The following is a 72089-nucleotide window of genomic DNA, read 5'->3' on the forward strand; positions in this document are numbered from 1 at the left end:
CCATTTTTTTAATGCTGACCTACAGCACTGTTGATAGCAGTAGAGGTGATTGTCTCATAGTGCTGCTACTTCCTCTCCCAGTTTGGGTTGTGTTGGGGATTACAGAAGGGTGTTAATAGAAGAGATTCAAGTTTGTATTCTAGAGCTACATAAGAGTACATTTAATTATTTTTACTTACTACATAACAGGATCAAATAGTGATTTAATATCTGGCTGGAGTCCAGCTTTAAATATTGCAGGATAAAATAGAAAACATTGGACAAAACCTATTTTAAAATTAATCACACGTGTTCTCTGCGGACCTCAATGGGGTGCAAAACTGCAGAATACCTTTCTATTAAAAATAAACTTTAACCTTGCTTTGCCCGGGAGCTTTACTGTGTTTGCACTTCCGATTTTCTTAAAATTTATGAGCTAGCCATTCTTGTGTATATTGGTCCTCAAGGATTTATTTGTACTCGTTTACTCTAGTTTTATGCCAAATCCATCTAAATTATGCATAGGCCACAGTCTGTGTAAGTACACATCTAGAAAACACATGCACCAATAATGTCTGAAAACTATTTCTGTCCATCAAACTATTATTCATAATGCAGCCTAATTTAATCGCTTGTACTTATTCAAATCCATGTAGGGGCAAGAGTAAGACCAACAACAAAATATACAAGGTAAACAGCATAATGATGAAAATATTGCAACTAGTTCCAAACTATTTTTTAAAAGTACTTCCCCACATGAGATTTAATGCATAAGGTATCATTTTCACTCTTTTCATGCATATTTGTTGCGCATTTATGTTTTTCCCATTTATATTTTATTACATTTCCATCTTTCTTTATTTTTCCTTCTGTTCTTGCTAACCAATTCAGATTTTGATGCTTTAACATCTATTGTTTTACAAATAGTTGTCTTCATATATTCAGAAAATTCTGTCTGGAATTGTCCTTATAGCAACTGCCAGCTACAGTGCAGCTTGCCTTAAAAAAATAGCTACATTTTTGGGGGTGTGGAGAACAAGTGTGCAATTGAATCTACCCCTAGAAGGTACCATTCCCAATAATCATATGTGCAGACCCCTGGAAATAAGCGGGAGTTTAGATGTACATTCTAGGGTATATTACACACCAACTCATAAAATGTATAAAAAATTACAATTTTGTTCAATATCATAAGGGCTAAAAAACATATAATAAAAACATATTCACACAGACGGTAGTCATATTGATCTCTGTCTTGGCCTTGGGATCCAGTATGTGGGCCAACGCGCTTCGCTGGCTGCCCCGCTTCATCAGGGCCTTGGATCCCTAAATGGTACTGTAATTATAATTAAACATACATGAGGTTCTTATTCAGCATTACCATGATGTCATAAAACGTATTTTTCCAGTATACAAAACATTACTGGCGCAGTGTCAATCAACGTTTTATATCCACTCTTTATAGAAAACATACAACAAAACCCTATCCACCATTGATATGAAAATGGGAGGGATGGGTTTAAAACAGCAGGGTTCACGAAACGCATTGGCCCACATACTGGATCCCAGGGCCAAGACAGAGATCTATATGGCTACCGTCTGTGTGAATATGTTTTAAATATATGTTTTTTAACCCTTGTGATTTTGAATACAATTTTAATATTTTTTATACATCTTATGGGTTAGTGTCTAATATACCCTAGAATGTACATCTAAAGTCACACTTATTTCCAGGGGTCTGTACATTAGAAAAACAGCTGTGCATGTAAATATGCCTGGAGTTTTATTTTAATGCTACTTCACACACATAAGAGTGGGCCAGAGAAAAATCCATATATTAACAGATTGTTATTGAAAGTATACAGGACATACATTGCATACCCTGCTGTCCCTCTCCCTCTACTTCCTCAGCTGCCTACCCCCCCCCCCCCTCTTCTCCACGCATGCTCTGGCACGCAATTCCCAGCTGTCAAAATGACAGCTGGAACTTGCTGAGTAATACAGGAGTGGCTATAGTCACTGCTATGTAACACAGAGACTTTAAACAGTGGAATACTGTTCAGAAACTCAGCTGAGGAATGCAATTTACCATTTTTGTTACTTTGTATTTCATTCAATAGCAGAGCAAAGGTGTGGCTTTTAATCTGCATATGGTGATTTGACATTTTAAATAAAAGAAAAACCCTAATTAACTGTAATCAACTCTTATTAATGCCCCTCTCCATTCTTCCCTTATCTATTATTATTATGCCATTACTAATAAATTATTTATTCATTTTATTTCTTTTGTTTAAATTTTTTGGTGTCGCATTTAAACAAATAATATATATATATATATATATATATATATATATATATATATATATATATATATATATATAAAAAAACATTAAAACTTATCTAGAGTAACACTAATTAAACAATTATGCCAGCATAAGCCCAGTTCAAATAAGTCCTCTTTAAAGTCGAGTTCCTGGCTAAAAAAAAACATTTTAAGCTAAAAAATACCCCCCGGACAGTCAGGGCTAGTGCATTTAGGCAATGATAGCCTCTGAACTGCCCCCTGTTTCACTTACCTGTAAGAAGAAATACTTACCTTAAAAATGTCTTGTCCAGTGTTGCCATCTCAGGTGTGGGCAGCTGAAGCAGGAGCATCCTCTTTGTGTCCTTTCGGTGACGTCGGAGTCCCAGAATGCCCTGCTCGTCACTTACAGAGTAGGCGCGCCATCCCTGAACAGCTTCTGCGCATGCCCAGAAGCTGTTCAGCAGGGAATGACGCGCTTGCACTGGAAGTGACGAGTAACTCCGGTGCAGGCGCATTGACTCCTAGGTTTGATGACGCTCATCTCCCAGGAGTCAATGCAAGGAGGAAGTGACGTCGTGGGCCGCGGCCGCAGAGGGAGGAAGAGGAAGGAAGGTAAGTATATTTTCATTTAAAACAAGGTAAGTGAAACAACAAAAAAAAAATTTAATTATTCAATTCTTTTTCAGGTTCATCTAAGCTAGCGGACGTGCAAAGATAGTTTTTAGGGTGGAACTCCACTTTAATATCCAAGTCTTTAATGAGAAGTACATTTGCAAAAGTAATAATCCATGTGATTGATGTTCCTGTGCTCACCTTGCAGCTCACTAGATTCAGTCCGATGCAGTGTGGTGATTGTCACTTTGCGAGTGTAAGTTTGTCAGTAAAAGGAAAAATATTACTGATTGTTTTGGGCAACACAGACACTCTTCCTTTCAGACATATCTGATGATACATGAGCCTTGATATCTTTTTTTACAGCAAGCCTCAAGAAACTATAATAAGCTGATTTCCATGGTAACAGTGGAGAAGGTAAGTTTTAGATGTAAAGGAGAGAGAGTAGATATATAGACGTTAAGACGCTATTCAAAGTGTTTACTTCCTCTTCTATATTGGGAATTATTCTGAGGCTTCTAAGAGTGAATAGAAATATTCCAAGGAATGAAAATGTCAAGCTAAACATAAGTATGACAATCAAAGTACACAAATATAACCAGGAATTTCCTACTGTGTCTACTGAACTGCATTCTGCATTCATTATACACATAGCCCTGAATTCTCAGTCAGTGTATCTGAGCAAACAAACGTGTGATCAGAGCTGTTATTATTCATTTTACTGCTTGTAGCACAGATGAACAGCTACCCAACACCAATATTAGGCTTGTAGTGCTAAGCCCTGCCTGTGCTCCCATGTTCTCATCAATATGTATAACAGAATTCTGTATTCCTGCATTGTTTCCTTGGCTGAGGATAGCGGCTAGCCACCCATGAGGAATGGTGAGAGTCCCAACCCATTCCATCCCTAGAGGGTACTGCCTAGGACAGATTTCTCACCCTGCTCTAATCGTAATAATGGACCAGCTTGTGATGACTGGACAGTAGAAGCATTAAACCCATGGGCAAGCTCAAGTATCTTAGCTGCTGTAATTGAGGATTGCATAGTTATCAAATTAACTAATTGTCTTAATAAAAACAGTGTTGCACTAGGAGCCTGTGCGCTCTGTCTTTCCTTTATGTTCATAGATATCAATTGTCTATCTTCCAGTAAGACAGCCACCCTTCCCATTGTACATACTGTATTGCCGTGTGCCCCCCATGTTCGATAAAATGTCATGGAAGTCAGAGGACATCTGCTGTAATAGGTGGAACATGAAGTACACTGCAATTTCTGTCCTATTGTATTGCATTGCCTCCTCCTATTGTATTGCCTCCATTTTTTGTAACCCATAACAACTTGTTTTGAGGCTGACATTTTGCTGAAGCCAAGAGCCCCCCAACAGCAGTAAATCATAAAGTGAAACTAAACCAATTGATTTAACATTTTCAAAAAAACTGTTACTGTTACTGTTACAACTGTTAAAACCAATAAATGGCTGAAGTCATAACTGATCACATGTGCAGCACCATGACAGTTGCCGATCAAACAGAAGCAGCTTCCTTGGATGTAAAGGATAGAAGGGTTTATTTTGCTTTATGGCTCAGATTGGCCTATAGAAACTCAGCAGTGCCTAAAAATTGAGAGCAACTGAGCATGTGCTGAGCAGGGTGAATTATTACTGGATTTAGGCATTTATTTTTAATGTTTTACATAGCTATACCTGCCAAAGTGGCCAGCCTGAAGGGATCTAGCTGGATTTTATTTTCTGACTAAAGTTCCACTTTAGATTTCCAAATTTTGACAAGATACAGGAATACAGTGACAGCAAGCCAATATGCAAACAGTATAATCAATCAAACATTATATCTATATAGCAAGGTAAGTCAAAGCTTAAAGTGATTGCAATCATTTTTAAAAAGCAGCCATGTGGTACTGAGAGAATAGATATGATAATTGACCATCTTGTGGGGCATGAATTGTCTAGGCCACTTACATCATATATTCTTGCTAATGACCAAAAGAAAGTATTTCTTTCTTTTAATTTTGATGATTATGGCTTACAGCTATTGAAACACAAAAGTCAGTATTTCAGAAAAACTAGAATATCACATAGGAACAATACAAAAAAAGTTTTTTTAAACCAGAAATGTAGGCTTACTGAAAATTATGTCCATATATAGTGAAGTATGCAATCAATATATGGTCAGAGCTCCTTTTGTATGAATTACGGCATCAATGCAGCGTGGCATGGAGGCGATCAGACTGTGGCACTGCTGGGGTGTTATGGAAGCCCAGGTTGCTTTGATAGTGGCCTTCAGTTTGTCTGCATTGTTGGGTCTGGTTTCTCTCATCTTCCTCTTGACAATACCCCACAGATTCTCTATGGAGTTTAGGTCAGATGAGTTTGCTGGCCAATCAAGCACAGTGATACCATGATCATTAAACCAGGTATTGGTACTTTTGGCAGTGTGGGTAGGTGCCAAGTCATGCTAAAAAATGAAATCAGCATCTCCATAAAGCTGGTCAGCAGAGGGAAGCATGAAGTGCTCTGGAATTTCCTGGTAGAGGGCTGTACTGACTTTGGACTTGATAAAACACATTGGACCAACACCTGAAGATGACATGGCTCCCCAAATCATCACTGACTGTGGAAAATGTTGCATTTCATTTGGAAATGAAGGTCCCATAGTCTGGAGGAAGAGTGGAGAGGCACAGAATCCAAGTTGTATGAGGTCCAGTGTGAAGTTTACATAGTCAGTGAAGCCAACAAGCTAAAACCAATTAGTGAACTAATAATAATTGCAGGTACTTATATTGCTCTGTCAATTTATGCAGCGCTTCACATACAGTATGTATTGTACATTCACATACTAATTAAGCAACTCTTCTATTGTACTAAAATCTGATAAAAAAAAAAATCTGATGGTAAAGTATATTTGTTTAGGTTTTAGATACTAGTTCTGGTGACCCTGGTGCAACCAATGACTCCCTCACTTTGGAGGGAATTCTTCTCACTTCCTGTTTTGGCTATGGCACAGGACATAAAGGGAAATCTCTCTAAAAGCACACAAAATAATAAAAAATGTCCTTTTGTTCTACTTTAATCTCCTATCCAATAATAATCTGAGTTTTCTGTAATTTATTGAAGACAGAATCCAGCAAGTAGATCACAGAGCCAGTCTGTCTCAGGGATGGAAGGTGAATTTAAAGTGTTACTAAACCCAGGACCCTGCATTTACTATATCTTGTCTCCCACAGTAAACAGAACATGGACATGCCAATTATCTTAGTAAATATAAACTTCTAAATACCTTTTCTCATCAGCAGTATATAGCAGTCATGGGACTTCTATCAGTGTCTGGTAAAAAGTTGTAGGAGGAGTTTTCATTTTACTCTGACTGCCCTATAATTCTGCATGACTCCTGACCCTCTGTCTGATTAACATGCACCCTTCCAAGAAAAAAATAAAACTCTCTAGCAATACACACCAAAAAGAGCATGTGCAGAGTGACTCTAAATTCTCGGTCTTCTTGGAGAGGGATTGGGGACAGTTGAAGAAAGAGAGGATCAGAGAAGACAGGATCATTCTGTATTTTTATTTTTATACAATGCGGAGGATTAGCCCCTTGGGTTCCACAGTGAGTATAACAAGCATGCTTTACTGCATGTCCACACTCATTTTACTCTTGTGGGTTTAGCAGTGGTGACTGGTGCTCCATCAGTCCGGGGGGGGGGGGGCGGAAGACGGACCTGCCCCCCCATATAACTCCAGCTTGGATCACCACATCTCTCCCCTGCCTGCCAGTCAGTCACTCAGTTTACTTTACTTACCTTGTTCCTCCTGAATGACAGGCGGCGGCGGCAGCGGCGGCTTCCCCCTCAGGCTCCTTCATGTCCCATCTCGGCAGCTGTCTCCTCCCCCCTTCTTGGGGGAAACAGGTCTCAGGACCCGCTTCCTGATTGGCCGGGAGGAGAATCAGTGTGGCAATAGCGAATATTCATTCGCTATTGTCCCACAGCTGGGTGGGCTCAGGGCGTAGTGCTCTGCTCCCCGAGCCCACCCTTTTTTAAACCTATCAGAGCCTCTGGCTCTAATCAGGTGCTTAAAAAAAACCCAATGGAATCCATGCATCCAGCACCCTGCATGTAGATTAGGGGGCCGGATGCATGGATGGGGGGGGCGGCGCCCCTGCGCCCTTAATGGATGGGCCACCACTGGGGTTTAGTAACACTTTAAAGCTGCCTAAATGGGTCAAGAGCCAATAAAAAACTAACAAAGGTTCTAATTTTCACCCACACAATAAAAACTACAAAAAGTTATGGCTTGATCATTTAAACTTGTTTTGTCCTTTTATAACATAATTGTGTTTTGCTGAGAATTTTTGCATATCATTCTGTGAATCTAAACTCATAAAAGGAGTCTGTGTTGGAAATGTGTTTATTATGCATTCACATAGTTTTGTATGAAAGAATAAAAGAAAAGTACAAACTGATCTGAAACTGACCTTAACTGATCTCAGAAGCCCTTGTAAACTAGCCCTACAGGAGATCTTCAGTTTGTCACATTTCTACTGCATAGGAGGGTCTTTGGCTTTTTGACTCAGAGGACCCCAGCTGGTTTGATTGAAGCAAATAACACATTTCTGTTGTGTACTTGAATTGGGCATGTACAATTTCCCCACATTTTGCAAAGTTGTTTTTTCTTCCTCAGTTCAGTATAGTTTCTAAACAATCCATTTTGAAAACATATTATACCTTGTTCAGGAACTGTTGGAAAAATTACGGTTCTGTATGAATCCATTAAAGTAGATGTAAAACCTAACTGAGTGATATTTTGTTGCTAATGTTTTATGTACCAAAATACTGCGCTCAAAGTGGTCAAAAAAGAAATAATACTGCGAGACAGCCGCACTCACTATTATTTGGACACAAAAATAATAAACAGATACCAGCAAAAACGTGTTGCACTGTTTATTTAGGCTACAAATTCAACAGATTTACACTATATTACCAAAAGTATTGGGGCGCCTGCCTTTACACGCACATGAACTTTAACCACTTGCCGACCGCCGCTATTTACTGCGGCGGGCAGCCCTTCACAGGCAGAGCGACGTAGTACTACGTCGCTAGCCTGTGAGGGTCTAGGGAGCGAGCGTGCACCCCCGGAGGCGCGCTCCCGCTCCCGAGTGGTCACAGACCCCCCCGCGCGTGTGACCGGCGGACCCGATCGTCCACCGGTCACTCGCGATCGTCGGTGGAGAGGGAGAAAGGCAGGCGGCTAATGTAAACAAGCCGCCTGTCATTCTCCCCAGTGTATGAATGATGATCATACGGTTCTACTATGTAGAACCGTTGATCACTGTTCATACATCTCAAGCAACAGCCAATCACAGTTAGAATCATGCCCCTAGGGACACACATAGCCCCTCCCTCTCAAAAAAGTTAACCCCTTCACTGCCAGTGTAATTTTACATTAACAGTGCATATGTATAGCACTGATTACTGTAGAAATGTCACTGGTAACCCCAAAAGTGTCAAAAATGTCAGTCAAGGGTCCGATCTGTCCGCCGCAATGTCGCAGTACTGCAAAAAAAATCGCAGATCGCCGCCATTACGCGTTAAAAAATAAAACAACAAAAATGACAAAAATCTTTCCCTTTGTTAGTAAACGCGATAACTTTTGTGCAAACCAATTAAAATACGCTTTTTGCGATTTTTTTTTACAAACATGTGTAGCATAAAACAAATTGGCTGAAGATGTTAAAAAAATTTTGATTTTTACTTTTTTTTGGGGGGAATTTCATATAAAAAAATGTGAAAAATATTGTTATTTTTGCAAAATTGACGCTCTTTTTTTTGTTTATAGCGCATGATCAAAAAATCGCACAGGTGATCAAATACCACCAAAAGAAAGCTCTATTTGTGGGAAAAAAAGGATGTCAAATTAGTTTGGGTACAGCGTCGCACGACCGCGCAATTGTCCGTTAAAGTCACGCAGTGCCGAATCGCAAAATAGGCCCTGGTTAGGAAGGGGGTAAAATCTTCCGGGGCTTAAGTGGTTAATGGAATGGTCTTAGTCCGTAGGGATCAATATTGAGTTGGCCCTTTCTTTGCAGCTATAACAGCTTCAACTTCTTTGGTAAGGCTGTCCACAAAGTTTAGGAGTGTGTCTATGGGAATGTTTGACCGTTCTTCCATAAGCACATTTGTGAGGTCAGGAACTGATGTAGGATGAGAAGGCCTGGCTCGCAGTCTCCACTCTAAGTCATCCCAAGGTTGAGGTGAACTTGGGGTGGAGGAACTTGACTTGCCTGCACAGAGTCCTGACCTCAACCCGATGGAACACCTTTGGGATGAATTAGAACAGAGACTGAGAGCCAGGCCTTCTTGTCCAATATCAATGGCTGACTTCACAAATGCACTTCTGGAAGAATGGTAAAACATTCCTATAGACTAGGGTTGCCAGTGCCACTTCATCCCTTTAAACCAGGACACATATTAATTACACAGGTTCTAAGGCTAATATAATGCACATAAGACACTAAATGAGTTTAATTACCACCTTAATCAGCCACAGAACCTGTAAAATGAATGTGTGTCCTGGTTTAAAGGGATGAGGTGGCAAGCAACCCTACCATAGACACACTCCAAAACCTTGTGGACAGCCTTCCCAGAAGAGTTGAAGTTGTTATAGCTGCAAAGGGTGGGCCAACTCAATATTGAACCTTACAGACTAAGACTGGGGTGCCATTAAAGTTCATGTGTATGTAAAGGCAAGCGTCCCATTACTTTTGACAATATAGTGCATATGCACACCTTGTGCTGGACAAATGATCTACAGTTGGCTTTCAGCATGGAAACCAATCTGTCACCACAGCTCCTGGTCTTGCACTAATAACTGAGAGTTGGGGAGGGGACCTGCTCCAGATCACAAGATTACTCTGATAGCCTGTGATTGGCTATCACAGTGATCACTAGCAGGGGAGGACTGGGCCAGGGGGCCCGGGAGCAATTGACGTCCTGTAAAAAAGCTGCACTACTTCTGCCACAGACATGCCTAAAGGATTCCAGGTGAAGAGAAGTTAAAAGTCCCCACCACTGACCTACTGAGCGTGGGATGAAGACAAGGACAGAGCACAGGCCTCCCTCCAGCATGGATGGTGTAAACTGTGTCTCAGCAGTGGCCAATTCCATGCCCCACTGGAGACTTTGCTCCCCTAGCCCATAGCTGGCCCTGACTGAGCTGTTCCTGCTCCCCCAAACTGCCCCCTGCTGGCCAGGTCGGGAACCTGGATTTGGCCGGTGAGTAGAGAGTACCTGGAGCGGAGCTCAAGCCTGGAATGGGGGTCAGGAGGAGGCCGAAAGAGGGGGAGTGGGAGGGGGGCCAAGTCGCACCATGGGCCTCTGGTTTGTACTTGTCACCTGGGCAAAAAGTTGCCAGTCAGCCCCTGGAATGGGGGTCAGGAGGAGGCCGAAAGAGGGGGAGTAGGAGGGGGGCCAAGTCGCACCATGGGCCTCTGGTTTGTACTTGTCACCTGGGCAAAAAGTTGCCAGTCAGCCCCTGATCACTAGCTGTATATCCAACCCCTATACTCCTTCGTCTCTGAATAGAGAATAAGATACATTAAGGGAAATTTATTAAGACTGAAACAGACCAAATCTGAAGCAGCTGTGCATGGCAACCAATCAGCTTTCAGCTTAATTTTAAAAGCTTAAAAATCAGTTTGTCCCATCCAAGTACTAACCAGGCCTGACTCTGCTTATTCTCCGAGATCAGACAAGATTGGGTGCATTTTTTTCTTCTTTTCTGTTTTATGTATTAATGTACAGGATGGGTACATGATATTACTCCATATTTTGTAGTTAAGAAAATTATAGTAACTTAAAAAAAGAGCAGATAAAAATAAGTGGAAGTTTTTTTTTTCATGAATATGTATGTTATCGATTTTTTCTTTTAGTATATGGAAATGTTTATGATTGTTAATTTAGTTTCTTTTGCTCTGTATCTACTGATATGAATATATTAATAAAATGAATAAAAAAATATATAATAATAAAGATAAAATAACTAGATCAGGGCTTGATCTATATTAGTGTTAGGGTCAGTGTCAGACTCGAGGTCAGGGGTCATGGTCAGGAATAAGGTTAGGATCAGTGTGTTTTATGTAGGATAAAAAAAGCAAAATGTGCAGTATTGTTCCATCCATTTATCTATTTCTATTTTCCAACAAAAGAAGGCCTAATTTATTTTATATAAAACAAGGTATAATTCACCTTGATACACCAAGTAGATGTGACGATATGTACAGTTTTACTAACACATGCCAACGTTACAAAACTGGGTTTAGGTGTTAAAGTGATTGTAAAGTCTGAAAAATATTTTTTTGTTAAAATAACAAACATGTTATACTTACCTGCTCTGTGCAATGGTTTTTCACAGAGCAGCCCCAATCATCTTCTTCTCAGGTCCCTTTCTGCCATTCCTGGCTCCTCCTCGCTAGCTATGGGGGATCGCCTGCACGCTTGCTCAAAAGCTCTGCTCTGTGTGTCCATAGGACACATAGAGTGGGACTTGGTCCCACCCCTGCTCCCTCCCCACTGGCTGTGATTGACAGCAGTGGGAGCCAGTGGCTCCTGCTGCTGTGTTTAACCCATATGGAGAAAAAAGAACTGAGAGAGCCTGTGTTCTTGAGCACACCGCTGGGGCTCAGAGGGAAGCTGCATGCAGAACCTTTTTTACCATACTGCATAAAATGCAGTAAGATTTAAAAAAAAAAAAAAACCTTCTGCCTTTACAAACAACAGATTTGTTTTACCATCTATCATGAAGGGGTTAGTGAAGTATAGTTTTCATGGCTTCTAGCAAAATAATTACGGATAATTTCTTCATCATTTTTATCTCTTACACCTTCAATTCTATATATTCTTCAGTTCAAACAATTCAGCGGAAATAAATTCTTTGTGGAATATGGGCACACCTGTTTCTAAGAGCAAAATGTTTCTGTAATCTAGAATAAAATTGTTGTAAGTAAAATCTCCAATACTTTAAGTAATTGCACTCTGAATTTCCACCTTTTGGCATCCAAAGTCGCACTCCTCTACTGGGATTATCTGTTTTACACCATACATTTTTTTGTTTCACTGGTCCTGATGGTTTTTGGTTAAACATACGGCTATTGAGTTTTCAGACATACAGGGAAAATGTGAAGGGTTTTCACTCTACGGAATGACTAACCTAAAAATGAAGTGTGAGATTTAAATAAAACTTACAGGTTATTTGGAACATGAAAATGTTGAGCATATAGTCAAAGAACTATTAACAATATTATAGGTAAAATATGTTGTACATAAAAAAAAAAAGACCAAAGGGTTGCTGAAGCCAGAAAAAAGGGGGACAACCTGGGAATATGATGAAATGAATACTGACTATAAAGGAAAAAGGAGTAAGAGAAAAAATATGAAGTGAAATAACTCCGGTGCTGCCATTAACCTATTCAATATAATTATTCAAGTGTTATATAAAGCTGCAAACACTTAATAGTGTTCCCACATCCAACAAACAGTAGACATAAGCAGTGAATAGTGTTGCGCTCCTCTCATTGTACATAGACAGCAATCAAACTTTCATTCCAAAACCACCTCACTAAATATGATCTCTCTCTCAAATGATACCATCTATTCATAAAAACATTAACGTGCTTACCCCAAAACTTCTACAAACAATACAGTACAATTATATATTTTAGTGAGTCTCCTGAAGAAGTCACATGATTTGTTGGGTGTTGGGTGGAGCCAGATGACATCATTTCCAGACTGGAGACAAAACTGGAAGTAGGATGTAAACTACATTTCCATATGCTTTGACTGAGTCTTTAGACTTTCTTTTTTAATTTCAATACATTTTATTGTGTTTTTGAATGCAACATGAACAAACAAAGATAGCATGTGATGTCCAAAATACACAACAAATGTTGGAACATTGACAAACAGTGTAACGATAGGGGAATCGTTTGATTCACTAAAATACAGTATAACAATAATAAAAAACCTCGCATGGGGAAGAAAGAGCCCTAGACTCTCTTTTTAATGTGTAAAGAAAAATTTAAAACAGCGCTAGCAAAAAACAAATATAGTAATAAAATATATATATATATTATAAAGTGCAAGATGATCTGTGCAAAATAGCTGAAAACAGTGAATCAATATAATCAATCAATTTATCGGCATAAATAATGAATAAATAATTCTTGTAAAAAAGTCCTTATTCCTTGGTGCAAATAAATATAAAGTGCTCAGGTGCAAAACCGATCCGATCAAATGGTGCTCCAGTGAGTGACCCGACCCTCCAGGTCCCCTACTCCCCACAAATATGATTAGTCAGCGCATGAAAGAATCAAATACAGCTATGGCAACCGAGCTCCAGTGTTGTTATTTCCAAGGGATAAGGAAAGCCTTGATGGGATCGCTCCAAACAAGTGTTTGTTTTATCCAGTTATGAGGAAAAAAGAAAGGGGCCAATAGTGTAATACGTTTTGGATGATTTAATTCCCCCAAAGTACAAATTGTACTTACAAAGAAGATAGGTAAATTTCGCATATATGAGATCAATGAGGAACGCCGCAATGGCGTCCATTCCACCGATTCCAGGAAGCAAAACCGGATGTGACGATGCGTGGTTGTACGCCGGAAATTACATCTCTTTTTAATGTGAGTGCATTGTTTTTGCCTGATTTGCAATAAATTGATTTGTTTGCGAGTACTGCTCTCAGCCGCAATGAGCAGAGCATGATCTGTTAAAGGGACCTGCGCACTTATCCTCTGGGTACAAGAATTCTTATTGGGATGGAGAAGATTCCATGACTATTGGCTTAAGCGCATGAGACCTACAGTATCTCACAAAAGTGAGTACACCCCTCACATTTTTGTAAATATTTTATTATATCTTTTTATGTGACAACACTGAAGGAATTACACTTTGCTACAATGTAAAGTAGTGAGGGTACAGCTTGTATAACAGTGTACATCTGCTGTCCCCTCAAAATAACTCAACAAACAGCCATTAATGTCTAAACCACTGGCAACAAAAGTGTGTACACCCCTACCTGAACATATCCAAATTGGGTCCAAAGTGTTAATATTTTGTGTGGCCTGAACCCTTTTGGGCATGGAGTTCACCAGAGATTCACAGGTTGCCACTTGAGTCCTCTTCCACTCCTCCATGACGACATCACTGAGCTGGTGGATGTTAGTGGTGGAGCACATTTTAAGTGGAGTGGATCACGGGCAAGATACCATGATTTGATTGCTGTCTGTAGAGTGAGATCAGCGCAACACTACTCCCTACTACTATCCATTACTTTTCTTTACAGAATTATTACTGGGGTCGGTACGGGGGAGGGAGGTGAAAGAAGCAGATGCACTGGGTGGAACAACTTATTGTAGGATGGCTGAAGTGCTGCCAAAAGTATTCTGGGCAACAAGTTTGTGACTTCTGCCGGCCGTGCTATAATGCTGCAGAGCTGCCTGTAATGATTTGCAGAGTGCGCGCCTGCACCCGGCACAAGCCTAGCACCTGACCTTCATATTCCTGTTAGGCGGAGCTGTGGAGTAATCTTAGAGAAAAGAAATGGATGGCATTATTAACAAAACAGAGGCCCAGTTTCTCCGTAGAGATTTCTATTCCACCCCCTATTTCTACCATCTGCCTAAAGTGCACAAAAGGCTTACCAACCCTCATGGCAGGCCTATAGAGGCTGCCATGGAGAGCATTACATCAGGGTTCAGCCAATATATAGACCAATTTTTACAGCCTATAGTACACCAATTACAATCTTACAACAGAGATAGCCAACATTTACTTAAACTTCTGACCCCTTACACGTGGGAGACTTCATATGTTTGGCTCTCTCTAGATGTAAATTCTTTATACACTTCTATCCCTCATGCGTTTGGGCTGAGGGCTTTGGAATTTTTTCTTGCAGGAGAGCCACTAATCAATGCCAGACAGGCGGCCTTCATTTTGGAGGCAACTGAATTTTGTTTGACCCACAATTATTTTGAATTTGATAAACAGTTTTATTTGCAATTGCGGGGCACTGCGGTGGGCGCAAATTTTGCGTCATCGTATGCTAACCTGGCAATGGGCTATTGGGAAAACAATTTCATTTGGCATGGTAACCCTTTTTCCGCCCATATAGTATTTTTTGGCAGATACATAGACGACATTATCGTCATATGGGATGGACCCACCAGTCTCATTGACGATTTTGTCACCTATTGCAATAATAACCCTTATGACCTTTCTTTCACTTCAGTCTTGGGTACCAATTCTTTGGCATTTCTAGACTTGGAGTTATACAATCTTGGAGAAAGGATCTGTGCAAAAAATTATACTAAACCTACAGAGGGTAACTCCTTTCTCCATTTGGACAGTTTTCATTTCTCGAAATGGATCTCCAACATCCCCAAAGGCCAATTTTGTAGGCTTAGTAAAAATTGCACTTAAAGGCCCGTACACACGTACCGATTGTCGGCCGAAAATGTTTTCGGCTTGTTAGTATGATGCTTCCAACAGCCGACAGCGCACTTTCGGCCGAACAGAATCTGTCGTGCAAGCATTAAAATTTTTGTATGCCGACACCAGAACGGCCGATTGTTCGCCAGTCAGTACAGAATTCGGCCGACAAACAGCAGATTTGCAAGACTGGGCATGCTCAGAAAAGAAAAAACACAGGGTAAGTTAACCATCACATGACATCACTTCTGCTGTCGGCGGACAAAATTCGTGTGCAGTCTTTTGCACTTTTCAGCGGACAGGACAGCCCGGGGACAAAAGACGGTCGGCCGACGATCGGTACGTGTGTACGGGGCTTTAGAGTCTGATTATATTGACCAAGGGTCCACTATGAAAAGAAAATTCTTGGATAAAGCCTACCCAGAACCCTTGGTTAATCAAGCTTTCGAATTATACTAAGGTAAAAATCCCCCAAAATGGAGTTTGTCTCCATTGGATCCCACTATTAGATTTACGACAACCTATCATTTCCAACATAAAAAGATGGAAAAAATTCTGGCCAAACACTGGGGCATCTTACGAGAAGATCCTCACCTGAAAACAGTGATCTCTAATAAACCAAAGGTGAAATACCGAAGAGCTCCCAGTCTAAAAAACAAAATGGCCCCAAGTAAATTAAAATCTAATACTGTGATTACCAATATACCTATCCTCCTATCCTCATTCCCCTAAAAGGAATGTTTCAATGTAGAAAAGCGCTGTGCAAAATGTGTTCCTTTGTTCAGCATGGCCAAACTTCTTTTAATACTAAGGGGAAAGATTTTCAGCTAAGTGAATTTTTTAATTGCTCATCTGATTTTTTTGTATATGGTTTATCCTGCACATGTGGACTTATCTATGTTGGTGGCACCATTAGAGCGATTCGACAACGATTCGGTGAACATAGACGCTCTATTGAATCTGGAAAAGACAAACGTAGTGTCCCCTGACATTTTGCTGAGGCCCACCAGGGGTCCAAGGCTGGCCTCACTGTGTGGGTCATTGAACAAATGCCCAGGACCCTCACTGGGGCTGAACGGTTTAAAAGATTATGCGCCAGGGAAACATATTGGATCTATTCCCTGGACGCCCTTTCGCCTGGTGGCCTCAACGAGGGTATTGAAATTGCTACTATCATGTGATTCTTTTTCTTTCTTTTCTCCCTCCCCCCTACCCGTTTTTTCCCTTCTTTTTCCCTATTTCCTCCCATAAAGGATTTTTTAGTGCTTAACAATTTATGTGGTGCTGTGTGAATGTTTATGCTATCACATATACGGATAAGATTTCTACCCACTACATGGTCCAAGTATATGGATACACCAGCATGTTCTCATACATGTTAATTTTATATATCTTGATATTACTGTTTTGAATTGTCATATACCCATTACCTTTGTCATATTAACTGTCCCTTTATTCTTCATTGCCTTTCATCCATTCCTTATTATTGATTTATTTTTATTTTTATTTTAATTTTTACTTTTATTTTTATTTTTATTTATTTTTTATTATTTTTTATTTTTTATTATTTATTTTTTATTTTATATTTTATTTTATATTTTATTTTTTATTTTATTTTTTATTTTATTTAAATTTATTTTATTCTTATCTTAATTTTTACATACATTTATTTATTTTTTCGCTTAATTATTTCTATTTTTATTTTAATTTGTATTTTTATTTAAATTTATTCTTATTTTCATTTTATTTTATTTTACAATTATTATTTTTATTTTTATTCTAATTTTCATCTCCGTTCTCATTTTCCTAATTTTGACCATAGTCTTATCCTGGTTTTATTATTTTCATATCCCACTGCCTGTTTTGAATATTTAAAAGGATCTATCACTTCCGCATCTCCTCCCCCTCCGATTGTTTTATAAGGCTAGTTATTAGTCCTGTTGTATCCCCATGCCTGGTGCTTTGATGAAGGAGCGCGGCTGCCTGCCCGACGGCAGCACGTACGCTCGGAAACGCGTCGCAATCCAGTGACATCATCCACAAGTTCCCGCTGACCAAGCCTCGCTTTCAACCCACGGACGCTTCCGCTCTAGCTTCGCCGCTTACTGCAGGCTGCGGTGAAGAGGAGACCGGCACCCTATAGCTGGCAGCATGGACTGGATGACCCTTTCTTCAACCGGATCCATCTTGGAATTCCCCAGGAGGATTTCTGATACACGTTTTTACACACAATTATGTGAGTGCATATTTTAATGGAATAAATGTATCGTTTTTAGTCTGCACTTAGAGGCGCCTCTTTTTTTTCTCTTTTTTGCATTCAGTTTGGAGAACCTTTGGCTTACTGGTTCTGGACAGCTGCCTTAATTGCTGGACTTTTCAAACGCCCCCCTCCCCCTCCTCCCCCCGTCCTAATTTATTTCACTTATCTACCCACACTTACTGGACAGCATATGGACTTATATGGACTTATGTTTTTAATATGTGGCTAAGCGCCTGTTATATGTTTTTATTGTGGAGTAATCTTGCCTGACAGAAGCTTCTAAATCCCAGCGAGGCATGACGTCACCAAGAGGCCAGCCGTGGGGTGGGCTGGGAGAGGACCATAGAGAGCAGTCGGGCAGCGAGTGAGTGCAACTTAGAGGAGGAACCAACCAGGCAGCAAATCCAAAAAGTAAACAGATGAGCATCTATCGATGGGTTGGAGAGGTGAGGTTATTTAAGTACCAATGGTATTTAAAATATGCAGCATGAAGGGTTTAATGTATTGCCACTGGTCACTAATGCATTAGTGACAATTGTCAGTTAATTAACCCCTTTATGCTTCAGCATGTATGGGGTTTATCAACAAGGACACCACTGCCACTAATGCAGTACAAAGGAGTTATTTAACTGACACTGATCACTAATGCATTAATCCCCTTCATGCAGCATATTTCAAATATTTCATGCCCGCGCTATAGCCGAAAGATGGCTACAGCGCAGTCCTAAATTGTCGGGACCGTGTCCATTTACATCCTCCCATGCATGAGCTGCCTGCGTGCTCTGTGGTTAGCGAGTTATTGAGTCAATGAGTCAATGAGATGCCGATCAGTGCGTGTCGGCCAATGGATGACCACCGGCACCCCCCGATCGTTGGGAAGACACACTGGACACACCTCTGCCTATGTAAACCAGGCAGAGCTCTGTCCTGTCAGTGGGGAAGCAAAGCTGCATTATTATTTCAAAGCACTTCAAGTACCTCTAATAAAATACATATATTTGAAATGTGTGAGCAAAATGTGTTTTTATTAAATTAAACCTAATTAAATTTGTATTGTTTTAAGTATTTTCTTGTTTTGAGATGACACAGACTTTTTTTTTTTTTTTTTTAATTCTTTATTTTAACAAAGATACATAAATGACATACAACAGAGCCACACAGGCAGCTCAAGGAACAGTGCAATGTAAGAGACAGCATAGATTCAACAAGTATAACCAAGCAAAACGTCGTATGTTAGGATATCAAGTAATCTGTCATGTTCACACTATCATATTCAAATACCAAGGAAAAACAGTGGATTTTTTTTGTGCTTAATAGGGGGAAACAGGGGAAGGGTAGGGGAGGAAACAGTGGGTGGGTAGCCGCCTTTCCAGGAGTATCGGGACAAACAAACAAAAAAAAAAACGAGAAGTAGGGGGAAGGGAAAAGGGAGGTGCAGAAGGAAGGGATTGGGAAAGGAAGGGAAAGAGAAACAAGAGAAGGCATAGCAGGTGGATAGAGGTCAGAGAATGGTGCCTAACATCAATCTAGCGTGTCCAGGTAGTATCCTCACTACTTCTCTCCCATCCCATGAGGGGGTTCCCCACCGCCAACTTCTGGGGGGATCGTCTTGTAAAGCCAAGCCTTCATCTGAGAAAGCAAATATGTTCGAGCATTCCCATGTCTTAGTGTATTGTGCTTTCCTGCCTTGTGAGGATAACATAAGGTCCTCAAATGTATTAAGAGACCTCACTTTGTTTAGTCAAAGGGCAACTGAGGGGGGAGCAGATTCCTTCCATTGGAGACTGATGCAGACCTTGGCAACATTAAAGCGGAGTTCCGGGCACAGAAAACATTTTTCAGTAAACATACCCCCGGGACAGTCAGGGCTAGTACATTCCACAATGGCTAGCCTCTGATCTGTCCCGGTTCGCACTTACCTGCAAGAAGAAATACTCACTTATAAAATTTCTTCCACAGCGTTGCCATCTCTCTTGTGGGCAGCTGAAGCCGGCGCGATCCTCTTCCGCATCTTCTTCCGTGTCCTCCTTTCCCAGAATGCACCTGCACCGGCCCCTCTCGTCACTTCCGGTGCAGTGCTGCATTCCTCCACAGCTTCTGGGCATACCCAGAAGCTGTTTAGCAGGGAATGCGGCGTCGCCCCGGAAGTGACGAGCGGGGCCGGTGCCATCGCATTGATTCCTGGGAGCGATGACGTTCAGCTACCAGGAATCAGTGCAAGCCAGGAAGTGACAGCGGAGCCGCGGCGCAGAGGGAGGAAGTGAAGAATAGGTGAGTATATTCGATCTACAATTACAAGGTGAGTACAAAAAAAAAAAAAAAAAAAAAAAAAAAAAACCTAACTATCCAATTCTGTTTCAGGTGAAGGAGAACAAGCGGACGGGCACAAAAAAAAAAAAAGATCGATTTTGTGCCCGGAACTCCGCTTTAAATAGGTGGCGTATAACTGATTTTTTATACTGTTTAAGGGTGATTTTTGAAAAGTGTAGAAGAAAAAATGCCGGGTCATCTGGGATCAGGTAGTCAGTCATTTTCTGGGTGATTCTCCTGACCTCCTGCCAGTAGTGTCTGAGTTTGGGGCAACTCCAAAAAATGTGAAGGATGGTACCAGGCTCTTCCTGACATCTCCAGCACCTATCCGGGGCATCCAGGAAAAATGTTTGTAGCATTGTAGGCGTAAAGTACCAGTGTTGGAGCAGCTTATGATTAGTTTCCTGCACACAAGTACAGATAGAGGACTGGAGAGCCAGATGCGAGATATTCCGCCTCTGAATAGAAGAGAAGGTTCTGCATAACACACTCTCCCATTTCAGAATGCCCTGGAAGGACAAAGTCCTTCGGGGGCGAAATAAGGAAAGAGTACATCTGCGATAGGGCATGTGGGAAGAGAGCAATTCCTCCAATGGGGTCAGCCGCCTGCTGTAGGGAGCTAGGGAACCCAAACTGTGCAGGACATGTTGGAGCGCCTGCCAGCGGGAAAGGGCATAGGGTGACACTGACTCTTTTTTTATACCCAAAAGGGGTGGTGAGGTGCAGTTTGCCATCTTCGCCCTGGGCACCAGATTACCTTGTCCTGGCACTGATTATTACATTACTTATTGTAATATTGTATATCTCTTATAATACCCTGTACAGCAGAACCTAGACGGACAGAGAGAGGTTCAGTTCTCTGAGGCAATTAGGCTCTGTTACTTACACATGTGCTGACAAGGAAAATGCCAACAGAAGGAGGGGGGACTAGCTGAATTACCTAATTAATTCATTGCTGCTTCTTCTGGTCCAATCACAGGTTTGGAACAGGGAGGTAAGCTTAACTCTGTGCTAGATTTTTGGTGATCTAGTCTCCTAGGCAGTTTTAACAATTGAAAAGCAGCTAGAAAAAATAGAGACCAGAGACATATTTTCTGCCTGGGCTGTTGAGAAAACATGCAGTTCGAAATCAATACAGAGGGTGTTGCATCAAGGTGTATTACTTGTGGTGTGCCAACTTTCACCTTTTGCTTCGCTATGTTTTAGTCAAAATAGGGCCTGGGGAGATTGTGAGAATAAAGTAAGCTCCACAATTGGCGTCAGTAGTAGCAAAAAAAAACCTCAGAGCATTGGTTTCAGTGCCAGCAATGACAACACCCAGCAAGTATTAGAGCCAGCAATATCCCCCTAGTAAGTGTCAGGGCCATCAATAACCCCCAGCAAGTGTCAATACCCTCTTATAAGCAAAAATCCACACAACGGAAGTTCCTCTTTCATGCTCCCTGCCAAAAAGCACTTTCCAATACAATTTCTCTTGCATCACAATCCCTGCCCTCAAAAAAAGAGGCACAAATCTTGATCCTGCACAAACCCTTACCCCTAAAAAGCACAGATTTCCTTCTATCAGAAATTTCACCTCAATATTACATATCTTGCCTTTTTATGACTGCCCAGACTATTGAATTGCACCCTGTATGGTGAGGGTAAACTATAGGCATCATGTGTCATGTGTGAGAGCTGAAGAGGAGCTCAGGAGCCTTCTTCTGCTCTGAGCTGCACTGTATCTGAGGTCTAAATTTTGCAAGGGGGACAGGACCTGAAGCATTGCAGGGATTCCTCTATAGAGTGTGGGCATTACTAACCTGGGGGGACACCAAAGATGTTTGTTCTGGTTGACTCTTTTTTTGCGGTTAGACTCCCATATCACCCTTTATCTATGCCCCTAAACCAGAGTTCTCCTCCACGGTAACTCTTCTTGGCCACAGTCATCCTAAATGTTGGATGTCATGGGCCAGACATCATGGTTGGCTTCATTAAGAGTGCACTGGCACAAAAAACAGCACTGATGTCATCCTGCTGGTGCCACTCTAGAAAAACTATCCAAGGCTTGAATTTCACAAGGCTGACAAGGTCTTTAGCATTACAAGTATTCCTGTATAGAGTGCGGGCATCACTAACCTGGGGGGGCCAAAAATGTTTGCTTTGGCGAACTCTCTTGGAATTTGGACCTCCATATCTCCCATTATCTATGCCCCTATATCAAAGCTCTCCTCCACTGTACTTCTTGACCACAGTCTTCTTAAATGTAGGGCATTGTGGGCTTTATTACCAGTGTACTAACACAGAGAAGGCCATGCCAGTACTACTATAGAAAAAGTGAGTATAAAAATATAGGATAAAATGCATACAGGGGGAGTGAAGGTCGGGGTTGGACCTTAAAAGAGAAAAGTCAGAGCACCAGCCTGGCTTTGCTACCTTCCTATCTACAAAGGCTATCATAGTACTGGATAGGCAGAAATACAAATCTTTTGGCAGGAAAATCAGTTCTCATATATGAAAAAATATTTAGGGGGAGTGGGAATATACCGTTCCACTGATGGCAGAAGAGGCTCATAAGCAGGCGGGAAAATCAGGTCCCACATACACGTCTGCCTTTACACGCACATGAACTTTAATGGCATCCCAGTCTTAGTCCGTAGGGTTCAATATTGAGTTGGCCCACCCTTTGCAGCTTTAACAGCTTCAACTCTTCTGGGAAGGCTTTCCACAAGGTTTAGGAGTGTGTCTATAGGAATGTTTGGCCATTCTTTCAGAAGCGCATTTGTGAGGTCAGGCACTGATGTGGACAAGAAGGCCTGGCTTGCAGTCTCTGCTCTAATTCAGCCTAAAGGTGGTCTATTGGTTTGAGGTTAGTACTCTGTGCAGGCCAGTCAGGTTCCTCCACCCCAAACTCGCTCATCCATGTCTTTATGAATCTTGCTTCTTGTAATGGTCCAAATCATTTGGTGGAGGGGGGGTTAGGGTGCAGGGTTGTTTTTCAGGGTATGGGCTTGGCCCCTTAGTTCCAGTGAAGGGACCTCTTATTATGGACAATTTCATGCTCCCAACTTTATGAGAACAGTTTGGGGATGGCCCTTCCTGTTCCAACTTTGCTGCACACCAGTGAACAAAGCAAGGTCCATAAAGACATGGCTGAGTGAGTTTGGGATAGAGAAACTTGACTGGCCTTCACAGAGCCCTGACATCAACCCAATAAGAACACCTTTGGGATGAATTAGAGAGGAGACTGCGAACCAGGCCTTCTTGTCCACATTAGTGCCTGACCTCACAAATGCGCTTCTGGAAAAATAGTCAAACATTCTCATAGACACAATCCCAAACCTTGTAGACAACCTTCCCAGAAGAATTGAAGCTGTGATAGCTGAAAAGAGTGGGCCAAATCAATATTGAATCCTACGTACTAAGACTAAGATTCCATTAAAGTTCATGTGTGTGTAAAGGCAGGCGCCCCAATACTTTTGGTAATATAGTGTATGTATATATTTAAGGCGAATGGGAATATATCTATCCACTGATGGCAAAAGAGGTTTAAAAATGGGTGGCATGTATAGTTTTTAGGTACATGGACGACTTGTCTTTGAGATTTGTTTATACCTGATTTATAAAGGTTTTTGCATAAGGCATGCAATAGTATACACTAATGTATGTCTCCAAACATAGAGACACGTGCTTGCTTCAAACAATGAACTTCAACATTTGCTGAAAGAACCACTTTCATTGCACAATATGAAAGGTCTGATTATCATGCGTTCACATATTGTCTGATGCTTTGTTGCTTATTGTGAAGACTAGTGATGCATGTATATAGCTTAAAGGCTTCAGAGGAGTCTGAGTCAATCTTTTGAGAACAACAAATAGATTTGCATTTACATCCAGAACAATCTATAAGCTGACAGAGTATTTGCTTTGTGAAGAAATAAACATTTTCATATTAACGAGGGAAAATGGGAATTGCAGAAATATGCATAGCAGAGTTTTTGAACTACTGACAATAGTTGTCAGGTGGTGAGAGAAGGAGTGACTGTTTAGCAAGATGTGAATTGTCAACTTGTCCGTATCATTTCTGTCTGCCATTTTTTCCTGTAAGTGCTGTCCAGTATAATGTTACACTTCTTCATTCACCAAGGTTACCTTCATCAACATAATGTGAAGGAGCAGCGTAATGTCATATAAGCTGGCTAGTGGCAAAGACATTTTTTTGCTACACCTCCCCTGCCTCAAAAGCTAAAAGTTATATATTAGATTGTTGCAGTATGGATATATTTATAATTGCTTAAAGGAATGGGTTTAATGCTCAATAAAAGGCTACCTTTCTGTCTGAAACCCAAAGAAGGACATTGCCTGAGACATGCTATAGTTCTGAAATGTCATGGAACCAATTATATTTTGATTTCCAATTGATGCATCCAAAAAGGTTAACAGGTACAAAGCTTTTAACTTTCAGTGTCTGAAATGTTCCCTGGAAGTATTATCTCTGGGAAAAAAACAAAAATGACCCAAATCACTCACATTCCACCATCTTCTACCTAGTCATTATTTACAGAAAAAAGACTTGTAAGGCACTTTTTTACTTTCTTCAGTCTTGTGAACCTCTGCAATGCCTTTCTTGTAGTAGAGACTGATGATCTAAAGCTGTATCAAAGCCCACCAACCAGCCTTGTCTTGTAACAACGCTGCTATTTGAAGTCTAAGCACCCTACCGATGGACTGTTCTTACAGTCAATAGAAAGCAAGCAATGTGTGCACTCAATGAAGGACCTTCCCACACTGTAGTCCAGAGAAACAGACTGGACACCTGACCTGTCATGTGACCAGTTTTTTAGTTAAGAGCCAGTTCACACTGGGGCGACTTGTCAGGCGACCTGGTCGCCTGACAAGTCGCCTGCCATAGATTAGCACAGGACCCGTTCTAATAGGAGCGACACAAGTCACTCCGACTTAGAAAAAGGGTGCTGTACTACTTTGGGGCGACCTGGAGCGACCTGCATTGACTTCAATGATATGAAGTCCGTGCATGCCGATCCGAGGTCAGGTCGGGTCAAGTCGGGTCGCGCCTATGTGAACCGGCCCTAAGGGTTCTGGGATTTTATTTATTTTTAAATAAAACAATCAGATAGATGAGAGTGTGTGTGTGTGTGGGGAGTGGGGGGGGGGGGGGTCTGAGGTAAAGTTATCCAAGAGAAGAGCTTTAAAGGAAACCTTTCCGGAGACAAAATGAGTCTACCATTGCTGGCTTCGCAATCTGCAAATGTTTGCTGCATGTCTATCATGCTGGCTTTAATAGTTTATGTCATTAACTCAGAGCAAGTATGCAAATAATGAGTTCTGACTTTCCTAATCTGCCTACTTGTTCCAGGTCAGTGACCCAGAAAATATTGAAGGCAACATAATAGCCAGGAAACAATCAACAAATATAGGTCTGCAAGGCCAGACGTTTTGTTTCTGTCAAGCAGGTCATGGCCTAGGAAACACAAAAATAAAATACTTCTAATACTAGATTATTTAGCTTGGCAGTCTATTTTATCGAAACCAAAAGTCTTTTAATTGACTTCTGCACCAAAATGTGTTAAGGTTTATAATGCTTTAAAAGGGCTTTTTTTGCTTTACTCTGGATATGCTATGTAAGGCCTCATTTTTGGGAAGTGGGAGATTTCACTGTTGAGCCTGCAAGGCCAAACTGTATGTGAAGTGAAGGGGGGAACAGACCAGGGGATGGCAACATACAGAGCTCATGCCCAGGGGGGCAAATAATGCCTTTCAGGGGGTTACCAAGGGGTTGGCGAGACCAGCACCAGCCAGGGGCGCAGGCCGAGGGGGGGAGGGCACACAAATCATTTGGCAGTGTTAGTGATTTCTGCGCCCTCCGCTCAGCCTGCGATCCCCGGCACCCCCAGGCAGCATACGGCTACATCCAGGTTTGAAAAATTGAGAGCGGCTGAGCGGGCAGACCAGGAGACTGAGACTGCCTCTCACAGCATCCCCAGCACTCCTCCGCTCTTACTCACACTGCTGCAGCCTCAGCATTCCTCCGGCTGTACCGATTTTTTTTTCCTCTCTACTCTCAATATACAAGCAGCTCCTGCACATGACATCCAACCTTGCTTCGGGTCAGCAAGGCAGGTAGCTCCCTCATTCCTCTTTCCCTGCACCACTGCACCGATTCTCCCTCAATGCCCTACATCAAGCCCTCTGGGAGTTAAGGCCCCTCTCTCTGTCTCTCTGTCACCCCGCCCTCTGGGAGTTAAGGCCCCTCTCTCTGTCACCCCCCTCTTTCTCTGTCACCCCCCCTTTCTCTGTCACCCCCCCTCTCTCTGTCACCCCCCCTTTCTCTGTCACCCCCCTCTCTCTGTCACCTCCCTTTCTCTGTCACCCCCCCCCTTTCTCTGTCACCACCCTCTCTCTGTCACCCCCCCTTTCTCTGTCACCCCCCCTCTCTCTGTCACCCCCCTTTCTCTGTCACCCCCCTCTCTCTGTCACCCCCCTTTCTCTGTCACCCCCCCTTTCTCTGTCACCCCCCTCTTTCTCTGTCACCCCCCCTTTCTCTGTCACCCCCCCTCTCTCTGTCACCCCCCTTTCTCTGTCACCCCCCCTCTCTCTGTCACCTCCCTTTCTCTGTCACCCCCCCCCTTTCTCTGTCACCACCCTCTCTCTGTCACCCCCCCTTTCTCTGACATACCCCTCTCTCTGTCACCCCCTTTCTCTGTCACCCCCCCTTTCTCTGTCACCCCCTTTCTCTGTCACCCCCCTCTTTCTCTGTCACCCCCTCTTTCTCTGTCACCCCCCTTTCTCTGTCACCCCCTCTCTCTCTGTTACCCCCCCTTTCTCTGTCACCTCCCTTTTTCTCTGTCACCCCCCCTTTCTCTGTCACCCCCCTCTTTCTCTGTCACCCCCTTTCTCTCTCTGTCCCCCCCTCTCTCTGTTACCTCCCCTTTCTCTGTCACCCCCCTCTTTCTCTGTCAATCCCCCCCCTCTGTCACTCCCCCTCTTTGTGTCACCCCCCTCTCTCTTTGTCACCTCCTCTTTCTCTGTCACCCCCCTTTCTCTGTCACCCCCCCTTTCTCTGTCACCCCCCTCTTTCTCTGTCACCCCCCCTCTCTCTGGCACCCCCCCCCTCTGTCAGCCCCCTCTCTCTCTCTGTCAACCCCCCTCTCTCTCTCTCTCTGTCACCCCCCTTTCTCTTTCACTCCCCTTTCTCTGTCACCCCCCTCTTTCTCTGTCATCCCCCCTCTCTCTGTCATCCCCTCTCTCTGTCACCCCATCTCTCTGTCACCCCCCTCTCTCTCTGTCACTCCCTCTTTCTCTGTCACCCCCCTCTCTCTCTGTCAACCCCCCTCTCTCTCTCTCACCCCCCTTTCTCTGTCACCCCCCTCTTTCTCTGTCACCGTCTCTCTGTCACCCCCTCTTTCTCTGTCACCCACCTCCCTCTCTGTCACTCCCCCTCTTTCTCTGTCACCCCCCTCTTTCTCTGTCACCCCCCCTCTTTCTGTCACCCCCCTCTGTCTCTGTCACCCCCCCCTCTCTCTGTCACCCCCCTCTCTCTCTGTCACCCTCCCCTTTCTCTGTCACCCCCCCTCTCTCTGTCACCCCCCCTCTGTCAGCCCCCTCTCTCTCTCTGTCAACCCCTTTCTCTCTGTAACTCCCCCTCTCTCTCTGTCAACCCCCCTCTCTCTCTCTGTCACCCCCCTTTCTCTTTCACTCCCCTTTCTCTGTCACTCCCCTCTTTCTCTGTCATCCCCCCTCTCTCTGTCACCCCCTCTCTCTGTCACCCCCCTCTCTCTGTCACCCCCCCCCCCTCTCTCTCTGTCACTCCCTCTTTCTCTGTCACCCCCCTCTCTCTCTGTCAACCCCCCCTCTCTCTCTCACCCCCCCTTTCTCTGTCACCCCCCTCTTTCTCTGTCACCCTCTCTCTGTCACCCCCTCTTTCTCTGTCACCCACCTCCCTCTCTGTCACTCCCCCTCTTTCTCTGTCACCCCCCTCTTTCTGTCACCCCCTCTGTCTCTGTCACCCCCCCTCTCTCTGTCACCCCCCTCTCTCTCTGTCACCCTCCCCTTTCTCTGTCACCCCCCCCATGTCAGCCCCCTCTCTCTCTCTGTCACCCCCTTTCTCTCTGTAACCCCCCTCTCTCTCTGTCAACCCCCCTCTCTCTCTCTCTGTCACCCCCCTTTCTCTTTCACCCCCCTTTCTCTGTCACCCCCCTCTTTCTCTGTCATCCCCCCTCTCTCTGTCACCCCCTCTCTCTGTCACCCCCTCTCTCTATCACCCCCCTCTCTCTCTGTCACTCCCTCTTTCTCTGTCACCCCCCTCTCTCTCTGTCAACCCCCCTCTCTCTCTCTCTCACCCCCCCCCCCTTTCTCTGTCACCCCCCTCTTTCTCTGTCACCCTCTCTCTGTCACCCCCTCTTTCTCTGTCACCCACCTCCCTCTCTGTCACTCCCCCCTCTTTCTCTGTAACCCCCTCTCTTTCTCTGTCACCCCCCCTCTTTCTGTCACCCCCTCTGTCTCTGTCACCCCCCTCTCTCTGTCACCCCCCTCTCTCTCTGTCACCCCCCTCTCTCTCTGTCACCCTCCCCTTTCTCTGTCACCCCTCTCTCTCTGTCACCCCCTCTCTCTGTCACCCCCCCCCCCCTCTCTCTCTCTGTCACCCCCTCTCTCTGTCTCCCCCCATCTCTCTCTGTCACCCCCCTCTCTCTCTGTCACCCCCTCTCTCTCTGCAACCCCCCCTCCTCTCTCTGTCACCCCTCCATCTCTCTCTGTCACCCCCCTCTCTCTGCAACCCCCCTCTCTCTGTCAAACCCCCCTCTCTCTGTCAAACCCCCCTACTCTCTCTCTCTCTGTCAACCCCCCCTATCTCTCTCTCTCTCTCTGTCAACCCCCCCTCTCTCTCTCTCTCTCTGTCAACCCCCCTCTCTCTCTCTCTCTCTCTCTCTCTCACCCCTCTCTTTCTTGTTGTTCACACCTGGCACAATGTTTGCCCACTAGAGAGCTCTACACTGGGCCAATTAATGGACACCTCAGCAACTTTCAATTCCCTTTTATACATTTTTTTTGTTACATTTTTTACTTTTTCATGGGGGGGGGGGGCACCGATACAGCTACTCGCCAAGGGCGCTAGAGACCCTAGGTATGCCTCTGATGCCTCTTTCTGGGAAACCCGCTGCAATTAGCTGCAGTCCCTCTTACACTGATGACACTTTTTATGTCAACAAAATAGTGTCCTTTAGGGGTGGCACTGGTTAAGCTCGAGGCCTCCTGAAAATCAGCCTATCATGTTGCTTGACATCGCTATGGCAATCAAGAAGCATCTGGGTGGCTGCGGAAGTGTGGGTGCCACAGAGCAGAAGTAAGGGGAGTGTTTTTTGGTGCAGAGGGAGCACAGTGATGATTGAGAGGAGACTGACAGGTGTTGGTGGTTTTCTACATTTATTCAGCCTCAGGGTGAATAATAATTACAATGTTTGGGACTGGTCTGAGGTCTGAAGGTGCATGATTTAGGGCTGGTCTGAGATCTGAATGTGCAGGAACTCAGTCTAATCTATAGACTGAAGGAGCAGGAACTTGAGGCTGATCTGAGGTCTGAAGGTGTGTGAATTTGGGATGATCAGAGGTCTGAAGATGCATGATCTGAGGTCTAAATATAAACATGTTTTGAGTGGGCACCAGTTAATAAAATGATAACTAATGAGTTTATTTTGCCATTAGCATTACACCAATGCAAAACTATGGCACCTTGTTGTTTGTTGGCATGCCAATTCTATAATACTTGAAAAATTACACTTAATGTGAAAAAGGTTGCTGACCCCTTACTAAATTACACACCACCAAGAGCATTCAGGATGCACAATTACCCAGTGCTGTGTCCCGTAGCTCTCAGTTGGCTTTCTTATTGTGACTGTTAACCTAATCCTCTGCAGATACAGCCAGGTTTTCACCCACTGGTCTCACTGCTCATCTCTGGAGGCATCATACCTAATCCTCCAGGAATCCATTTCATTATGACTTCTCACACCAAACATGGGAGGTGTACTGTTCTACCTCAGTGTAGCTATTATCATTTGGCTGCTGTGTACCTTGTTTCAGGCTTAGCTTATACCCCTTTACCACCTACTACAGTACACATTATTAGTGAATTGAAGATAAGGACACTCACATGCCAAGGAACTGTTGCTGAAGATGTCTCAAACACAGAACATAACATTCTGACCCTCAGATCTGTCAATCCATTTATAGTGGCAATGGTACTCATCTCATTTATAGAAGGCCTTTAAACTGTGCAATGTACAGAAAAACCCTGGGGGAACATGATCCCTGCCCCAGGAAAGGGAGAACTCTATCAAGTGATCACATCTCTTGTTTCAGAATGACCTCCTCATGCAAGCAACTGACACTCTTTGTCCTGATTGGAGAAAGATTTTCTCCAATCCTTAAATTGTATCTCTGTTGCTATATTATGGTGAGAGAAATGGGACCACATTTTGTAAGCATCCCTTACACACTTGTTACATAGAATAGTGAAGTTCCTATGGGTTCATAGAAGCAGAGATTTTTTCCTGGTTGAGAACTGCTGAACTCTACAGGAAGAGGACTGAGTGACCATTATACGCCTGTTGCATGAAGTAAAAAGAGCAAGCCTTCAATTAAGTGAAATTATTATTTTTATTTCCTGATTTAAATTGGGTTTAAGGGCCAGTTCACACCATAGAAACTTAGTCCGGGTGTGTTCCAGATGCTTTTCTGCATGCGCATTTGTGACGCATTTCCGGTGCATTTTTAATGCTTTCCAGTGCATTTTTCCCCTCTTTTTTTCTTCCCCTAAAAGGGGGCGTGTGTGTTCTGGTGTGTTTTTGGTGCATTTAGGTGCATTCCAGTGTATTTTTGAAGCATTTTACTGCATTTCCCTACAGTCCGGTGCAGAGAAAAATGCAGAATGTTTTTATTTTTTTTCTTGACCTGGAACGCACTGGAGCTGACCTCACTGGTGTGGACTATGCCATTGGAAACCATATAACCTACTATCCACGTGTTTCTGATGCAGAAAAAAACACACTGGACTGCATGTGGCATGAACCAGCCCTGAGACATTTTCAGTTGGTATAAATGCTTAGCAGAATCTTTCTTTAAAGCATTACTCCAGGCTCAGCTGTTGCCAGGTGATCATCCACCTCCAGACTAGGCATATGAGGGGCTGTGCCTTAATCTCATCCCTGCAGTGGAGAGTCCTCCTGATTCAGAGCGCATTGCTGATGTGATGACATCAGGTCTACTTTCTGCATTAATGTTTGTTAATGAAGGCTACCATTGTCATATCCCTTCAGGCTCATACCGCTTTGACCCATAATGCATTCATAGTACTGTCCTCAGTTTTCTAGGTAGAGTAATGCTGGGCATCAATAAACCCTGAAGACCGAGGACAAAAAAGTTGTATTGCAGGGGAAAACTCCACACTGCAGTATTGCAGCGAGGCTGATTTTTTCTTTCTTTTGTTTTTTTTTTTTTTTTACAACATTTTGTTTTATTTGTGAATGGTGGGTTCTCTTTAAGATTGATCTTACCAGATATTTATACAGCTGTGACGATGATCTTGAAATCTTTTGTATCAAGAGATAAAAATTTGTCCTTGTTGGGCACCTTAATATTATGAGCCTCAGTCTATTAATTTTACACAACTTCCACGATTTCTTCATATTCCTAATTCCCATCATCTCCAGACTGCAGCAGTTAAGAAAAAAGCAATCACATTTCAATAACTCACTAACACTGCTAATTTGATTGTACATGTTAACTTTTTAAGTGAAAGTGTTTGACTTTTAAATATTCAAGCATGAGATGTTAAAAGTTTATCTGGAATATAAATTAGGGAGAATATAAATGATCCCATCTCTATCCCTCAATGGCAAATTTCCGTGATGTTATGGAGTTAAAATTATAAAAGAAATGAGCAATTCTTAATTAGGGCAGAGGGTTATGAATCAGAATCTAATCAGACATAATCAGGATAATTTATATAATTTTACATCGGTTAGGATGTGGGTAAGATACATTAAGTAAAAACAGAAGATAAAAAATATGTTTTTGCGTTACTGTACTGATAAATTACCAGGATGCTTGATATGATACAACAATGTGACCTTCCAGTTTTTAAAAAGATTTTATTTCAGCCAAATTTAAAGTAAACCCGTAGACCAGTGATGGTGAACCTTGGCACCCCAGATATTTTAGAACTACATTTCCCATGATGCTCATGCACTCTGCAGTATAATTAAGCATCATTGGAAATGTAGTTCCAAAACACCTGGGGTGCCAAGGTTCCCATCACTGCCCTAGACTAAAGCCCCTACACACGCAACAATTATCGGCCGACCGATCATCCGTCTTTTGTCCAGAGTTGTGTTTTGTTGGTTGGAATGTGCCTAGACTGCACACGAATTTTCTCGCCCAACAAAAATCTGCTTCTGAAGTGATGTCATGTGTTGGTTTGCTTTCTTTGTGTTCTTTCGTCTCTGAGCATGCCCAGTCTTATTCATAAGATTTTTTCCTGTCTAAATCAGTACTGACTGCACAAAAATCGGCCGTGTTTTGACGGCCAACAAAAATTTTATAGTCTGCACACCAGATTTTTTTCGGCCAAAAAGTCGGAGTCGGTTGTCGGAAGCATCATACTAACAAGCCGAAAATCGGCAGATCAGACGTTGGACGAAAATTCCCTGCCAATTTTCGATGCGTGTGTACGGGGCTTTACAAAAGAAAGCTAATCAAAGGTAAGAAGCAGGCTCCCAGAGATATATATACTTCAATTAAAATGTATATAAGGGCAACATTTTATTTAGTTTTTAATAAAAGTGAAATTATATTCCCACTAGCCATGCATTAACCCCAAACAAACATATTAAAATATAAATGAATCAGTGTCATAAACATATAACTATGTATAAATAAACAAGAGTCCAAAAATGTGCACTGCAATAAATCAATTAATTATTGCCAAAAAGTCCACAGTGTAATCAGGGAATTAAGTGATCTTTGGTGTTAAAATCCCATACTGAGTAATGGGTCACCGCAAAATCCACCACCGTTATGAATCCACACCCTTCAGCTAGGCAACTCACCCCCTACTAATGCCCACCATCTTCATGGTTAGGGCCCAATGCGCATAATAAATCAATGTAGTAAAATCAAGGAATCCTCCTCAGACGGCTCATGCGTGTCACCTCTTCCTCTCTCACATGTATATGGAAGGAGAAAAAGAGTCCACTAGTGCAATACAGTTTGACCTTTTATTAATTAAAATCAAGCCCAATATAATTGCACTCACATAGGATAAAACAGTATTAGCGCAAATAGTTATCTAGAGGGTCCGAGGTATTCCTTCAGTCCTTACCACCTCCATGATGGCGCAACGGACCTTCGGAAAGTACCTCCGATCACTATCATCTGGTATGCCGTGTAGCCATGCCCTGACACGTGTTTTGTCACATCTGACTTTGTCAAAGGGGGGTCACACAAGGTCGGATGTGACGAAACACGTGTCAGGGCGCGGCTACCAGAGGTGGGGGACTTGAGTCACATGACTTGACTTAAGTCAGACTTAAGTCCCCAGTTTGAGAACTTGAGACTTTCTTGACTAAAATTAATAAAAGACTCGACTTGACTTTGACTTGGTATTCATGACTTGAGACTTGACTTTGACTTGAGACATATGACTCGAAATGACTTTACTTTTTTAAGTTATTAAATATTTGCATTTTCTCAAGATGTGTTAAAGCAAAATTAATGTGCCTGTTATATTTCTGACACCACAGTCATTTAAAACCCCTCAGTGTGTTCTGATTTTTAGGACACTGGCTGTTTAACAATGGAAATACTTAACATGTTTTTAGTGACTGTGGTGTTGAAACATGACCGGATGAAGGATTTTGTGCTGTTTGGGCATTCAAAGTGTTTCTTTAATATACCAAGAAAAAAGCACTAAGCAGTTTTGTTAACATTGAAAATAAAACAAAACCTTTCCTGACCACTGACTTTTAACTGATTTAAAAGGTGAAAATTGGGGTAGATCAGTATTTTGACTTGATTTGTGACTTGACCAAAATAAATGACTTGACTTGCTTGATTTCTAGCAGGGACTCGACTTGACTTGCTTGCTTTTTGTCACAGTAACTTGGGACTTGCTTGAGACTTGAAGGTTATGACTTGAGACTTGCCTGTGACTTGCACATGTGTGACTTATGCCCTGTACACACTATCAGATTATCTGAAGACTTTTGTCTTCAGATTTACCTTTTTTATGTAGTGCAAGGGCCTGTCTGATTGCATACAAATTGAAAGTGTTTAGGTTTGACCTCATATTATATGGTTTTGGTAAGTCTGCAGACAAAAGTCTTCAGATAATCTGATAGTGTGTACAGGGCATAACTCCCATGTCTGGCGGCTACACGGCATACCGGAAGATAGTGATCGGGTGATCGAAGGTACTTTCCGAAGGTCTGTTGCGCCATCATGGAGGTGGTAAGGACTGAAGGAATACCTCAGACCCTCTAGATAACTATATGTGCTAATACCGTTTAATCCTATGTGAGTGCAATTATATTGGGCTTGATTTTAATTAATAAAAGGTCAAACTGTATTGCACTAGTGGACTCTTTTTCTCCTTCCATATACATGTGAGAGAGGAAGAGGTGACACGCAGGAGCAGTCTGAGGAGGATTCCTTGATTTTGCTACATTGATTTATTATGCATATTGGGCCCTAACCATGAAGATGGTGGGCATTAGTATGGGGTGAGTTGCCTAGCTGAAGGGTGTGGATTCACAACGGTGGTGGATTTTGCGGTGACCCATTACTCAGCATGGGATTTTAACACCAAAGATCACTTAATTCCCTGATTACACTGTGGAATTTTTGGCACTAATTAATTGATTTATTGCAGTGCACATTTTTGGACTTTTGTTCATTTATACATAGTTACAGTATATGTTTATGACACTGATTCATTTATATTTTAATATGTTTGTTTGGGGTTAATGCGCGGCTGGTGGGAATATAATTTCACTTTAATTAATTGTTGATCTGGTTTAAAGCCGCAGCACTGTATATGTGTGTTTATAATATTTGAGCACCATTTATTGGAGTACACTTTTTTTTCTTTCTGTGGTATACTCATAATTATTAGCGCAAGAGTTTTCCTTTATAAAAGTTTTTTTTAGGTTTTACATGGGGAGGGATTAAAACCCATATCAGGGTATTTTTATTTATTTTTTTGCTGTCAGTGTCTTGCTGCAGAAATCTCTCTTCACCTCTGGCCACTGGAAAGCAACATTAAATTAGAGTGAATTTCCCCAAAGTGAGAGGAATTCCCAGTATTGACAGATGTTACTTGAATAGTTAGACCCAACACACCTTGATCTGGGGAGGGTAAATCATTTTTGAATTTTGGATTTGGATTTTCCCTCCATTTCTGGTGGTGACAATGGTCTCCAGGAAAAAATTGAGAGGTAAATCTTCCCAACTAGGATACTGAAAGCAATAAATATAGCATATGGGGACACTTTGCTCACTTCGACTGACCACTTTGCTTAGGAATATTAGGGGATGACACATGAAGTAATAAATCCATTAACATTTGTACGCAAGTCAACAAAAATAGGAGCTTTAAATGAAATTTTCATACTCTCTGAATGCTTAAATAATGAGCTGACATGATGCATTGAGCCTAATAGCCCAATACATTAGAGCACTTAATGATGATTTTGTTTGATGCACTCAAATGAGCCACGCTTGCATTAATGCTGCCCCCTGTCCATGTATTTCCAAAGTGACACCCCCCACTGTGAAAGTGCAAAGATAAAATAGGAGTATGAACTGTTGGGTAACTGTTGTGTATTAAAGCAAGTACTTACTCCATAAAGGAATGTGCAAAATGGTGTGGGATTATAATTGTACCTCTTAGAAGATTATTAACATATCGTACAGACAACTGATAAAAACACTTTATATATTGAAAACTGAAAAGACATACATTTCTCATTAAAAACCATATACATGGATGCTCAATTTATCATTTTTACATAGCTCATAGTATTTCATGATCAAAAAATTACTTCTTCGGGATCTGCGCTTGCAAAGGCCATTTAATGTATCCAAGCTGAAAACAGAATAATATCCGACACTAGTTAAAGTTTGTTGTAAAGGCAGAAAGTTTGTTTTTCTTAATGCATTCTATGCATTAATATAAAAAAAACCTTACATGTGCAGCAGCCCCCCCTAATACTTATCGGAGCCCCATCTCAATCCAGTGATGTGCATGAGTGCCTTAGCTGTCCATGGACCCTACTACTCCCAACAATTTATACCCCTACATAGGTGACAGACCATCAGCCCAAGAAAGGGCGAGGTACTGCTCCCCATCTGTGTCCTGAAAACAGATATATAAAGGTCATCAATTATATATATTCATATGTGTCATGTACAGTACTGTGCAAAAAGTTTGCGCAGGTGCGGAAAAAATGCTAAAAATTGAGAATGTTTTTAGAAATTGAAGTGTTAATAGTTTTTTCATCAATTAATAAAATGGAAAGTAAATGAACAGAAGGGAAATTCAAATCAAATCAGTATTTGGCGTGACCACTCTTTGCCTTCCAAACAGCATCAATTCTTCTAGGTATTTGAAGGAACTTGGCAGGTAGGTTGTTCCAAACATCTTGGAGAACTAACCATACATCTTCTGTGGATGTAGGCTGTCCCAAATTCTGATGTCTTTTCCTGTCATCCCAGACAGAATGGATAATGTTAGGAGGACTCTGTGGGGGCCAATCAATCACTTCCAGGACTCATTGTTCTTCCTTACGCTGATAGTTCTTAATGAGATTGGCTTTATTTTTGGATTCATTGTCCTGACTTGGGGCTAATCACAAGCCTCCCTAATGGAATGGCATCCAGATGGATACATAATATGGTCTTTTCCAGCACAGATCCAGATTTTTTTTTTCTTTTTCTTTTTTAATCACAAAATGCATTGACACTATGCGCTAGGTAAAACGGATAAATTGAGCATCCATGTATCCATGTATAATGTTCGCAATGACAAATTTATGTCTTTTAAGTTTTCAAAAAATACATATTTTTATCCCCGCTGACACCACCAATTGTGTAAGAGAGCTCCACATCCTTATCACCCTGACAGTAAAAAAAAAAACCCTGTGCAGCTTAAGGTTAAACCGCTTCTCCTCCAAACTCATTGTGTGGCCCCGTGGCCTCCTACACTCCCTGAGACTGAATAATTTTTTCCTATAAAAATGTAGCATATGCTGCGCATGTATGGAGATTAAGCACAATAAATGCAATGACATTCAATAATGACTGGAATAAATAAATGAATGAGCTGCCAACACTTGATCCACAAATTAGATAAAACAGATCCACTTAAATAATGAAAACAAATAGGTGTAGCGCTTGAAATGAATAATAGAAGAACTACACAGTCCTAATATACAGACAGTCCATATGTATGTCTGTGTGTAAAAAGTCTTCTAGGTAAGATATATTCAGGTGCTCCTAAGGACACTCCAAACACCGATCACCATGTGCAGGAAGTACCACTACCAAGGTAAAGGTTTGCCCCTTAACGCAATAACTTGACCCCCATAACAGAGATCAAAAACAGCCTGTTATAACCTCCACTTGCAAGTTCCGCATCGGCTCACTTACTGACCACGTCCGCTTCCTCACAGATAATGATCACATGTAAAGAGGGAAACAACCACCATAGCGTAATACTATTTAAGCAGCTTTATTTGGACGCAATACTACAAGTGGCAACTCACATTTGGCTGTAGTTAAAAGGCATGTGTAGACAGAAGTGTCCTCGAGGCTCGATTCCTTCCTAGAAAATGGCCGCCGCGTCTCCTCCGTGGACTCAGCGTGACGCACCGCAGGCTCCTCCTACGCGTTTCGTCAGAAACAGAACATCTTTGAGATTATTTAGAGTGGAGGCTGCTAGCCAGGCCTTCTCGTTTATAATCAGTGCCTGACCTCACAAATGCTCTTCTGGAAGAATGGTCAAACATTTCCATAGACACACTCCTAAACCTTGTGGACAGCCTTCCCAGAATAGTTGAAGCTGTTATAGCTGCAAAGGGTGGGCCAACTCAATGTTAAACCCTATGGACTAAGACTGGGATGCTATTAAAGTTCATGTGTATGTAAAGGCAATCATCCCAATTCTTTTGACAATATAGTGTATGAGTGTATACATAGACCAAAAAATTATACAGGCCTTATATTGCCTCAGGAGACTGATGAAAGGGGAGCTACCCCAGAAACAAATCTGCAGGGACAGCCTTTCCTTCCTGTGTACGGAGTCAACAGAGCTACATCAGAGCTGCAGCATGTCATGCATCCAGCCCGGCCGGCCGGGCTACCCCAGCACTCCCGAGCCTCAAATGCACTTGCAGCCACTGACATACCACACTACATTTTATACACATTTTTTAAACAATAAATTGTTGCACTAATTTACTGCATTATGATCTATTTGCGCTGAATTTAGAGCAGAATACAGCATCCAGAAACACAACATCCAAAGGAAAGCCAACAAGGGTCTGTTATTCCTTTGAATTACCCATTTCATATTTGAAAGGTAAAGAGGAGTAAGCAATAGAATTGGCCTAAAGTTTTGTCATTACCTGCTAATTCAGCTCATAAAATGTGGAACACACCTCCCTTGATTTACTAGTATTAGAAACATTCAACGCTTTTACTGAGAAACATAATGTATGTGCCAGAAGGTACATAGAAAGAGTGTCTGTTCCTGAAGTAACACAAGTACATTGCTTGCGGAATGAATGATGACCTAAATAGCTCACAATCTCTTCATCAATAAACTACCAGGGGACTTTTGACAAGTCTTGATAACATATGTTTATTGATCATTGGTTCAGTTTATTGAGAACGTTTCATGTTTTACTTAATATTCGACAGGCTTAAAACTCCAGGCAGTCAACATCCCCTATATTTTTTCAACCCTGTGAATAATTGGGCCAGTGTCACTGGTGGAAATTTAATTTAATGTAAGCAAATCAGTTTGCAATTCAGTGCAAATCAGGCAGATCGTAAAAAAAAAATCACGAATCATATAACTTCCAGGCTTATCAGGATCCATCAATTTTCCAGAGTATACTGTACCCAGCTCAGTGCCAGGACAAGATCATCCAGCGCCCGGGGCAAGGATACCAAACTGTCCCCCCATTCCCTTAGTATTAGGGTCAAGGCGACCCCCATCCCTGCAATAAACCATTGCGCCCAGGACAACCGCCCCTCCTGCGCACCCCTTGTCCCGGCCCTGACCCAGCTGCTTGAACTCACAAATCACAAATTCTGGGATTCATCAGCTTAGCAGTTCTCTACAAATGAGACAACAAGTCAGTTTGAGTGATATTTTAGTTATTCCAGGGGCTCATTTAGCACATTTCTTACATATCTTGAAAAGACAGTGCGATATGGCGCTGTTCTTATCTATTTAGAAGTTTTATGTGTGCCTATCCAACTTTGGGGTTGATTTACTAATGCTGGGGTCCAGCTGTGAATAGTAGCCAATTAGCTTCTAACTTCAGCTTGTTCATTTAATCTTTGACAAAAAAAAACTGGAAGGTGAGGGGTTTCTATGCAAAGATGCACCAGATTTTGCACTGTCAAATTTGAGTAAATCAACCCCTCTGTGTGTTTCAGCTTCTTCTGTTACATTTTCCATATTAAAAAATGTATAACGTATCCAGTAGAGAGGAATTGGAACCCATCAGAATTTCCACAGGTGTGCAAGCCAAGAACCTAAAGTGCACCAACAGAGTTCTCAAGCAATTTGTTAAATTGTCGGACATTAAGGGGGGGATTTACCAAAATTGGAGAAAGAAAATTTGGTGCATAGAAACCAATCAGCTTTCAGGTTTTTTTTGTCAAAGCTTTATTAAACAAACTGAATTAAGAAGCTGATTGGTTACCTTGCACAGCTGCACCAGATTCTGAGTGTTCCAGTTTTAGTAAATCTCCCCCTAACTCTCTAACACCTACCAAAAGATTGAGATATTAGTTGTTGCCATCTGACTCTTTAAGAAATAAGTACCTTCTAATACAGGTCCACTTTAAATCCCAAATCAACGTTTGCTTCTTATCTGCTTTTTGGGACACCGTTAGCCTTCACAGGATTGGATGTATATACTGCAGACAGAATAGAATCTATATTTAAAACATAATTCCACTTTTTTTGAGAAAAAAAACATTCCCCTCTGGGTGATCTATGTACATTGCAAGGATTTTAAAAAACTTTGCTGCAGATTCGTACCTTTTGTTATTCTGAAGAAAGCATTGTTTGTTCCTCTTTGCCCCTGTGCTGAGTGAGTCTAATGGGAGTGTTTTCATAATTATCAACCAGCTGCTGCAGCTGTAGGGCTCTAATGAGGAAAACTCCTGAGTCTGTATTCCTTTAGATGTGATTTCCTATTGGGAGTATCTTACCAAAAATGACATTTTTGTTGCAGGGGATGACAAAAATCTGACTTGTATCTTAGCGTAGACTGTGAAAATCAGTGAGCCAGGAAATTAAGTATCTGGCGGGTGTTCTGTACACATTCTGTGTACAGATCACCTCCAGGTAGCCATATTGTGTTGTACTTTACAGAATATTATAGAGCTGCAGATTGAAAAGGAAAGGTCATTTTTAATAACATTCAGTTACAATATGACTTTTGTTGCAATTGTGTACGCTATATATATATATTTTTATTTGCTATTTTTTTCCCCGTGAAAGTGGAGTTACCCTTTAAACAGGCCATGCCAAAAAATTTTAACAATTTGTTTTAGAAACGTAGAGTTGGGCTTTAAGGTGTTAAGACAGAGCATGTAGGTGTTTTTACCATCAAATTGTAAGAGCTATGTCTATACAAATGATCCGACCTGCAGGCATTTTCTAGCCCCTACTTGTACTAAATTACTTCAACCTACAATTCTGTGACAAATCTTTATAGACCTGTACCTACAAAAAAAAAAGCAAAGATTTATGAACAGGTGCGTTCTATACGCATATTTCTTTAAGCACTTTTCACAGAAAAATGTTTAATATTGAAGACGGATTTTTTGCATGTGCAGCCTTGAGCACATGCAAAAAAATACATGAATACAAATAAATCCTTTAAGCAGAACAGAAGAAAGGAGTTTATAAATGTTTGAGTAAAGAATCAAAGTCTTCAGAATGCCTAAAATTTTAAATGAAGACCAACCAGATAAATGATCCTTTTAATAATGCTCACAGCATGCTTCAATTAAAAATGTTGTTTCTATTCCTCTGGCAGGGACAGTTTCCTAATTTGAAGCTTGCAGTATGCCTTGTGTGTTTTTATCACAAGAAATTATAGTTTTCTGTAAACAATATTGAGCTGCAGAGAAGGTTTTTTTTTCCTTTTTTTTAATGCAGAGAAAAAATACAAACCACATGGAGTGACCAGTCAAGAAATCTGCACAAATGCAAATGACTGCAGAACAGCGCCATTCAGAATTTGTTCACCCTGCTGTGTTTTATGATGCTGTTTTCATGAATTATGAATTTTAAAAAATGTAAGTACACCTTAGGGTTTGAACACAAAGCTTTTAAAAGGAGTATGGAAGATTATATGTAGCAAATCACAGCAAAAATTTGTTCTATGCTCCAGCAAGCTATCTTTTCATAGGACTGCTGCAAAAAGATATTAGAGATGAGATGGAAGATAGAAGTGTAGCGACCCTGCCATAAGCAGTATTGCCTGTATTCAAAATTTAGTGCTGCTGCTGCCTGAATTTATAATTCTGCTTTCTACAGGTTTTCCCATAAGTTCTGATTACTAGTTACTTCTGCCTGCTATTGGAGCTTCTCCCTATCAATAAGTGTGTAGGCAGGTCCAGTAGTCTGACTTATGAATATTTATATTACATTGGCCAACCCCTAAGAGGTGTATTGCCTGTGGTGCATGCTAGGGAAAGGTATACATATCTGGGCATGTGTGCTGTTGTTCCTGACCTCCCGGCCTTCTGCCTGGGAAAGACACATGTACTTGATAAAAACTATTTCTGAGATGAGGGGCCTACAAGTTTTCACTGCCTTGCCATAGGGTCTGCTTGGGTAGAGTAAAATCTGTGTTGGAGAATTGGTGGCTCATCTAGAACAGTGGTCCTCAACTCCGGTCCTCAGGGCCCACTAAGAAGCCAGATTTGAAGTATTACCTTGGGGAGATGCAGATTAGAATACTGCAATCACTGAGCAGCAAATGAGATCACCTGTGATGTAATTTAGTTATCTTGCAAACCTGGCCTGTTAGTGGGCCCCGAGGACCAGAGTTGAGGACCACTGATCTAGAAGATTGATGTGCTACAACTGCTTACTGCTGAAAAAATACAGAGTGTCGGTCTAGCTTAAAGGACTTTTTTTTAGAGTTTGTGCATTGTTATTTTGAATGTCCTATAACCTAAACCTCTCTGCCTAAAGTTTATTGGCCTGAATAAGCTTCATAAACTGTCTAATAGTGACTAGGACCCATCTGTTGTTCATGTTTTCAATACAATTCAAGAATCCAGCTCTGAACAGAAGTAATGAGTGCACTTAGCCCATTATATCATAGAAAAGAAGCTTGGCTTGTGTGCTCTGGGCAAATACAACATTAACCCCCTCCCACCCCATAATTACCCCCTTTCTCTAACCCTATTTCTATGTTGTTAATCAAACTATACTTAGCAGTCATTAGATCAGGACTGGAAGGGGCTTAATACAGTTGTATTTGCTGAGATGGGTTTTGAACTTCATACTTTAAGAGACCCTGTCACTAGCCCATGTCTTACCAGATAAAAATACTGACTGAGCATATGCATGCCCTCAAGGGGCATGCATATCCTTAGCTGGAATCAAGCTGAATTCCTTTTCTCAATTTTGCTCCCTCACTAAGTTGGACAGAGACTTTATATTTTTAAACACCTTCTGGGGTCCTGAAGGTAAAGGAGATTCTTGAAAAACAAAGTCTATTCCCAGCGCAGCAAGGGAGAGAAATTGAAAAATAAAGCTATTTATGGTTCAATGTCCTTTATGAATAATTTCAATTGTTTTAGTCTATCGGTACATTCAAATTGTGGTTTACAGTAAGAATAAATAAGGAGCCCACTGCCTATTTTAGGGAGATTTACCAGCTAGACACTGCTGAGCTAGAGAAAGTAAGGATCTACAAGTGAGATATAGTGCTGCAGGCTGGTGATAACATTTTGGGTGCAATGCACAGCTCAGTATACAATTAGAAAAAAAAATGTTGACAGGTCAAAGAGAAGCATTAAGAGCAGGGGAGACATACCCTGGAACTTAGAAAGACTGGTACAGACAGATTTTGCAAAGGTGTCTCTCATGCATTCTAAAAGTGGTGCAAAGTGTGCCAAAATCATGTACCTGTCTAGAACTTGTACTTGATTTTGGCACATACTGTGCCACTTTTAGAATGCACTCTCTATAGGTCAAAAGAAAGTTGACCTTAATTAAAGTCGCTATCAGAACCAAAAGTGTTGCAGATGCATCATGAATTTGATGCAATAGATTAACAGGAGGGATTTTAAAAAGCAGCTTTTTTAAATTCCCGCCATAGATTCTCTTCTTTTATAAAAATCATACCTGACCTAAAAAGTCAGCACTTTTTGCAAAATTTTGTTTAGTTTAATTCTGCTTTAAGAGGGAGTGAGTGGGTCCCTGGGGTTTTGGAGTGGAAGCCTAGTGACCAATGGGACTGATGTCAATGTGGGCCTGCAGTAAGAGAACCTGTTTCCTCCCCTTTCTCTTCAAGTATTTAAGTTCTGTTACTGAGGTGTGTTATCATTGCAACTAAATAGTAAAAATATATATAAAACCGTGCCCTTATAAAGCAGCGTACTCTTACACCTGGAATATATGGTAAGTGATAAAAATAGTCGCGCTAAAATGGAAACAATGAATGAACAATAGAACAGGGCAAAAAAAATTGTCACATAAAACTGCATAGGGCCGCAGCAGTAAATAAAACTGTAAGTCCCCTCTCAGTTTAAAAATTCAGCCTCAGTTCACATATAGTTCATAATGGAATGGATAAGTTGCAAATTTCCACCCTCGTGAATGGTATTACAGACTGCTTGTGAATCCCTCCACCACATAGAGCCTCTTACCAGAGAGGAATAGGAGATGCACAGTAAGTAGTTAAGGACTACTTCGCCTGTTCATGGAGAAGTTGTTTGGGTTGATCTCTGGAGAGTTTATAGTTGTGTTTTGCCTCCGTCCCTTCGAATCTGGTGTGGGGTGTTGGTTGGTTTCTCAGGCCAAGAGGGTGGGACTTTTACGGGCAAGTGAAGGATACACAGTTGTTTGTAAAATAAATGGTTGCAATTTATTGCAGATACAATTGTATATTCAATAAAGAAAATTTTAAAGACATTTGTGGTGATGTAAGGTGTTTGGGTTACAGACCCAAAGTGCGTAGAAGAAATGCTAAGTTGGAAAAAGAGTTTCCGTGACAATGGTGCAATATATGTGACTTTATTTTGATGAAAGAAACTCTGTTTCTCCAGGCTGGGTTGCTTGGATGCTTCACAGAGAGTTCATCAAAAAGGTTGACCCGACACGTTTCGGCTAACAGAGTAGCCTTTGTCAAGGGTTTTTTGTCACCAAGTCTGTAGAGATAGTGACGGGTTTAATTATCATCAATGTATGTTATGTATGGAATTAGTAATGAAAGAAAACATTTTTAAAGTACATACATTTGACCTGTTTTGGTGATTTTTGTTCAGAGCTTAGAAGATCCGCAGCGAGAATCAAAGGTGGGCAACCTGCAGGTGTGGTGAGTGGTAAATGTCAGGAGATATTAAAACGAAAGGATTTTAAGAAAAAACTAACATTATCGGTGGCATCGACTTACTAAATATTGGTTGGTCTGTTTGTATCTGGATTGGCAGATGAGATTGTCGGCAAACAATACATATATATATAGAAATATATATTTCTCTCTGGACGTCCTTATATAGTAACCAATCTGTTGGTGTATAATATATATACAAGGTATTGGTATCCCAAAAGTTTGAAGGTGTATGTGAAAGGAAATAATTTGCATTACTTACAGGGTATATTGTAAGCTCACGGTTTCTGGACAGCTCAAGGTAATTTAAAAGGTATTTTTGCACGGGTGCAACTGTCCTCAAAGTCCGCTTGTGTTTGGGTACTGTGCGGTATCTAAAAGCTGGAATACATGTGGCTAGTTTTGTTAAAGTTCGGAAAAAACACAGGCAAGTAAAGCCGAATGTAGTGCTTTTATTGGGAAGTGATGGTTTAAGCAATGAAGGGTAACACTTACAGTTGTTTTTGCTTTTGCTGCAGGTTGCGTCCGCTCTGTCTCCTCATTCCCTCGGTGTGAGGGTGATGTGAGGAGATGCTGATTCCCCGGCCTTTTTAAAGCCAGTTGCGCGTGCGCATTGTGCGCCGCACGTACCAGGCTTCTTGTGCGAGTGACGTCATAGCCCTGTTGTGCGCACGCGCCAGCGAGGTGCGTGCGCATCGGGAGACTGATCGCACATTATTGGCCGCCGACACGGGAGGAAGGAACCAAGATCCCGGGAGAGGGGAGTCTTTTGGAAGATGGTATATTCCAAGGTGCCTAGTTTAACCCCTGGCTTGCCCAGGGGCTTTCCGTGCCGGGTGCGTTCTTCATAGTTGAGAAAAATCATCAGAGGTCAATCAATTATATCGAAAATATATTATGAAGATATAAAATATACAGTAAATAATACAAGGTATAAATTTATTTATGTGATCATATAATCTTTAGTTTTAACAGCAGAAGTAAAAAGAAAGGAAAAAAGGGGGGGAACTCATTGTACCCTGGAGAACAAAAAGCAGGGGGTTTGGAGGTCATATGGAAAGGGAAGGGGGGGGGGGAAAGTGGGGGGGGGGAAGGGGAGGGATTGGGGGTGGGGTGTGTATTTTGTCAGTTTTTTAAAATAGATTTTTTATATATACATGGGTAGATTTGTGTCTAATTTATATTTTTGGGGGGGGGGGGGGGTTTGTGGGGGGTGGTTTTTTGTTTTAGTCAGTTTTTCCTGATACAAAGCCTTCTAAAAAGGGGCGATAGCTTGCTATCTCGTTTAGGCCTGGGGGTATGGTGGCTTTTAGACATTGTATCCACCGTAGTTCTATTTGGAGGAGGCGTTTGTTCCAATCTCCCCCTCTACGTGGGATGTGGATTCTGTCTAGAGCTATAAAGTTTATTTTGGGCATTTTGTAGCCATGTTGGTACGCTACGTGTCTTCCTAGTGGGAGGTCAGGATTGCATAGTTCCATGTTATTTACATGTTTTCCAATTCTTTTTCCCATTTCTTGTTTGGTTTTCCCAACGTAGTATGCTCCGCATTCGCATCTCATCAGATAAATTACTCCCTTGGTCTTGCAGTTTGCAAAATGTTTTGGTATGAATTTTTCCCCATTTGGTAGTGTAGTTTCCACACATTTTTTAATGACATTGCATTGAGCACAGGATCCACAAGGGTATGTTCCTTTGGTTTTGCAGGGGTCTTTTCTGATGTTTTCTTTGAATTCACTGTGTATGAGGTTTTGTTGTAAGGAACCTGCTTTGCGGTATGTTATAGATGGATTGTCGGAAACCAGATGTTTTATTTTTGGGTCCTCTTTTAGAATAGGCCAGTGCTTTTGAAGAATGTTTTTTATGGAGGGGTGTTTGTTGGTATATCTTAGTATAATCCGTGTGTTGTCTTTTTGTTCTTTTTCTTTGTCTTTATGTTTTTTTCCCCCTGGTTGTTTGGGTGGGAATAAGATATGTTGTCTTTCTTGTTGGTTCGCTTTGTTGTAAGCTTTTTTGAGTGTGGTTTTTGTGTAGCCTCTTTGGAGTAGTCTGTTTGTCAGGAGTCTTGCTTCATCTTGGAAGTCTTTGTCTAGGTTACAATTTCGTTTCAGTCGTAGATATTGACTGTACGGGATGGCTTTCTTAAGGGGGGTCGGGTGAAAACTGGTAGCATGTAAAATCGTATTTCCTGCTGTCTCTTTTCTGTATAAAGTTGTTCGTATCGCACCTTCTTCGTCTTTTATGATCCAGGTATCCAGGAAAGGGACTTTATGGTTGCTGTAGTTGAGTGTGAGGAACATATTATAGTTATTTGTATTCATTGCCTTTAGGCATCCCTCAATTAGCTCTTCTGGTCCGTCCCATACAATCAATATATCGTGTATATATCGTTGCCATAGTGTGATATGGTCGGTATATAGGCTGTTTTTCTCCTTGGTTAGAAAATCTCGTTCCCAGGCTCCTAGGTATATGTTGGCGTAGGATGGGGCACAACTTGTGCCCATCGCTACGCCACACGTTTGTAGATAATAGGCCCCATCGAAAGTAAAAAAGTTGTGGTGAAGAATATATTCTAGCATTTGAATAATAAAATTATTGAACTTCAAATCAGTATTGCTTCCTTGGCTTAGTGTTTTTTTGATGATTTCTATACCTTTTTTGAGGGGAATATTACTGTATAGAGATTCCACATCCACCGTAATTAGGATGGCATTTTTTGGTATGATTATGCCTTCTAATGTTTGTAGGAGGTGTACAGTGTCTTTGATGTACAAGGGTAATGTTGTAACATATGGTCTGAGGTGTGCGTCAATGACCTGACTTGTGGCTTCCGTGATGTTGCCGTTTCCTGAGATAATGGGTCTTCCAGGTGGGTTTCGTTTGTTTTTATGCACCTTTGGAAGTGCATAAAAGGTGGGTATTCTAGGATGCTTGGTTTTCATAAAGGTCCAGAGTGTTTGCGTGATTGCCCCTTCTTGTAGGGCGTTGTCTAATCTTTGATAGAAGTCTTCTTTGAAGGAGTTGATCATTACTGGCGATATTTGTTTGTAACAAACGGGGTTGTTTAAGATGTTTAGACACATTTGTTTATATTTTTCATTACTCATAAGTACAATATTACCCCCTTTATCGGCTGGTTTTATTGTGATGCCTTCAAGGTTCTGTAGTTCTTTAATGGCTGACTTTTGTCTTCTAGTGAGGTTGTTTGTCTTGTGATCTTTTTTGATTTTTAGTTTTTCTATGTCTTTGGTTGTTTCGCGAACAAAAAGAGCAATCGCCGGATTTAGGTTCAGTGGAGGAAATTTTTGGGATCTCTTTTTAAATTCTGGTATTGTTTTTTCTTGTGTAGTCTGGTCCTCTTCTTCGTCTTCATCTCCTTCTGGTTGGGTGTCTTCGTCTGGCCAGTCCTCCAGACCTCCTTCTTCTAGGAGTAGGTTCAGATCTCTGATTGCTCTTAGTTCGGCTGCTGTCAGATTGGATGGTTTTTCTATCGTTGGGGTTATTTGGTACATCGTTTTAAAGAGCAATTTTCTGGCGAATAAGTTGATATCCTTTATGATTTCGAAAGTATCTGATGTTTTGTTCGGGCAAAAAGATAAGCCTAATGTTAATACTTCTATTTGGTCTTTGGTTAGCATATGTGAAGATAGGTTTATAATGGTTGTGCCTTCCATCTCTATGGTTTTGTCTGTTTTTGTGTTTTCGTCTGGGTTTTCGGGTCTGTTTGCCCTAAAAAACCTTTTTGTTTTTTCGGGGGGTTTTCCTTGGGCTTGTATGATCTCGTGAACATTTGATGATTTTTTTTGAGGTACTGATGTTTCTCCTTCATTTGTTGAGCTAGGTTCAAGAGTGTAAGGTTCTTCTTCTCTGTCTTCAGTTTCATAGTTGTGTGGGGGGATCTGTACGTCCCTTCTTCTTGCCATTCTTTGTTCCGTTCCTGATGCGTAGGAGGAGGAGTCTGAAGAGTATTGTTGTCCTGCGTTTTTAGGTTGTCTGTAGTTTGTTCTTCTGTTTGGTCTGGAGTTTGACCATTTGTAGGCTCTGTTTTGGCTGAATGCATTTCTGTCCCTCCAGTATTTTTGCTCTTTCTTTTTTAGTATTTCCTTGCTATACTCCTCTAGATGTTGTTTAAGTTTTCTTTCTTGTTCGCTGTAGAGGGCAATCTTTTTTAGTGGTGTTAATTTCTCGTAGATGAGTTTGATGTCGTTTTCCAGGCTTTTGATTTGGCGTAGGTATTCTTCTCGAAGTAGTATCATTAGATTCTTTGAGCACTCGTTTAAAACATTTTCCCAGTCTTTTTTCATTTGGTTTGTGATATTATCCATAGTTGGGAAAATTTGTATTCTTAAGCCAGCAGGGTTAATTTCCTCTGTTATATATCTTTCAAAAGATCTTATGTGCCAATGTAGGGCCGCTTTTCTCTCAAGGTGTTTTTTGAGATTGTTGAATAATGATGTAATGTCTGAGTCTTGTTGTTCGTTGCCTTGAAAACTTTTCTGAATAGCTGACATTAAATTTTCCCATTCCGTTCCCATTAGGTCTCCATCCTGTTTGTCCTCCATGTTTGTCAATGAGGGATTTTTTTCTTTAAGTCGACTATTGATGTAACAATAGAGGGTTTGGCTATGGAGGTGCGATTTCCCTATCCTCCAATAGGCTCTATGCCTTGGAAGGTGGAAAAGTGTGGGTCTCCTAGCTTGCTTATAATGGATATATGTTAAGGTCCTGCTGAGCGACCTTATAAGGTATGAAGGGAAATTTCTTTGTTTTGCTTTCTAGAGATCGTGAGAAGAGTGGATGTGTTATCCATCCAATGGTGTATGGAGAAGTTGTTTGGGTTGATCTCTGGAGAGTTTATAGTTGTGTTTTGCCTCCGTCCCTTCGAATCTGGTGTGGGGTGTTGGTTGGTTTCTCAGGCCAAGAGGGTGGGACTTTTACGGGCAAGTGAAGGATACACAGTTGTTTGTAAAATAAATGGTTGCAATTTATTGCAGATACAATTGTATATTCAATAAAGAAAATTTTAAAGACATTTGTGGTGATGTAAGGTGTTTGGGTTACAGACCCAAAGTGCGTAGAAGAAATGCTAAGTTGGAAAAAGAGTTTCCGTGACAATGGTGCAATATATGTGACTTTATTTTGATGAAAGAAACTCTGTTTCTCCAGGCTGGGTTGCTTGGATGCTTCACAGAGAGTTCATCAAAAAGGTTGACCCGACGCGTTTCGGCTAACAGAGTAGCCTTTGTCAAGGGTTTTTTGTCACCAAGTCTGTAGAGATAGTGACGGGTTTAATTATCATCAATGTATGTTATGTATGGAATTAGTAATGAAAGAAAACATTTTTAAAGTACATACATTTGACCTGTTTTGGTGATTTTTTTTCAGAGCTTAGAAGATCCGCAGCGAGAATCAAAGGTGGGCAACTTGCAGGTGTGGTGAGTGGTAAATGTCAGGAGATATTAAAATGAAAGGATTTTAAGAAAAAACTAACATTATCGGTGGCATCGACTTACTAAATATTGGTTGGTCTGTTTGTATCTGGATTGGCAGATGAGATTGTCGGCAAACAATACATATATATATAGAAATATATATTTCTCTCTGGACGTCCTTATATAGTAACCAATCTGTTGGTGTATAATATATATACAAGGTATTGGTATCCCAAAAGTTTGAAGGTGTATGTGAAAGGAAATAATTTGCATTACTTACAGGGTATATTGTAAGCTCACGGTTTCTGGACAGCTCAAGGTAATTTAAAAGGTATTTTTGCACGGGTGCAACTGTCCTCAAAGTCCGCTTGTGTTTGGGTACTGTGCGGTATCTAAAAGCTGGAATACATGTGGCTAGTTTTGTTAAAGTTCGGAAAAAACACAGGCAAGTAAAGCCGAATGTAGTGCTTTTATTGGGAAGTGATGGTTTAAGCAATGAAGGGTAACACTTACAGTTGTTTTTGCTTTTGCTGCAGGTTGCGTCCGCTCTGTCTCCTCATTCCCTCGGTGTGAGGGTGATGTGAGGAGACGCTGATTCCCCGGCCTTTTTAAAGCCAGTTGCGCGTGCGCATTGTGCGCCGCACGTACCAGGCTTTTTGTGCGAGTGACGTCATAGCCCTGTTATGCGCACGCGCCAGCGAGGTGCGTGCGCATCGGGAGACTGATCGCACATTATTGGCCGCCGACACGGGAGGAAGGAACCAAGATCCCGGGAGAGGGGAGTCTTTTGGAAGATGGTATATTCCAAGGTGCCTAGTTTAACCCCTGGCTTGCCCAGGGGCTTTCCGTGCCGGTGCGTTCTTCATAGTTGAGAAAAATCATCAGAGGTCAATCAATTATATCGAAAATATATTATGAAGATATAAAATATACAGTAAATAATACAAGGTATAAATTTATTTATGTGATCATATAATCTTTAGTTTTAACAGCAGAAGTAAAAAGAAAGGAAAAAAGGGGGGGAACTCATTGTACCCTGGAGAACAAAAAGCAGGGGGTTTGGAGGTCATATGGAAAGGGAAGGGGGGGGAGGAAAGGGGGGGGGAAGTGGGGGGGGAAGGGGAGGGATTAGGGGGTGGGGTGTGTATTTTGTCAGTTTTTTAAAATAGATTTTTTATATATACATGGGTAGATTTGTGTCTAATTTATATTTTTTGGGGGGGGGGGTTGTGGGGGGTGGTTTTTTGTTTTAGTCAGTTTTTCCTGATACAAAGCCTTCTAAAAAGGGGCGATAGCTTGCTATCTCGTTTAGGCCTGGGGGTATGGTGGCTTTTAGACGTTGTATCCACCGTAGTTCTATTTGGAGGAGGCGTTTGTTCCAATCTCCCCCTCTACGTGGGATGTGGATTCTGTCTAGAGCTATAAAGTTTATTTTGGGCATTTTGTAGCCATGTTGGTAGGCTACGTGTCTTCCTAGTGGGAGGTCAGGATTGCATAGTTCCATGTTATTTACATGTTTTCCAATTCTTTTTCCCATTTCTTGTTTGGTTTTCCCAACGTAGTATGCTCCGCATTCGCATCTCATCAGATAAATTACTCCCTTGGTCTTGCAGTTTGCAAAATGTTTTGGTATGAATTTTTCCCCATTTGGTAGTGTAGTTTCCACACATTTTTTAATGACATTGCATTGAGCACAGGATCCACAAGGGTATGTTCCTTTGGTTTTGCAGGGGTCTTTTCTGATGTTTTCTTTGAATTCACTGTGTATGAGGTTTTGTTGTAAGGAACCTGCTTTGCGGTATGTTATAGATGGATTGTCGGAAACCAGATGTTTTATTTTTGGGTCCTCTTTTAGAATAGGCCAGTGCTTTTGAAGAATGTTTTTTATGGAGGGGTGTTCGTTGGTATATCTTAGTATAATCCGTGTGTTGTCTTTTTGTTCTTTTTCTTTGTCTTTATGTTTTTTTCCCCCTGGTTGTTTGGGTGGGAATAAGATATGTTGTCTTTCTTGTTGGTTCGCTTTGTTGTAAGCTTTTTTGAGTGTGGTTTTTGTGTAGCCTCTTTGGAGTAGTCTGTTTGTCAGGAGTCTTGCTTCATCTTGGAAGTCTTTGTCTAGGTTACAATTTCGTTTCAGTCGTAGATATTGACTGTACGGGATGGCTTTCTTAAGGGGGGTCGGGTGAAAACTGGTAGCATGTAAAATCGTATTTCCTGCTGTCTCTTTTCTGTATAAAGTTGTTCGTATCGCACCTTCTTTGTCTTTTATGATCCAGGTATCCAGGAAAGGGACTTTATGGTTGCTGTAGTTGGGTGTGAGGAACATATTATAGTTATTTGTATTCATTGCCTTTAGGCATCCCTCAATTAGCTCTTCTGGTCCGTCCCATACAATCAATATATCGTGTATATATCGTTGCCATAGTGTGATATGGTCGGTATATAGGCTGTTTTCCTCCTTGGTTAGAAAATCTCGTTCCCAGGCTCCTAGGTATATGTTGGCGTAGGATGGGGCACAACTTGTGCCCATCGCTACGCCACACGTTTGTAGATAATAGGCCCCATCGAAAGTAAAAAAGTTGTGGTGAAGAATATATTCTAGCATTTGAATAATAAAATTATTGAACTTCAAATCAGTATTGCTTCCTTGGCTTAGTGTTTTTTTGATGATTTCTATACCTTTTTTGTGGGGAATATTACTGTATAGAGATTCCACATCCACCGTAATTAGGATGGCATTTTTTGGTATGATTATGCCTTCTAATGTTTGTAGGAGGTGTACAGTGTCTTTGATGTACGAGGGTAATGTTGTAACATATGGTCTGAGGTGTGCGTCAATGACCTGACTTGTGGCTTCCGTGATGTTGCCGTTTCCTGAGATAATGGGTCTTCCAGGTGGGTTTCGTTTGTTTTTATGCACCTTTGGAAGTGCATAAAAGGTGGGTATTCTAGGATGCTTGGTTTTCATAAAGGTCCAGAGTGTTTGCGTGATTGCCCCTTCTTGTAGGGCGTTGTCTAATCTTTGATAGAAGTCTTCTTTGAAGGAGTTGATCATTACTGGCGATATTTGTTTGTAACAAACGGGGTTGTTTAAGATGTTTAGACACATTTGTTTATATTTTTCATTACTCATAAGTACAATATTACCCCCTTTATCGGCTGGTTTTATTGTGATGCCTTCAAGGTTCTGTAGTTCTTTAATGGCTGACTTTTGTCTTCTAGTGAGGTTGTTTGTCTTGTGATCTTTTTTGATTTTTAGTTTTTCTATGTCTTTGGTTGTTTCGCGAACAAAAAGAGCAATCGCCGGATTTAGGTTCAGTGGAGGAAATTTTTGGGATCTCTTTTTAAATTCTGGTATTGTTTTTTCTTGTGTAGTCTGGTCCTCTTCTTCGTCTTCATCTCCTTCTGGTTGGGTGTCTTCGTCTGGCCAGTCCTCCAGACCTCCTTCTTCTAGGAGTAGGTTCAGATCTCTGATTGCTCTTAGTTCGGCTGCTGTCAGATTGGATGGTTTTTCTATCGTTGGGGTTATTTGGTACATCGTTTTAAAGAGCAATTTTCTGGCGAATAAGTTGATATCCTTTATGATTTCGAAAGTATCTGATGTTTTGTTCGGGCAAAAAGATAAGCCTAATGTTAATACTTCTATTTGGTCTTTGGTTAGCATATGTGAAGATAGGTTTATAATGGTTGTGCCTTCCATCTCTATGGTTTTGTCTGTTTTTGTGTTTTCGTCTGGGTTTTCGGGTCTGTTTGCCCTAAAAAACCTTTTTGTTTTTTCGGGGGGTTTTCCTTGGGCTTGTATGATCTCGTGAACATTTGATGATTTTTTTGAGGTACTGATGTTTCTCCTTCATTTGTTGAGCTAGGTTCAAGAGTGTAAGGTTCTTCTTCTCTGTCTTCAGTTTCATAGTTGTGTGGGGGGATCTGTACGTCCCTTCTTCTTGCCATTCTTTGTTCCGTTCCTGATGGGTAGGAGGAGGAGTCTGAAGAGTATTGTTGTCCTGCGTTTTTAGGTTGTCTGTAGTTTGTTCTTCTGTTTGGTCTGGAGTTTGACCATTTGTAGGCTCTGTTTTGGCTGAATGCATTTCTGTCCCTCCAGTATTTTTGCTCTTTCTTTTTTAGTATTTCCTTGCTATACTCCTCTAGATGTTGTTTAAGTTTTCTTTCTTGTTCGCTGTAGAGGGCAATCTTTTTTAGAGGTGTTAATTTCTCGTAGATGAGTTTGATGTCGTTTTCCAGGCTTTTGATTTTGCGTAGGTATTCTTCTCGAAGTAGTATCGTTAGATTCTTTGAGCACTCGTTTAAAACATTTTCCCAGTCTTTTTTCATTTGGTTTGTGATATTATCCATAGTTGGGAAAATTTGTATTCTTAAGCCAGCAGGGTTAATAAAACTGCATAGGGCCGCAGCAATAAATAAAACTGTAAGTCCCCTCTCAGTTTAAAAATTCAGCCTCAGTTCACATATAGTTCATAATGGAATGGATAAGTTGCAAATTTCCACCCTCGTGAATGGTATTACAGACTGCTTGTGAATCCCTCCACCACATAGAGCCTCTTACCAGAGAGGAATAGGAGATGCACAGTAAGTAGTTAAGGACTACTTCGCCTGTTCACAGCATATCGGCTCCGGTATGATTCGGCCACAAGGAGTACACCAACACAGATATATCTCCACATAAACTGGAACAGCTCTCAGGAAGTGGGTATGGAGTAGGAAATAAAAAAAACAGGGCAAGCCCATAGCGTAATATTGCTTAATACTCCAGTTTATTCAAACATTGCACATTACACTCACCGAGTGGTGAAGACAAACAAGCCTGTAGCCACTGTATGGGCGCCGAAGCGGAGCGGGCACTTCCGGTTTCTGGGTGTGACGGATGACGTAGGTTCCGCTCCTCCCGAAGCTTTTCGTCAATAGGACATTCTCAAGGGGGCGTGAACCTACGTCTGCGTCACACCCAATATAAATAGCTGATGAAAGACGGGCAAATAGCGTACAGCTGGGACTTCCGGCGTGACCCCCCGCACAGGAAATGACCTATGCGCTTCAACCTGAAGCGCAAACAGCACGCTATACCCGGAAATGAAAGCAGATAGTGGCCAAAAATGACTCATACCGCTGCAAATGACGATTCCAAAAGGAACTAATACAAGCATTCAATAGCCAAATTGACACAAGAGGATCCGGGATAAAAGGATCTAAGGTTAAAAATAACATCACACCCGAAAAACTGAGAGCCCACCCCGATCAGTGTGGCACAACAGGCACAAAAAATATAATTAAAATTAGATAAAACACAATTTTAAAACCACAATTAAAATATTAAAAAATACAATAGTAGAATACAAAGATACAAGGCATATGAAAAGCTGGTAAAAAGTTACAATAGTGATAGACAGCAAGAAGATATTAAAATGCACAAAAATTGAGTCACAAAGGAACATCCATCTAAAATAACTGTCATAGATCAATTAAGATCATATAAGCACAGCTAAGAGGTAAATGTAATAGGAGACAAAAATGGAATAGAATGTAGGCCATATGAAGGGGTCCAAATTAACTGTTGTTTATAAAGGCATTAACGTCCCACTCAATGTTTAGGCCAAAAGGCCTATATACCTTGAGCAGGTAGATCCGTTTAATCTCAAGCCTAGAAACTTCCCTCCTGACATGGCAGCCCCTCCAATGAGGCTGTAGTACATCTATAATAATGAACGCGGAGCCACTAGGGTCCTTAGCATGTTTCAGGTCAAAGTGCTTTGACAGGGAATGTTTCAGGAAACCCTTTCTGATATTGGCCACATGTTCGTTCATCCGTACATGAAAAGGACGGATGGTGCGGCCTACATAATGGAGTCCGCACTAGCATGTGATCAAATACACCACGTTCTTGGTTGTGCATGTAGCAAAATGCTCGACCTCATAAGTTCTACCAGTAACATTAGAGGAAAAACTTGTGTATTTTCTGCACTTCAAGGAGTTAAGTTTACAAATGGAACAGCGCCTACATGGATAAAAACCCTTCATCTGAAAAAAGGGGATCGGTCTCTTCGGAGGATCCACAAAGTTCGGTGCAATGGATAATCTCAAAGCCTCTGTAGGTGACCGCCGGCATTTCTGGTAAGAGAGGCCCTAGGACCCTATCGCTCCTGAGGACACTCCAATGTTTCCTCAAAAGTTTTTTTACCAAATAATGCTGTGAAGAATAACTAGTAAAAAATGTAAACTTAGGAGGAGCCCTAGGGGTCCTAGAAGATTCGACAGGGACCAGGTGTCTGGATGCTGGATCCAAGATATACTCCCGTTCCATGGAACCAATGTTCCTGGCGATTGAATCCAATTCATCCGGGTTGTAGCCCTTGGAAACGAAACGTTCCTTCAAGAGATTAACCTCCCGGAAGTGCCCGCTCCGCTTCCGCGCCCATACAGTGGCTACAGGCTTGTTTGTCTTCACCACTCGGTGAGTGTAATGTGCAATGTTTGAATAAACTGGAGTGTTAAGCAATATTACGCTATGGGTTTGCCCTGTTTTTTTATTTCCTACTCCATACCCACTTCCTGAGAGCTGTTCCAGTTTATGTGGAGATATATCTGTGTTGGTGTACTCCTTGTGGCCGAATCATACCGGAGCCGATATGCTGTGAACAGGCGAAGTAGTCCTTAACTACTTACTGTGCATCTCCTATTCCTCTCTGGTAAGAGGCTCTATGTGGTGGAGGGATTCACAAGCAGTCTGTAATACCATTCACGAGGGTTGAAATTTGCAACTTATCCATTCCATTATGAACTATATGTGAACTGAGGCTGAATTTTTAAACTGAGAGGGGACTTACAGTTTTATTTACTGCTGCGGCCCTATGCAGTTTTATGTGACAATTTTTTTTGCCCTGTTCTATTGTTCATTCATTGTTTCCATTTTAGCGCGACTCTATTCTATTTTTATCATTGCAACTTACATTGTTGCAATGTATTATCTACCTTATCATACCACCATCATTTTAAAATTTGCTCCCTCACCATTGATCTTTGGTTTTAGGTTTTGAAAGAAGATTTCCACCTCTCTTGGGTTGTCTACCCCTGCTTTAGTCCCTTCTAACCATAATCTACATGGTATACTGTACTTTGCACAGTATACCATATAGAGAGTACAGATATATGTATGTCCCAAGCATGTTTGAAGCTATTTATTGTTGACTGTTTGACTACTTCTGCTGGAAGTTTATTCCAAGCATCAACTACCCTTTCAGTAAAACAAAATACTTTCTAAGTTTAGCTTTGAACTTTCCTCCAGTTAGTTTGAGGCCGTGTCCCCATGTTTCTAAATTTAGTTTCATATTGAAAAAACTGCCCTGTTGAACCTTATTCACCCCCTTGATGTATTTAAAGGTTTAAGTCATGCCTCCCCTTTCCCTTCTTTCCTCCAGACTGTACATATTAAGTTCCTGAAGTCTCTCCTGATATGTTTTATCCCCCAGACCTCTTAACCATTTTTGTTACCTATCTATGGACTCATTCTATCTTATCAATATATTTTTGTAAGGGAGGTCTCCAGAACTGGACACAGTATTCTAAATGAGGTCTTACTAAAGATCTATAAGAGGGAATCAGGACCTCCTTCCTACTTTTGGTGATCCATCCAGTAATGCACCCTATAATACTATTTGCTTTACCCACTGCCTGGTCACAATGTTCATTTTGCAATTGTTTGAAATAATTACCCCCAAATCTTTTTCCTCTGTAGTGCTGGCTAACACTGTACCCCCAATGTAGTACTCTTTCAAGGGATTATTTTTCCCTAGGTGCATTATTTTATATTTAGAAACATTAAACTGCAGTTTCCACGGCTTTGACCAATCTTCCGGAAATGCCAAATCATATTCCATGTTACAGACATCTCCAGGGATATCAACACTATTACACACCTTTGTGTGATCATCAAAAATACATAACTTGTCCAACCATAGATTAAATAGAACAGGATCCAGTACAAAGCCTTGTGGTACTTAATTGAAGGTGTTTAGCCCATTACACATGTAGCAGGTTTTCCAGGCATTGGGCCTGATATGGGTCTGCCATTGTTACCGGTGGCACCTTCAGCCCATTTAAGCTGAATACCCAAGTGTGAGAGTTGAGACAATGACCATTCCGGCATCTTTTGTTTGTTTTGTTTATTTTAAAATTGGGGATGGGAGAAGGGAATGAGTGGATACTCCTCTGGCTCAACTAGGTAAAACTGGGACACTCTGCAAAAAAAAAATGCCTGTTAGCGCTGTCTTGACGCCAGCTGGGTGCTGACCAACGCTTACTGACGCTTGAAAAATGCTTTATCACTGAACTGTGCTAGAACTTGACTTGTAACACCACTGGTTAACTCAAAAGATCCTGGAATGTAGTAAGACTTGACTCTTGACACTCTATTTAGCTCAAAAGTCCTGTGAACAGCTCCCTCCAGCCCATCACTGACTGAGGTAGCTCCTTGTAACTGCTTGTGCTGCTGCAACTCTCAACACTGTACACTGCACACTGTACACATTAACTCTTCAGGGCCCAACCACTGGTGCCCCCTTTAAACTTTCAGGGTCCTCTACCAGGCACCTCCTCTGACACTTCAGGGTCCTCTCACTAGGCACCCCCTCTGACACTTCAGGGTCCTCTCTCTAGGCAACGCCTCTGACACTTCAGGGTCCTCTCACTAGGCACACCCTTTACCGCTAGCTAGCTCCCGGATCCCTTGGACCTTCACCGGAGCGGTCCCCTCTCAGCTAGGCAGACCCCCAGGGGCAGTTACAGTACTCACAAACTTGGAATGCTTTCCTGAAACTGGGCCCCCTCAACTCCGCTGGTCCTCGGCACACCGGATCCTCTCTGCAGCTCAGCTCAGCTCTCTCTGTACCCTCAGGCAAGCCGCCCGGGACACCCGATCCTGCTGACAGGTGGAGAGACAGCAGTACTCTCCCTCCTGGGACTCTGTTTCCCACCAAAGACACCGCGACATGCACTCCCCTCAAACCTATACCCACTCCCAGAGTCCTGTGCGGCAGAATCTGCCTTTCTGGGGTAGATACAGGCCTGAATGTGCCACTGATTGGGTTTCTTCCACTGCCCAATGAGAACCCTTCTCATGGAGCCAGTGGGGAGACTCCACAGTCTCAATAGCAACACCTGGGAGACATGACAGCCCAGCTGAAAATCATGGCCCTGTTATGCAGCCAAGGCCCACTATACTTTGCACTTTGCCTAGCACCTACCTTGTAGGGTGCTACACACTCAATCTGGAAATCGGACAAAAGATCGTCTGTTTTTTTTTGCATGCTAGTCGCATATCGAATGATATGAAGAGTTTAGAAAAGTTACGAAAATTCTCGTACGTCAGAATGAAAAATCGGAAGTGATGTAATGTATTTGTTTTGTATTTTTGAACTGTACTGATTAAACTGTACTGATTAAACGATCAGGTATCGTATGAGAAAAATATTTGTGCTTGTCCAATCAGATAATTTTGGAGGAACTGTCGTGATCGGCTCTCGAAAGCTCTGTACTAACGATCCGATTAACATATGATCGCTTCAAAAGTGGTATTTTTCGTCCGATTTTCGAATCGTGTGTATGGGCCTTTAATCTTTGAAGCCCCGCTCAAAAGAGTAGCTTTGGTGATTGTCTGTGGAAGCTGCAATAAAGCTCAGAGTGAACAGTAAGTAGGTGTCCCTGTTACTATGTAACTGAGCTAGGGCTCCAACCCAGGTTATGAACTAAAACAGAATGAGAGCCTGCACAGCAAAATGTCTCAAATGCCAAATATTTCACTTTGTGCAGTGGTAGAATAATGTCCACTAAAGAAAATGCACACAATTCATATTGACTGAGGTTAAATAATCAAATGAAGTACCTAAATCATGGTTAACCCTTTATATAAGTTTTGTGTTTAGATTTTTTATTTTCTCAATCCACTGCTGCTAAGACACCTCACATTTTCAGACCATCATGCCACCAAGACACATGATAAATTAGATCACCTTTATTGAAATGCCATCCACACCAATACAGACAGAACTTGAGGCTGCACGCATACAGACAATTTGATGCACCATGGGAACTGTCTAAACTGTTTCCTACTCTCTGACCAGCCATGCTTTTAGTGTCTCTTGGGGCAGTAAACCATAAATATGCGTGTGGGGAGGGGGATCATACAGGTAGTGAGAGCACAACACACAACTGTTCATGTGTATTTATTTCCTACATTTAACCACAAAAAAAACAATCCACATAGGTATCATTCAATGAGTAAATAAGCCCTTAGTGTTGCAGTGTAGTTCCTGTGCACCACATGTTATATGTTACATTGTTGTTGCAAAGTAAGTGCATTATTAATATAGTGATTTCTACCATTGCCAAGCCAGGAGTTTGCTGTCACAGCAGCCTGTTTATTTTTGTGCCCTTGGTATGTTCTCTTGTTCCCCCTCCTGTTTGGTATCCCTAGATAGACACTTCCTGTTCCTTTATCCTGTTAACTTTCATCATGAAGACAAGGCTTAGGAAAGTCTTTGTTTTCTTACACTTCATATCAAGCCAAGAGTGTTATTTTTTGTACCCTTGGCATGTTTCCTTGTTCCCCCCCCCCCCCGTGTGGTGTTAGTACAGTCCTAACATAGACACTTCCTGTTCCCTTATTCTCTTCACATTAATCATGGAGACACTGTGAGTCACTTTGGGTGGGGGGCTCGTGGAACCCAGATTACTTTAGAGAAGTCGGGAAACTCCTTGTCCAGCTTCCCTGGCCCCTCTTATGTGTAAGTCACCCTGTGTCTATTAGGGGCACAGGGTGACCAAGAACCCCAGTTGGGTCTGGACTAATTAGACTCACTGTACAACCACACCGAACTCAGCATTTCATGTTACCCCGGTTATCCTGGGTTCTATATGTGTGGTTTGTGTTGAAAGAATAAAGGGCCTCTTTTTCTTGGGACAATAATATTTCTGAACAATATCCCTCAAGAAATATATAAAGATAAACAATATGACATTTCAGATTGCTTGAATATTGTTGGAGTCTCTTATAGACCCTTGCTAGATAGTGAGGTGGGGTGGGGTTTGATATTGTTAAGTACCTGTATCCCATTGTTCTATTTTTTTTGTCTGCCTTAAGATCAACCTATTATGGGATGTATATGTGTATGTGGATTAGCTGCTAAGGGGGAAGGGGGGGGGGGTTGTCCCACAGTGTATATCTCTTTTTTTGCCTGTGTTTCAGGGTGTCCGGAGTCTGTTACAGATACGACTTAGGAAAGTCTTTTTTTTTTTTCTTATACTTGAAAAGACTGGACAACATTTTCTGTATTACACTTATCTGAAGCAAAACTACATTGGATTAATTCATCTTCATTGTCTTGCAAAAAGAGGGGGAATTTGGAACTTTATATGAGGCACATGATGCCGTGTGCCTCCATCCCTATTCATATGAAAAAGAGGGGGGAAATTGAGACTTTAAATGAGGTGTGTCACTAATATCGGTTGGTGACGTATGCCAAGTGTATAATATCTGCCAAAAATTGGAAAACATATATAAAAGCTGATGTTTATTACAATAACATCAATCACAAATTGTAAACATAGATAATACATCATGGTTGAAACAGTACAAAAGCATTAGTCACAGATTGTAAACATAGAGTAAACATCATAGTTGGAACCATACATATGAAGAAACCATGGATACATAGATGTAATCATAAACCACTCACGTGGGAATAATAATCATAAACTAATTGCGAGCAGGATCTTATTGGGGTAGATATAGTATATATAAATTAAAAACAATATGTGAAACACATAATAACTGAGCGATTGCATCCTAAATGCTCAACATGTTTCGGGAAATAATTATCACTTCTTCAGGAGTAGTGCAATCGGTATATCTAAAAGAAATATATGAATAGCAGTAGAATTAGGTAAGTAACAAGAGTATGTTGGTACATAAAGAGCACTTATAACCCAAGTGGTGCCTATTGAACATATTACTTACAATTCAGCTCACCATCATGGCACATGATACTAGGGACTGACTAGGGGCGTCTCTTTGTCTTTTTGAAGAGTTAAGCTGTCTATGGACTGTGTCATGTCAGAAAGTGGCCATACTATCCACACTGACTGGATCCAAAGAGTTTGCGTATATCAGCATTTAAAACAGAATACTAGTTAAGTGCATGTGAAGTACATGATGAGATATTGGACATTATAGCAAATGGCAATGGTCAATGTATGCACTTCCATCCAGTACATTTCTAAAAAGTTGTACATTCAGCTAGCAGCAACATGGCAAAACAGGTCAGTTTATATATATATATATATATATATATATATACAGTAAAACCTTTGAATACGAGCATAATCTGTTCTGGAAACATGCTTTTAATCCAAAGCACTTGTATATCAAAGTGAATTTCCAGTAAAACCTTGGATTGGGAGCATAATTTGTTTTGGAAACATGCTTGTAATCCAAAGCACTTGTATATCACAGCAAATTTCCCCATAAGAAATAATGGAAACTCAGATGATTTGCTCCACAACCATTTATTCATAAGTCTTTTAGTTTCTAGTCCATATAAAGATTATAGCAATGTGATAGGTTGTGTAACCATAAAATGTCCATCCACAAATGGCAGCCTCCACAAGGGAATTAGAAGCAAAATCCAGCAGGAGCTACAGAGTATAAAAGAGAAGAGAGCTGCCTCTAAGTGTAGCAGTAGATGTGCCTGTTTTATTCATTAACCATGTGGGTCCTTAAATGTTGTACCTTCATTAAATGTAACCATAACACTACACTTGGCACCTCTCTTCTCTTTTATACTCAGTTGTGATATGATGCTACTTGTATATCAAAACACCACTTGTTTATCAAGTCAAAATGTATAAAAAAAAATTTGCTTCTCTTGCAAAACGCTCTCAAACCAAGTTATTCTCAATCCAAGGTTTTCCTGTACATTTTTGTATGTTTTCGTACAGGAGGTACCCTCACACTTGAATACATGTCACAGAACACTGTATGTGTTTTAAACATCAAATGTGAACCATTCATTAGAATTAAAGCTGAATTACAGGCAGACAGTGCCTTTCTTTTGCACTCTTTCATAAAAGATTTTTGCACTTAATTGTATGATTGTATGGGATAAGTCAATACTCCGATTACATTTTTTATTTATGTAAATTGGTGCTTGAACAACTATTGTAGATAACTTTTAACAGAATATACATAGAAATGAATATGAAAAAAAAAAAAAAAAAGCCTAAAGTCTACCTTCTTAAAAAATAAAAATGCATGCAATTTATATACATAATTTGTGTTATTAGAAAAAAGAAAAAAAAATCTTAAAATTTTCATTGTGTTTAATCCTTTATAAATAAAGAAAAAAAGTATGTACAATACATTTTACATTCCCTTTACCTTTTCGCTGCAAATGCTTAAATTGGTCAAAACAAGATAATTTAAACAGACTATTACAGCCAGGAGTGTATTTACCCTATTACTGTACTTACACACACCAGAATGGGATGTTTTTATGTAAATGTATTTATTGCCCCCTGCCCCCCTCATATATGAATGTAAATAGTGTGTCAGAGCCTTTGTACGAAAATGACAATTGCATTCTACATATTATGCATCGGCACACATGCTGGAGTGGGAGCAATATTTCTAGGGCCATCATTTAAACTGATGACCAGTGAGGGCTTTTGAAGCATTGCCTAGGGACAATTTTTGTATATCATAGTTTTTCACCCTTTCAGGGGCGTGTGGAATTTAAAAGCTTCAATACATAACTAAAGATAGCCTGATAATTATACAACTATATATACTGTGACCACTATGTCACAGTACAAATATATAGTGGGTACTGAGCTCTCCTAGCCACGCAACTGACCCACTGGATTCTAAAATATAACTTTTATTTCAATGTTAAAAAATATCACTTTTTATATATATATATATATCTTATTATTTTAGTATTCACACAACTATGTGACTGCTTTACTAACAGGGAGAGCGCATCCAAAATATCTGCGCCTACAGTTAAATATAGCTAGAGGGTAAACATCCAACCGTAGTGCAAGTAGAACCAAACAATAAAGAAAACCACTTCACTGTCTTTTTTCATAAATAACTCATTCCAAAACATAATAGGTATAAAGAGAGGAAAATTACAAAAATATATATTTTATAAAGGGATCATTCTTTCTTAGTTTTTCTGTGGATATTCATTACACATCTAGGGTGTATATCAAAGGGCCACTATTGCTTTCACTTAACTATAACTGCCCTATTCTTAATTCAGGCTGGACTAGATTTCTCTAATGGAGTATGTGGCTACTGAAGGGTTGGCACCAGTGGCAGCTAGTGCCCGATTCCCACCCTTTTTAAAGCCAGTTAGAGCCTCTGGCTCTAATCATGTGCTTCTTAAAAAAAATCCATTGGAATCCATGTGTCTGGCTCCCTGCATGTAGATTAGGGGCCGGGTGCATGGGTTGGGGGGGCGGCCCTGCGCCCCTAATGGACGGGCAACCACTGGTTGGCACTCCCTAAAACCTCAAAACACCACAGCTTCTATTGTTCCAATCTGAACACAAATACCTATCCCTGGACTGTTAGATCGCTTTTTCTGCACTCACCAAAGAACCAATAGAATAGTCTCTATTAAAAGGGTCTAAGTGCTCTCCCCGATATTATTAAAGTGCTTCAAAAATTAAAAATTAAAAAATTAAAAACAAAATCCTCACAACCCAACATGTTTTGCCTAACATAAAGAGGCTTTGTCAGGGGTACAAAAATAAAACTAAAATCACAAATATGTGCTTCAAACAAGCCCCATAGCTAACGGCAATTCTATTCTATTTATAATTTAATTTGTGGAAGTGCAATGACATCTTTAAGCACGGCATCATCACGTCTGCAACATGTATGCAATGATGTTATTGCACAGAATGTGCCACGAGCACCTGCACTGGCGAATGGTCTTGCCTACATTTACTGTAATAGACAACTCAAACAGCTGGCAACATAAATCACTCTACATCAGAGCTACAGTTATAAAATGTTTGAATTTTCACCTTCTCCCCACTTTTGGGGTTCACAAATTTTTTCACTATTGGTATGGCATAATACTCAGGTCTTACAATTGTCACAGCAGTGCATTCTCTTAGGATTATCTGGCAACCAAATTGGATTCTGTATCACTGTTGGAATTTTATTGAAATTACTATAGACTACTGTAAAACATCTCTCAAGTTCTTACATCGCCTATACGTTATTAATGGGTTCTTTGGCAGGAACGCATGTAGGTCCTTATCATTCAACACTACTTGCCAGTATTTTCTAATAATGTTGTCAACTGCCCTGACTGGCATGAATAGGTGCCAAATATTCGTGTCCCTCCAAAATCATTTTCCTTAAAAAAGTATTAAACCTAAGCAAAATTATTATATTACAGTTTACCAATTCTAAGATGTAATAGCTGCATTATTTTATTTTTTATTTTTTTTAGGCTTTCTTTCTTCTATTTTTATCTAGCAATCCAGCCAGCAAGTCTTTTGTTTTTCACAGCACAAACTCTCTAGCAGAATGTATCAGTTTACATGTGTAGCGCCCTCCTAGTTAGGTGCTAGGGAGTGTATATAGTTTTTGGTTTCTCTGCTTAACAGGGAGACAGCCAGTCATGTGCTGTCTGCTTAACATAGAGCTATGATTGTTTAGCAGAGGCTGCTCTGTGTGCTCTGGTCCTGCTCATGCTGTATTGATGTTTCACACTGATCCAATATACATGGAGTATATTGGACAGTGGTGGAAATCTGGCAGATGAGGGCATGGGATGTCTATACAGCCTTGGCCAATTAGAAGGGGATGAGCCCCAAGGCGTGCCGGGTGACTATATTTATATCTGAGGAACACATGGGCTTGTGGTCCAGTCCAACCCACCTCTACAGGGAGAGGTCCAGGTAGGGAGAGGACTGCTGTCTCTCCCCAGCACAGGCTTCCATGCGGCCTCAGGTAGGAGACCTGAGGGCCTGAAACACTGACGCTACAACCCATGGTTCTCTTGCAAGCTGACTGAGGCAGGATGTCTACAAATCCTGTTTGGTATTACGGAGGAAGGTGACCTGCGGCCAGGGCCTTGTGAGTACAGACCCCCTAAAGGGATCCTAGAGACTGTTGCTAAAATCCCCCTCTATGTGCTAGAAGTCATCATACTGGGTGTAAGCTAAAGGGGACACTGGCTAGTGTTTTAAAGAAGCAAGGTCAACTAAATTCCTTTTATTACAAAGGGACTTGCTTAACTCTGTACAGTCTGCTGCTTAGTTCTACTGACAGTCTGCTACACAGTTCTATTGAAGAAGTTGTCCTCGCTTGTGAATAGGTAATTTGGAGTACCCTAATAAATCCCTTCTCCTATCCAAGTTCTCCAAATAAAATACAAAAGCACATTCATAGTCTGGTTATTGGAGACAACGAGCGGAAGAGTGTGTGCAACTGGCTGTGTGAGAAAATACCCTGTGACTGGCTGTGGAGTAGTCAGTGAAAGACCTGAGCACAGTTATTCAAGCGGCTTCTGCAGGGGTAGCGCTACACATGGATCAGACAGAGCACTTAACTAACAGGGGGGGGAATAAAATAATCAGCTTTTATATCTTCACGCAAAAACCTTATCCCAAAAGGAAAAAAAAACTGTTTACTGTAACTGATTAAAAAGTGGGAGCTGGAGTTTGGCTTCATTTTGTTTGTAAGTCTAGATCATTTTTTGTGTGACATAGAAAACTGCGAGGGTGTCTGCTATCAGAAAATATAAATGTTTTGGTGGCGTTAACCAATCTTCAATCCTAAAATGGGCATTTTAATGTGTGCAAAAAAAAAAATATATATATATATATATATATATATAAAAACTGCTTTGGCAGCAAAATGGGTAAACCTTTTTGCTGCCAGAGCTATTTGCCCTTCACCCACATGTAGAAGTGATCTGGCAGCTTTACAGTCACTTGAATCACTTCTACTACATAGCCGGTAGCCAGGAGTGAAAAGGTAAACTAATTGCTGGCTTCTATTGCAGTTTGTTTACATGCTGGCACTGCTGCCACAATAGTTACCATGCCAACAGCAAAAGAGAAAAAAAAAAAAGTGAACCTGTGGCTAGACCATGGATAATAAAGTATTTATATGTTTTTAACAAGTAAATTAGCTTCAGGCCTCTTTCACACAGGCAGACGGATTGGATCTGGCTGTCAGTTTCATAGCTGGACTTGATCGGGTTATCCATTTCCCTCTATGAAGCGGCGGATTTAAGCGGACACGTGTCTGTTTACACCTGCCAACATCCAATCCAATTCTATACACTAAAAACAGACGGATGGGGGATCCGTTCCCCATCTGTCTGGCGGATTGAATCGGATGACAGTCGAATGTAAATAGACAGGCCACCCATAGAGGACAGCAGCTGTGCCAGTGTCCGCTCTGCATAAGCAGAGCAGACACAGACCTATCATCTGCCTGCTCAGCAGGGATCAGCTACAGCCAAAACTTTTTTTTTGCTTTGGAAGGTTTTATAACCCCCCTTCAGTTTTTGTTTTTGCAGTTTATGTACTCACTATGACGTTATAATAATTTCCCACTTTATTTAAAACAAATAAATGTCTTTTTGACTGAATTTGGGTTTTACAAGTCCTCACTGACCTCTGTAGCTACAGGCACTGTAAAGTAAGGGCTCAATTATACTATTGTGGTAACATGCACATACTCAACATACACATTCAATCAACGCATTCTGAATGACTTCACAACACATCTATGTTGCAGCACACCACAAGGCATAGTAACACAATTTCAGGTGATGGGGAGCACTGCATTGCAAAAACTGGATTAAGGCTTTTCAAGTCAACAGAAAAAAAGGAATGGTAATGCAGGTATCTTTCAATAAACAATTTTTAGTTTTAGCAAGTATAGAAAACAGATATACAATGTAACGTAACATTAAATCAAACAGTAATAACCAATAGGTCCGGAAAGAACCTATGACCCCAGGTACGAAAAGGAAAAGAAAGACCTTTCTGTGTCAAACTGCTCCCTTCTCTCCAACATCAGTGCCTAACCTCGCTTCTGGAAGAATGGTCAAACATTCTCATAGACACACTCCTAAACCTTGTGGACAGCCTCCCCAGAAGAGTTGAAGCTGTTATAGCTGCAAAGGGTGGGCCAACTCAATATTGAACCCTACAGACTAGGATTGGGATGCCATTAAAGTTCATGTAGCTGTAAAGGCAGGCGTCCCAATACTTTTGACAATAGAGTGTATATATACACTCACTGGCCACTATTAGGTACACCTTGCTAGTACCAAGTTGGAACCCCTTTTGCCTTCAGAACTGCCTTAATTCTTCATAGCATACATTCAACAAGGTGTTGGAAACATTCCTCAGAGATTTTGGTCCAGATTGACACGATAGCATCATGCACATCCATGATGCAAATTTTCAGTTCCACCACATGTCAAAGGTGCTCTATTGGCTTGAGATCTGGTGACTGTGGAGGCATTGGAGTACAGTGAACTCATTGTCATGTTCAAGAAACCAGTTTGAGATGATTTGAGCTTTGTAACATGGTGCATTATGCTGCTAGAAGGAGCCTTTAGAAGATGGATACACTGTAGTCATAGAGGGATGGACATGGTCAGCAATAAAACTGGCATTTGAATGATGCTCAATTGGTACTAAGAAAATATCCACACCATTATACCACTACTACCAGCCTGAACCATTGATACAGGGCAGGATAGATCCATGCTTTCATGCTGTTTACACCAAATTCTTACCCTACCATCTGAATGTAGCAGCTAAAATCGAGACTCATCAGACAAGGCAACATTTTTCCAGTCTTCTATTGTCCAATTTTGGTGAATTGTAGCCTCAGTTTCCTGTTCTTAGCTGACAGAAGTGGCACCCGGTGGGGTCTTCTGCTGCTGTAACCCATCAAGTGTTGTGCATTTAGAGATGGTATTCTGCATACCTTGATTGTAATGAGCGGATATTTGAGTTATTATTGTCTTTCTAGCATCTCAAACCCATCTGCCCATTCTCATCTGACCTCTGACATCATCAAGACATTTTCATCCACACAACTGCCACTCACTGGATATTTTCTCTTTTTCGCACAATTCTCTGTAAACCCTAGAGATGGTTGCGTGTGAAAATCCCAGTAGATCAGCAGTTTTTGAAATACTCAGGCCAGCCTATTTGACACCAACAACCACGTTCAAAGTCACTTAAATCCTCTTTCTACCCCATTCTGATGCTTGGTTTGAACTTCAGCAAGCCGTCTTCACCAAGTCTAGATGCCTAAATGCACTGAGTTGCTGCTATGTTATTGGCTGATTAGCAATTTGTGTTACCAAGCAATTAAACAGGTGTACCTAATAAATCTGCCGGTGAGTGTATATTGGGCCCCTTAGTACCAATTGAGCATTGTCTGAATGCCGCGGCCTACCTGAGTATTGTTGCTAACCATGTCCATCCCTTTATGACTACAGTGTACCCATCTTCTGATAGCTCCTTCCAGCAGGATAATGCACCATGTCACAAAGCTCAAATCATCTCACCACTGGTTTACTGAACATGACAATAAGTTCACTGTACTCCAATGGCCTCCAGAGTCACCAGATCTCTATCCAATAGAGCACCTTTGGGATGTGGTGGAACGGGGGACTTGCATTATGGATGAGCAGCTGACACATCTGCAGCAACTGCATGATGCTATCATTGGTCTGGAAAAGCCATGGAGAACGTTATGCTGCCTGTAACATCGTTTAGTATGACTGGTTTGGTGGTGGGTCAGTGATGGTCTGGGAATGTGTATTTATGGAGAGACGCACGGACCTCTAAAGGCTAGACCAGCCTTTTTTCAACCAGGGTGCCCAGGCACCCTGGTGTGCCTTGAGGTTTCCTCAGGGGTGCCTCAGCAAAATGCCCCAAAAATTTCCCAAAAAATTGTATACAAGGCAGCGGGTGGATGAAGCCTGCCTTTTAGTTACATAAAGTCACAGGTTTTCATTGTGCACCATTACGACCCTCTAGCTGCCAACCTGCTAACAACATATGACATCATCAGTTGATACGGAGTATGTCAGTTGCCTGCGTAGCATACTTGTTTGACCCTCCCCTGCTTCTCTCCATAAGTTTTGGGGTCACATTAGCTGAGCGACAGAGAAAAACTGAGGAAAAAGAGAAACATTAGAATACTAGTCAGTACCAACTTGTACCTCTAATATTGGGCAACCTACATGTGCGTAAGTTGCTGCATTATGTACAACTATTAGAATCGTTTTTACATTTAAGTATGGGATGCCTCAAGACTGTCCATAATTTTAAAGGGTGCCTCGAGACTGTCCATAATTTGGGGGTGTGCCTTGACTGAAAAAAGGTTGTGAAACACTGGTTAGACAATGGCACCCTGACTGCAGTGCAGTGGGTCTTGTGTTCCTCCTGGTGCAAGACAATGCCCAGCCTTGTGGTGAGAGTATGCAGCCAGTTCCTGGAGGATGAAGGAATTGATACCATTGAATGGCCCCCACGCTCGCCTGACCTAAATCCAATAGAACACCTCTGGGACATTATGTTTCGGTCCATCTGATGCCGCCAGGTTGCACCTCAGTCTGTTCAGGAGCTCAGTGATGCCCTGGTCCAGATCTGGGAGGAAATACCCCAGGACACCATCCGTCCTCTCATTAGGAACAGGCCTCAACATTGTCAGGCATGCATACAAGCATGTGGGGCCATAGAAATTACTATTTTGAGTTGCTGCAATGACATTTCAGCAAAATGGACTAGCCTGCTGCATAATTTTTTTCTCTTTAAATTTCAGGGTGTCTTTGAATTCAGCGCTCTTTAGGTTGATAATTTCCATTTTCATCAAACAATGTGGCATCCTTTCATTCCTAACACATTACTCAGTCCATATCAGTATACAGTACCTCACAAGAGTGAGTACACCCCTCACATTTTGTAAATGTTATTATATCTTTTCATGTGACAACACTGAAGAAATGACACTTTGCTACAATGTAAAGTAGTGATTGTACAGCTTGTATAACAGTGTAAATTTGCTGTCTCCTCAAAATAACTTAACACACAGCCATTAATGTCTAAACTGCTGGCAACAAAAGTGAGTACACCCCTAATTGGCAATGTCAAAATTGGGCCCAAAGTGTCAATATTTAGTGTGGCCACCATTATTTTCCAGCACTGCCTTAACCCTCTTGGACATGGAGTTCACCAGAGCTTCACAGGAGTCCTCTTCCACTTCTCTATGACAACATCACGGAGCTGGTGGATGTTAGAGACCTTGCGCTCCTCCACCTTCCATTTGAGGATGCCCCACAGATGTCTTGGAGGTGTGTTTGGGGTCGTTATCATGTTGGAATACTTCCCTGCGGCCCAGTCTCCAAGGAGAGGAGATCATGCTCTGCTTCAGTATGTCACAGCACATGTTGTTATTCATGGTTCCCTCAATGAACTGTAGCTCCCCAGTGACGGCAGCACTCATGCAGCCCCAGACCATGACACTCCCAGACACACTTGCCTTTGTAATCCTCACCTGGTTGCCAACACACACACTTGACACTATCTGAACCAAATAAGCTTATCTTGGGCCTCATCAGACCACAGGACATGGTTCCAGTAATCCATGTCCTAATGCCCCATACACACGTGCAGATTATCTGCAGACTTACCTTTTCTATGTAGTGCAAGGGCCTGCCGGATTGCATACAAATTGAAAGTGTTTAGGTTTGACCTCAT

Source organism: Pelophylax lessonae, assembly GCF_965119305.1.
Source record: "Pelophylax lessonae genome assembly, chromosome: 2".
Classification (NCBI taxonomy): Eukaryota; Metazoa; Chordata; class Amphibia; order Anura; family Ranidae; genus Pelophylax; species Pelophylax lessonae.